At 45.1% G+C, this 72,089-nt stretch overlaps 1 protein-coding gene and 1 long non-coding RNA gene across 6 annotated transcripts; one reads left to right on the top strand and one right to left on the bottom strand.

The window, feature by feature from the left end:
- Nucleotides 1-18,420: 18,420 nt before the first annotated feature.
- On the bottom strand, nt 18,421-29,181 carry LOC141059909 (protein Wnt-11b). 4 transcript variants are annotated; one of them, XM_073556113.1, is made up of 6 exons: nt 25,917-26,182; nt 25,672-25,833; nt 23,559-23,794; nt 22,333-22,610; nt 21,664-21,956; nt 18,421-19,014 (listed from the first exon to the last, which is right to left on the bottom strand). In XM_073556113.1, exons 1-6 carry the CDS (start codon nt 25,985-25,987, stop codon nt 18,840-18,842), a joined length of 1,215 nt encoding a protein of 404 aa, XP_073412214.1. In that variant the 5' UTR covers nt 25,988-26,182; the 3' UTR covers nt 18,421-18,839. The 4 variants fall into 4 exon arrangements, with proteins under 4 accessions (XP_073412214.1, XP_073412215.1, XP_073412217.1 ...); XM_073556114.1 differs by lacking the exon at nt 25,672-25,833 and adding an exon at nt 25,321-25,462; XM_073556116.1 differs by lacking the exons at nt 25,672-25,833; nt 25,917-26,182 and adding an exon at nt 28,975-29,181.
- Nucleotides 29,182-29,332: 151 nt separating this feature from the next.
- LOC141059910 (uncharacterized) lies at nt 29,333-54,092 on the top strand. Of its 2 annotated transcripts, none has more exons than XR_012222627.1 (3): nt 29,333-30,006; nt 30,099-30,233; nt 53,591-54,092. It is a non-coding gene; the product is annotated as an uncharacterized lncRNA (long non-coding RNA). The 2 variants fall into 2 exon arrangements; XR_012222626.1 differs by lacking the exon at nt 53,591-54,092 and adding an exon at nt 32,052-32,726.
- The last annotated feature ends 17,997 nt before the right edge of the window (nt 54,093-72,089 follow it).

Genomic DNA, 72,089 nt, shown 5'->3' with positions numbered 1-72,089 from the left:
AGTTACTCTAGACAAATAATTGAGCACCCCTGTGTCCACATTGGTCCTGCTCTCTTGAATAGTGACCTGGCACCTTCTTCTTGTTCGCCGTGATGTAAGAGCAGCCTGTGGGGAGGACCTGATCTGGGCAGTTGGGCTGCTGCTCAAGTTGCCCGGCTCTTCCAGGATGGGTGATGTGGCAGCAGCAGACCGTCCTGGTGGTGTTGTGTGTAGGCCAGCCATTGTGTTGTCCTGTGATGCCTCATCTTCAGCCATCCTTCTTGTAGGGGGAGATGATGGGCCAGCCACCTCATCCCCTACAGGATCTATAATGGGCTCTGCCTCTGAGGCCGTTCCTCGATCCGTAAGGTTGGATTGAGTTCTGTTATGAAATAGAACAGAGGCAAAAATACATCAATATTTTTGTCCCTGTAAAGTATTTGTGTAATGTATTTGTGTAATGTGGTGTGAGATATCTACTTACGGTCTCAGATCCAGAATTGGGGCGAGGAAGGACAGCCGGTCATAGTATATATATTTTCTCTTCACATGTCCAGCATCTCCACTCCTGGACCGCTGCTGGCGTTCCCGGCGGAACTGGTCCCGGATGCTTCGCCAGCGTTTCATCACATCTTCCACTGCAATGTGACAGGAAAGATTGTCAAATTCACATATTTGAGAGGTCACATTTTCAAAAACAGTAGTCTAGGCATGGGGTCTTCTGGGGTGTGCGTTCTACCTATGGTGGCATATGTAATTGGGCAGATACACAGGGTCTCATTAGCTACACTGAAACTAATTTGTTTGTCTAGGAGGATGAGGAGCTTGTGGTCTAACCCCAAATTATGGCTGTGTGAAGCCACGTGTCACATCCAAATGTAACGGCCTGATGAGGCTACTAAATGTACATGCACAGGAAGGGGGGGTGCTGATTCTAGATTCTTTTTTTTTTTGCGCGCTAAGGTTAATTATATTTTTATGGTTGCACTTACGAATTTTATGCTGCTCATCACGTGGTCTGTCACCAAAGTCATGGTACATCTGGCGACAGATGCGCCTCCATGACGCCTCCTTTCTTGTCCGGTTAGCATAATTTGCATCGCGTGGGTCCCATATTTCGGGACGCTCCTGCACCAGGACAATGAGAATCTCCACATTTATGTACGTGGACGCCATGCTGCTGTACTCCGTGGAGGCGTACTTCCTGGATGTCTGGAGCGCTTTTTGAGCTCATTTGCATGTCTAGGCTTCCTGATGATGGATTGGCCCATTTCCTGTCAGCAGCCAAAAGACCTGCGTATTTCTCGCAAGTCACATGTGTGGTCCGTGTGTAATCCGTATTTTTTGCGCACCCATAGACTTGCATTGGCGTACTACGGCCATAGTACGCTGACAATCGCAGCATGCTGCGATTGGCACGGAGCATAGGATACGGATGAGAAATATACGCCTGGTGCGAGGGACCCCATAGAGAATCATTTGTGTCTAAAGCGTGCTTTTAGCGCCTCTCACTTGCCCGTATTCCTCGCCAGTGTGACTCCGGCCTTAGAGTGGCAATTTTCAGGTAGATTCCAGTGGCAAATATGTTTATTTCATACAAGTTTTTTTTTTTATTTTCTTTTTTTAAATTCCCTCTTTGTCTAATGCTGACAGTCACACACCCAGAATTTCAGTTTTCCCTGCCAGTTCATCACATACTCAGGCAGCCGTTATTCCTGCCATTATGCAGGCCAGCCAACACTTCTGACCCCATCAGGTGAATGTTCAAAAGGAGACATCAAAAGGACACGAGCAAAACAAGCATATTGCCATATGTACTGTACATAAAAGGAGGTTTAGTTATTTCAATAAAATTAATGTTATCCTTTTTAATGGGGCAACACTTTCAAATTATTTAGTGCAATCTAAGGGTGTCATTTACACAAACTGACCAGAGTAAATAAAATGACCACAGATCCATAGTTACATAACCTATATACACACAAGAAAACTCAAATTATTTCAATTGCTGAGCATGCAAGTGTTTCGCTCATTTGTTAGGTTACCTGCAACCTGTTTACACTGAAAGATTAGTGAGAAACGGAAGGTTAATTTATGATGATCAGTGTGAGTACCTTTATAGGGTCAGATACCATATGAGTAGTGTTGAGCGATACTGTTCGATACCCAAAAATATCGTATCGGATGGTATCGCCCGATACAAAAAAAATATCGGGTATCGCCGATTCCGATACCGGAAGTCTCATTCAAGTCAATGGGACTTCCGGTATCGGAATTAAAAAAAGCCCTTTATTTCCTTGTTGGCTAATTCTACATAATTGAAAACAAATAAGAATCATGTAGAATGTATTGTGGGAGGTGGAGGAGACATTAAAGGCATAGTGGTTTATTCAAATCACATGACATAGCATTAATTCCAATTTTTTTTTTCAAGACGTTCGGAGTTAAAAAGATATTGACTATGTTAACTTTTTTATATTTTGTCAGATATGTATGTTTCACAACTTCCATGCTCTTCACCTTCTTTTGTACTTCTCCCACACTTCCTCCTTCATGATCCGCAGCAGTAGCATTTTTTTTATCAACTTTTTCTTCACCTTATTCATCTTCTTCTTCTTCACCTTCTTCCCATTAATTTTTTTTTCCATTCTTCATATTCTTCTTATTCAGGTATTATTAATTTTCATATGCTATTTCTTCATCTTCTTCCTATTCTTCTTTTTCTTCATTTTCTTATGGTGACAGGCATTCCTGTAGTACTTATCTATAAAAGTTATAAGATTACACCTTACGTTCTGCCTGTCACAAAAGATTTACAACAGGATTTGTCCGCGTTCAGTTTGGCCTGCAGCAGCAGGCATTTTCCAGGGGCACCACGAGGAGGAACGGACTCACCCCCATTTACTGCTTAGTCTTCTTCTGCTTATAATTTTGATTTCTTCTATGCTGATTTTTAGTCTTATGCTTAATGTTCTTCTGCTTTCTGTTTGTTACACCGCTCTGCCATACTCACCCGGCCTCCGCTCCCACGCCGCAGTCGCCCTCCGCTCCCACGCCGCAGCCTCTCTCCACCCGACGGCCGCGGCGGTCACCTGAGACAGGCCCGCGACCGATGCCTTCCCTGCATGCTATGCGCATGCGCCATAGGCCGCGGCCGCGCCTCCTTCCTGCTTCTTATGCTCCGGCTGTGCCCTGACCCGGAAGCACCTTTGGACCAATGGCTGACCAGACGGGGCCATATCAGGCCGCTTCCCCCTGAGGGAGGCGCCTGATCGTTGTGTTTCCTGACACTCTGGCCTCGCTCCATCGTGCACACTCTGCTCCTGCAGTTCCTGTCTCGGCTGCTCCTCACAGCAGCTTCTCAGTCCTGCTACCCGTGTTCCTGGTTACCTACTCCTGTCCTGCCTTGTGTTCCTGCCGTCCTACTCCAGTCCTGCCTTCAGTGTTCCTGCCGTCCTACTCCAGTCCTGCCTTGTGTTCCTGCTGTCCTACTCCAGTCCTGCCTTCAGTGTTCCTGCCGTCCCACTCCAGTCCTGCCTTCAGTGTTCCTGTCGTCCTACTCCAGTCCTGCCTTCAGTGTTCTTGTCGTCCTACTCCAGTCCTGTCTTCAGTGTTCCTGCCGTCCTACTCCAGTCTCAGTCTTACTCCGGTCCATCCTGAGCCGCCCCTCTCGGTACCGGCTACCGTGGTACTCGAACCCCTGGGCCTGCTCCTAACGGTCCCTGTATAGGGGTCGGTTCCACCTGGCAGCTCGCCCGGGGTCCCTCGGTGCCACGGCCCAGAAGGTCCACTCTCGGATTTCCCGCTCCTAACCACCCGCGCTAACACTGTTCATCTGCTTTTGCTTCTTCTGCTTCTTGTTCTTCTGTCTTTTGTTCTGTATCTTGGTGGTTGTCTTCATGTTCTTTGTCCTCTTGGTCATATTATTTAGGGTCATATTTCTGGTCTTCTTTGGTGTGGTCTTCAGGGTCGTCGTCATCAGGGTCGTCGTCATGGAGATCAATAAGGATTACCAAAGACAATTTCAAAAAGCTTGATCTTGGAAATGTAGCAGAAGGTACAAGAAGGCTGAGAAACTGGCGAGAACCAGCTGACAGTACTGGAACCCGTAGTGGCAGCAGAAGGAACAAGAGCCAATGGCACTACCGAGGACCAAATGATGGTGCTGGACCACGGTTACTAAGCAGAAGGTACCTGTGCTAAAAAGCACTACCAAGGACCAGCTGACGGTGCTGGACCTCGGATACCGAGATGGAGGCACCTAGGCCAAAGGCTGTGGCGAGAACCAGCAGACAGTGCTGGCACCCGGATGGGTAGCAGAAGGAACAAGAGTCAATGGCACTACCGAGGACCAACTGACGGTGCTGGACCACATTTACTAAGCAGAAGGTACCTGTGCTAAAAAGCACTACCAAGGACCAGCTGACGGTGCTGGACCTCGGATACCGAGATGGAGGCACCTAGGCCAAAGGCTGTGGCGAGAACCAGCAGACATTGCTGGCACCCGGATGGGTAGCAGAAGGAACAAGAGCCAATGGCACTACCGAGGACCAACTGACGGTGCTGGACCACGTTTACTAAGCAGAAGGTACCTGTGCTAAAAAGCACTACCAAGGACCAGCTGACGGTGCTGGACCTCGGATACCGAGATGGAGGCACCTAGGCCAAAGGCTCTGGCGAGAACCAGCTGACAGTGCTGGCACCCGGATGGGTAGCAGAAGGAACAAGAGCCAATGGCACTACCGAGGACCAACTGACGGTGCTGGACCACGGTTACTAAGCAGAAGGTACCTCTGCTAAAAAGCACTACCAAGGACCAGCTGACGGTGCTAGACCTCAGATACCGAGATGGAGGCACCTAGGCCAAAGGCTGTGGCGAGAAACAGCAGACAGTGCTGGCACCCGGATGGGTAGCAGAAGGAACAAGAGCCAATGGCACTACCGAGGACCAACTGACGGTGCTGGACCACGGTTACTAAGCAGAAGGTACCTGTGCTAAAAAGCACTACCAAGGACCAGCTGATGGTGCTGGACCTCGGATACCGAGATGGAGGCACCTAGGCCAAAGGCTGTGGCGAGAACCAGCAGACAGTGCTGGCACCCGGATGGGTAGCAGAAGGTACCCATTCAAAGCAAAGTAGCCAGGCAGCAAGCCGGCCGCAGTTACCGAAACCCACAGTCCTACAGGGGGTCCATGTCCCATTGGCACTACGGATCCAGCCATCAGTGCCAGTTCCCGCAGCCCACATAGGAGTCACCTAAACTGCAGGCACCGTAGAGTCGGCTAAGCCGGCCGCAAGACGACAGGACAACGGATTGGTGGCATAGTGACCTTGACACTACCCGGAAACAGCAGGCGTGCTGAAAACAGGCTGGGCAACAGGGAGTACCCGTGCCAAAGACACTGCCGAGAACCAGCTGACGGTGCTGGAACCCAGATGGGTAGCAAAAGCTACAAGAGCCAATGGCACTACCGAGGAACAGCTGACGGTGCTGGACCACGGTTACTAGGTACCTGTACTAGAAGCACTACCAAGGAACAGCTGACGGTGCTGGACTTCGGATACCGAGGTGGAGGCACCTAGGCCAAAGGCTCTGGCGAGAACCAGCAGACAGTGCTGGAACCCGGGTGGGTAGCAGAAGGTACCCATTCAAAGCAAAGTAGCCAGGCCGCAAGCCGGCCGCAGTTACCGAAACCCACAGTCCTACAGGGGGTCCATGTCCCATTGGCACTACGGATCCAGCCATCAGTGCCAGTTCCCGCAGCCCACATAGGAGTCACCTAAACTGCAGGCACCGTAGAGTCGGCTAAGCCGGCCGCAAGACGACAGGACAACAGATTGGTGGCATAGTGACCTTGACACTACCCGGAAACAGCAGGCGTGCTGAAAACAGGCTGGGCAACAGGGAGTACCCGTGCCAAAGACACTGCCGAGAACGAGCTGACGGTGCTGGAACCCAGATGGGTAGCAAAAGCTACAAGAGCCAATGGCACTACCGAGGAACAGCTGACGGTGCTGGACCACGGTTACTAGGTACCTGTACTAGAAGCACTACCAAGGAACAGCTGACGGTGCTGGACTTCGGATACCGAGGTGGAGGCACCTAGGCCAAAGGCTCTGGCGAGAACCAGCAGACAGTGCTGGAACCCGGGTGGGTAGCAGAAGGTACCCATTCAAAGCAAAGTAGCCAGGCCGCAAGCCGGCCGCAGTTACCGAAACCCACAGTCCTACAGGGGGTCCATGTCCCATTGGCACTACGGATCCAGCCTTCAGTGCCAGTTCCCGCAGCCCACATAGGAGTCACCTAAACTGCAGGCACCGTAGAGTCGGCTAAGCCGGCCGCAAGACGACAGGACAACGGATTGGTGGCATAGTGACCTTGACACTACCCGGAAACAGCAGGCGTGCTGAAAACAGGCTGGGCAACAGGGAGTACCCGTGCCAAAGACACTGCCGAGCACCAACTGGCGTTGTTGGAGCCCAGGGACAATCATGGTGCAGGCCGAGGCCTACTTGGTGGCAGTTTTTGATTGTTTGTAGGCTACAACAGACTGTCAACGTGCTCCAATTAGGCATCTGTCTCCACTCTGTTTCCAGGATTTCACGTGTCCACCAACACCGCCAGTTTATGCGTACAGCAGCCGTCTGCCCAATCCACACGTGTTCCTGTGCTACTGGGGTTCTGTAATGTCAGCAGATCCCCTGATGTGTGTCTGCCACTGTCTCCTGCTCTGTCCACATTACCACCGCTTGCAGTGGGAAGGTGGACAGCGCAGGAGACAGTGGCGGACACATATTGGGGGATCTGCTGACGTTACAGAACCCCAGTAACACAGGAACACGTGTGGAATGCGCGGACGGCAACTGTGAGCAGGAACTGGCGGTGTTGGAGGTCAGGGGAAATACTAGAGACAGAGTGGAGACAGAGGCCAAATCAGAGAATGTTTAAATCTGAAGTAGTTACAATTTGGAGGCAGCAGCACTTTGCCCTCCACACAGCAGGGGACCAGCTGACGTTACTGACCCCCACTTTCACATGAACAAGTGTGTTTTTCTGTGTGGACAGCACTTCCGAGCACCAACTAGCGTTGTTGGAGCCCAGGAACAATCAGGGTGCAGGCCGAGGCCTACTAGGAGCCAGGTGTAAAGCTGAGGTATTTTGACTTTGGAGGGAGCAGGACACTTTGCCCTCCACACAGCAGGGGATCAGCTGACGTTACTGACCCCCACTTTCACATGAACAAGTGTGTTTTTCTGTGTGGACAGCACTTCCGAGCAACAACTGACGATGTTGGAGCCCAGGGATAGTCATTTTGTAGCCTGAGGCCTACTTGGAGGCAGTTTAAGATAAGACGTTGTTTGAATTTGGAGGCAGCAGCAGTTTGCCCTCCACACAGCAGGGGATCAGCTGACGTTACTGACCCCCACTTTCACATGAACAAGTGTGTTTTTCTGTGTGGACAGCACTTCCGAGCACCAACTAGCGTTGTTGGAGCCCAGGGACAATCAGGGTGCAGGCCGAGGCCTACTAGGAGCCAGGTGTAAAGCGGAGGTATTTTGACTTTGGAGGGAGCAGGACACTTTGCCCTCCACACAGCAGGGGATCAGCTGACGTTACTGACCCCCACTTTCACATGAACAAGTGTGTTTTTCTGTGTGGACAGCACTTCCGAGCAACAACTAGCATTGTTGGAGCCCAGGGACAATCAGGGTGCAGGCAGAGGCCTACTAGGAGCCAGGTGTAAAGCTGAGGTATTTTGACTTTGGAGGGAGCAGGACACTTTGCCCTCCACACAGCAGGGGATCAGCTGACGTTACTGACCCCCACTTTCACATGAACAAGTGTGTTTTTCTGTGTGGACAGCACTTCCGAGCACCAACTAGCGTTGTTGGAGCCCAGGGACAATCAGGGTGCAGGCCGAGGCCTACTTGGTGGCAGTTTTTGATTGTTTGTAGGCTACAACAGACTGTCAACGTGCTCCAATTAGGCATCTGTCTCCACTCTGTTTCCAGGATTTCACGTGACCACCAACACTGCCAGTTTATGCGTACAGTAGCCGTCTGCCCAATCCACACGTGTTGCAGTGGGAAGGTGGCCAGCGCAGGAGACAGTGTCGGACACACATTGGGGGATCTGCTCACGTAACAGAACACCAGGAACACAGGAACAAGTGTGGAATGCGCGGACGGCAACTGTGAGCAGGAACTGGAGGTGTTGGAGGTCAGGGGAAATACTAGAGACAGAGTGGAGACAGAGGCCAAATCAGAGAATATTTAAATCTGAAGTAGTTACAATTTGGAGGCAGCAGCACTTTGCCCTCCACACAGCAGGGGATCAGCTGACGTTTTTCTGTGTGGACAGCACTTCCGAGCACCAACTAGCGTTGTTGGAGCCCAGGGACAATCAGGGTGCAGGCCGAGGCCTACTTGGTGGCAGTTTTTGATTGTTTCTAGACTACTACTAACTGTCAACGTACTCCAATTAGGCCTCTGTCTTCACTCTGTTTCGAGTATTTCCTCTGGCTTCCAACCACGCCAGTTGCTGCTCTGAAATGCCGTCTGCACAACCCACACTTGTTCCTGTGTTACTGGGGTTCTGTAACAGCAGCTTCTCCCTAGAGGTGAGTCAGGCAATGTCTCCTGCTCTGTCCACATTTCCACTACAAGTAGTGGGAATGTAGACAAAGCAGGAGACATTGCCGTGCTCACCTCTGGAGATGAGCAGATGTTACAGGACCCAGGTAACACAGGAACAAGTGTGGATTGTGCAGACGGCACTTGAGAGCAGAAACAGGCGGTGTTGTAGGCCGGAGGAAATACTCAAAACAGAGTGGAGACAGAGGGCAAATCAGAGAACATATTAAATCAGAGGTAGTCCGAAGTTGTAGGCAGCAGGAGAGTTTGCCGTACACACAGCAGGGGATCAGCTGACGTTACCGAACCCCACTTACACATGAGCGAGTGTTTTGTCTGTGCGGACAGCACTTCTGAGCACCAACTGGCGTTGTCGGAGCCCAGGGAAAATCAGGTAGTAGGCCGAGGCCTACTTGGAGCCAGGTGTAAATCTGAGGTTGTTTGACTGTGGAGGGAGCAGGACACTTTGCCATACACACAGCAGGGGATCAGCTGACGTTACTGAACCCCACTTACACATGAGCGAGTGTTTTGTCTGTGCGGACAGCACTTCTGAGCACCAACTGGCGGTGTCGGAACCCAGGGAAAATCAGGTAGTAGGCCGAGGCCTACTTGGAGCCAGGTGTAAATCTGAGGTTGTTTGACTGTGGAGGGAGCAGGACACTTTGCCATACACACAGCAGGGGATCAGCTGACGTTACCGAACCCCACTTACAGTCATGGCCAAAAGTATTGACACCCCTGCAATTCTGTCAGATAATATTCAGTTTCTTCCTGAAAATGATTGAAAACACAAATTCTTTGGTATTATTATCTTCATTTAATTTGTCTTAAATGAAAAAACACAAAAGAGAATGAAACAAAAAGCAAAACATTGATCATTTCACACAAAACTCCAAAAATGGGCTGGACAAAAGTATTGGCACCCTCAGCCTAATACTTGGTTGCACAACCTTTAGCCAAAATAACTGCGACCAACCGCTTCCGGTAACCATCAATGAGTTTCTTACAATGCTCTGCTGGAATTTTAGACCATTCTTCTTTGGCAAACTACTCCAGGTCCCTGATATTTGAAGGGTGCCTTCTCTAAACTGCCATTTTTAGATCTCTCCACAGGTGTTCTATGGGATTCAGGTCTGGACTCATTGCTGGCCACCTTAGAAGTCTCCAGTGCTTTCTCTCAAACCATTTTCTAGTGCTTTTTGAAGTGTGTTTTGGGTTATTGTCCTGCTGGAAGACCCATGACCTCTGAGGTAGACCCAGCTTTCTCACACTGGGCCCTAAATTATGCTGCAAAATTTGTTGGTAGTCTTCTGACTTCATAATGCCATGCACACGGTCAAGCAGTCCAGTGCCAGAGGCAGCAAAGCAACCCCAAAACATCAGGGAACCTCCGCCATGTTTGACTGTAGGGACCGTGTACTTTTCTTTGAATGCCTCTTTTTTCTCCTGTAAACTCTATGTTGATGCTTTTGCCCTAAAAGCTCTACTTTTGTCTCATCTGACCAAAGAACATTCTTCCAAAATGTTTTAGGCTTTTTCAGGTAAGTTTTGGCAAACTCCAGCCTGGCTTTTTTATGTCTCGGGGTAAGAAGTGGAGTCTTCCTGGGTCTCCTACCATACAGTCCCTTTTCATTCAGGTGCCGACGGATAGTACGGGTTGAAACCGTTGTACCCTCGGACTGCAGGGCAGCTTGAACTTGTTTGGATGTTAGTCGAGGTTCTTTATCCAACATCCGCACAATCTTGCGTCGAAATTTCTTGTCAATTTTTCTTTTCCAGCCACATCTAGGGAGGTTAGCCACAGTGCCATGGGCTTTAAACTTCTTGATGACACTGCGCACGGTAGACACAGGAACATTCAGGTCTTTGGAGATGGACTTGTAGCCTTGAGATTGCTCATGCTTCCTCACAATTTGGTTTCTCAAGTTCTCAGACAGTTCTTTGGTCTTCTTTCTTTTCTCCATGCTCAATGTGGTACACACAAGGACACAGGACAGAGGTTGAGTCAACTTTAATCCATGTCAACTGGCTGCAAGTGTGATTTAGTTATTGCCAACACCTGTTAGGTGCCACAGGTAAGTTACAGGTGCTGTTAATTACACAAATTAGAGAAGCATCACATGATTTTTCGCACAGTGCCAATACTTTTGTCCACCCTCTTTTTTATGTTTGGTGTGGAATTATATCCAATTTGGCTTTAGGACAATTTTTTTTGTGTTTTTTCATTTAACACAAATTAAATGAAGATAATAATACCAAAGAATTTGTGTTTGCAATCATTTTCAGTAAGAAACTGAGTATTATCTGACAGAATTGCAGGGGTGTCAATACTTTTGGCCATGACTGTACACATGAGCGAGTGTTTTGTCTGTGCGGACAGCACTTCTGAGCACCAACTGGCGGTGTCGGAGCCCAGGGAAAATCAGGTAGTAGGCAGAGGCCTACTTGGTGGTAGTTTGCGATTGTTTCTAGACTACTACTAACTGTCAACGTACTCCAATTAGGCCTCTGTCTTCACTCTGTTTCGAGTATTTCCTCTGGCTTCCAACCACGCCAGTTGCTGCTCTGAAATGCCGTCTGCACAACCCACACTTGTTCCTGTAACAGCAGCTTCTCCCTAGAGGTGAGTCAGGCAATGTCTCCTGCTCTGTCCACATTTCCACTACAAGTAGTGGGAATGTAGACAAAGCAGGAGACATTGCCGTGCTCATCTCTGGAGATGAGCAGATGTTACAGGACCCAGGTAACACAGGAACAAGTGTGGATTGTGCAGACGGCACTGGAGAGCAGAAACAGGCGGTGTTGTAGGCCGGAGGAAATACTCAAAACAGAGTGGAGACAGAGGGCAAATCAGAGAACATATTAAATCAGAGGTAGTCAGAAGTTGTAGGCAGCAGGAGAGTTTGCCGTACACACAGCAGGGGATCAGCTGACGTTACCGAACCCCACTTACACATGAGCGAGTGTTTTGTCTGTGTGGACAGCACTTCTGAGCAACAACGGGCGTTGCTGTAGCCCAGGAAATAAAGTTCAGGTCATAGAAACATGAACACAACTGGAGACCTGGATCCTGTTGCCAGCCAATTATTTATTCTGGAAGAGGACTGGCAAATTCAGGTGAGATCCAGGCCTTGTTCATTTTCAGAAAAGTAAGCCGGTCAACATTACAAAAAGGGTGGGGGAACAAGAGGCGCAATAGTGCCCTATCACTAGTGACACTACAATGTGAGTGGTGTAATGCAGTTCCACTCACCTATTTCAGTTGTGGGACCCACAACTGGCTTGAAGACATAACACAGTATCAGCTGCTGCAGAACTTCCAACGACCACTCCAACGTGGAAAAACTGCCAGAAAATATGGGAAGCAAGGTGTGCCACAGTCCGCGCTGCTGAGTCCACAAAATCACCTGGGATGCAAGATGTTGTAACAAAGTACTTCTTTATTCCTTCCTACGCGTTTCGGCGCCCTTCCTGGCACCTTCCTCAGGAAGGTGCCAGGAAGGGCGCCGAAACGCGTAGGAAGGAATAAAGAAGTACTTTGTTACAACATCTTGCATCCCAGGTGATTTTGTGGACTCAGCAGCGCGGACTGTGGCACACCTTGCTTCCCATATTTTCTAGCCGGTCAACATTATCGGCCGACAGTCGCGTGCGACGGTCTGTTACCACACCACCTGCAGCACTAAAGACACGTTCCGATAATACACTGGCAGCAGGGCAAGCCAGCACCTCCAATGCATACTGGCTAAGCTCTGGCCATGTATCCAGCTTAGAGACCCAATACTTGAACGGGGAAGAGCCGTCTGGGAGAACACTAACAGGGCACGACAAGTAGTCTGTCACCATCTGACGGAAACGTTGCCTCCTGCTGACTGGAGCCGTCTGTGATGGTGTAGCCGTTTGTGGCGGTCCCACAAAACTTTTCCACATTTGGGCCATACTGGCCTTGCCTTGTCCTGCGGCACTGCCTCTGCTACCTCTTTGTGCAGAGCTTCCTCCACTGCCTCTACCCACATGGCTGTTTTGAAAAGCACTACCAGCAACACTTGCGGGGGGAATGGAGAACATGATGGCCTGCACAAGTGTTTCTTGGTACTCCCGCATTTTTCGCTCCCGGTTCAACTGTGGTATGAGGCTTTGTAAATTGTCCCGGTAGCGAGGATCTAGGAGGGTGTACACCCAATAATCAGCCGTGTGGAGAATGTTGGCGATGCGGCGGTCATTTAACAAGCACTGCAGCATGAAATCAACCATGTGCTGCAGACTGCCAACTGGACCGGAAACGCTGTCCCCAGCTTGAGGCAGCATCTCTGCCTGCTCAGCATCACCCCACCCTCGCTGTACACACTGACTACTAGAGCCTTGTGTACCTCCCTCCTCTGGAGAGATGTGTTCCTCCTCCTCCATTGACTCCTCGTCATCCTCCTCACTAAGTGTCCCCTGCCTGGGCCTTTGTTTGGAAGCACATTGCGCAGACTTGCCAGAAGCAGATGGCATTTCTGACTGCTCATCCTCGACCTCTTCAAAAACCTCCTCACTTAGTGCTTGTAAGGTTTTTTGAAGCAGACAGATGAGGGGGACAGTCATGCTGATTAGTGCATCATTTGCACTGGCCATCCGCGTGGAGTCATCGAAGACACGCAAAACTTGGCAGATGTCCCTCATAGTGGCCCACTCAGTGGTGGTGAAGTGTGTCCGGCGCACAGTGCGACTTGTTTGCGCCTGATGCAGCTGGTACTCCATTACTGCTGCCTGCTGCTCACACAACCGCTCCAACATATGTAACGTTGAATTCCACCTGGTGGGGAGGTCACATATGATGCGATGTTCTGGCAGGCGGAATCGGCGTTGCAGAGATGCAATGCGCGATCTTGCCATGCTGGAACGCCGCAAGTGAGCACACTCTAGGCGAACCTTGTGCAGCAGTGCATCAAGATCCGGATAGTCCCTCAGAAAGCTCTGCACGACCAAATTGAGCACGTGTGCCAGACATGGTATGTGAGTGAGGTTGCCTAGGCCCAGAGCTGCCACTAGATTTCGGCCATTGTCACTCACTACCAAACCTGGCTGGAGATTCGCTGGCACAAACCACACATCGCTCTCCTGCTTGATGGCATTCCAGAGCTCCTGTGCTGTGTGGCTCCGATTCCCCAAAGAAATTAATTTAAGGACGGCCTGTTGACGTTTGGCCACACCTGTGCTCATATCTGGCCTAACAGGCTCACGCAGTGCTGATTCCGAGGAACTAGAGTAGGTGGAGGACTCAATATGTACAGACTGCATTCCTGCAATCCTTGGAGTTGGCAGAATACGTACAGAGCCACTCTCCAGATCTGTACCCGGCTCCACAACATTGACCCAATGGGCAGTGAGGGAAAGGTATCGTCCCTGTCCATGGCTACTGGTCCACGCATCGGTGGTCAGGTGGACCTTGCTACTGACGGCATTTAGTAGCGCATTTTTAATTTTTCCCTCCACATGCTTTTGCAGGGCAGGGCGGCTTGCCTGCTGAAATAAAAGCGGCTGGGCACATTGTATTGTGGAACTGCCAATGACAAAGTTCCGGAAGGTGTCAGTCTCCACCAGCCTGAATGACAGCATCTCAAGGGCCAGTAGTTTGGCAGTAGTTTGGCAATGCCGGCATTCAGAGCCAGTGCTCGGGGATGGTTTGCCGAGTATGGCCGCTTTTTCTCCCATGCCTGTGCTACCGATTGCTGGTGAGTGGCCTGGGAGTGTGCTGATGACTGCGAACGTGGTTCAGTGGGTGGAATTTCACTGGGTCTCTGGACAACAGTGGCAGTGGTTCTTCCATGGCGTTCCAGTGAGGAAGCCGAACCAGCTGTGTGTGAGCTGGAGGAAGAGGCCCCAACACGAGCTGAAGAGGTGGTAGGTGCTGCTGAAGGTTGGCCTACATCTTCAGTGTGTCTGTGTAACTCCACCTCGTGCTTGGTACACACGTTTCCACATATTTGTGGTATTGAGGTTGCTCACATTTTTCCCTCATTTCACTTTCTGATGACACAGCTTGCATTTGACAAAGCAAATGTCATCTGCAACTGTGTCAAAAAAAGACCACGCACTGCAAGTCCTGGGAGCGCCCGTTTTGTGTTTTGGAAGAGGATTGCTCCTCACGGGTGCCAAAGTGGAGGCTACAGGCAACCAAGTCTGCCCCCGCCCTCTCCCTCCTCTTTTGGCCGTTCGGGGAATCTCTTCCTCAGAGCTGCTCCCACCACCTTCCTGTGGCTGACGCCATGATGGGTCAAGGACCTCATCATCTCCACTCCCCTCTTCAAGCACCGGCTGGTCCTGGGTTGTCTCGCCAGCACCATACGCACCAGAAATTGGCAACTGAGTCTCATCATCATCAGATGAGCACTGAGGTGTGCTGACAATAGGCACTGGCCTACCCGCCTCTTCAGATTCAGAGGGACAAAGCAGTTGCGCATCACTGCATACTCCCTCTTCTTCACGCTCTAGAATGCTGCTTGGCTGGCCACCTCTTTCCAAGCCAACAGATTCTGAGAACAGAAGTAAAGATTGAGATGGCTCCTGGCCAGGGCTCTCAGACTGCCTGGGCGATTTGGCAGGTGGTGAAGAGACAGATGGTTGCTCTTCAGTGCTCTGGCCTTGGGAGGATGCGGAAGTCATTGAAGTGGATGCGTTAGCTGCCATCCATCCGACAACGGCTTCAATTTGTTCGTCACACAGCAGTGGGGTACGGCGAGGTCCTACAAAGCTGCGCATGAAGGACTGTTGCCTGGTAAAAGTGGGGGATGCCGGGTCACTGGTGGCCGCAGCAGACACCGAATCCCCACGTCCTCTCCCTGCTGAATCCTCCCGTCCTCTCCCTGCTGAAACTCCACGGCTACGACCACGTGCCTTACTCCCTGCCTTCTTCATCTTGGTAGACTGATAGATAGGCAGAAAAGTAAAAAAGGGGTGGCTTAGTGGTCTTATTCCTGAACACCTGCTAACCAGTATAAGAAACACTAATTTGGCTAAGAGTGTGTGTACTACACTTTAATATGATCTAATGTGGCCTAGACAACTGTAAAGTGGAGTTTTTGGTGAATTTTATTTCCTTTTTTTTTTGGGGGGGGGAAAAGGATGTGACCAAAGTTTGAAAGCTATAGTATCACAAACTTTTTGGAGCGATTACAATGCAGGAAGCTAACCTACAATGCAATTGATGAGGCTCCAAAAAATAGGGTGATACTAGTCTGGCTGGCCCTGAAGGGCACAAGCCAGCAAAAAGGCTCCTCTATCTAATCCTATAAAGTGTTTGCAACCAACCAATAACAATGGATGCGGTTGGAAGCACACTAATATAGGAGCAAAAATCTGGCTAAATTAGCTGCAAAAAAAGGACTATGTATGAGGCAGTGATGCACGCTGAGCGGACTACAGCTAGCGGTGGCTGTAGAACACACTGCAACGTGAGCTGCACTCACACACAGAGAGACCTATCAGACAGCCAAAAACAGTGCAGAGAAATGGGCTATAGCACTGAAAGGCTCCGCTGTCCACTCCTTTAGTGTTTGCAACCAACGTATATGGATACGTATGGAAGAACACTATACAGGAGAAAAAAAAAGAAAGCAGCAATAAAAGAAAAATGTGTATGAGGCATTGACACACGCTGGGCAGCCTACAAGCAGACGTGCCTGCAGGACACACTACACAGCATGGGTCTGCACTCACACAGCCCTTGCAGACAGCTATTAAAACAGCGCTGCTGGGCTACAAAAATGCTACAGTGGTGGATTATGTAGCCTGGGTAGAGCAATAGATATTTTGGATGATCGCTATTTCTAACTGTCCCTCACAGTCTTCAACAGCAGCCTGTCCCTAACTGAATTCACAGCAGAGTGACCAGAAATGGCGGCTGCAGCGGTTTTTATAGTGCATCATGACATCATTTCAGCAGCCAATCACAGCCATGCCAGTAGTTAACATGCCTACATGCCTAACAGGATGTGCCCACACTTCTGAGGATCCCCATTGGCTGAATCAAATCGAGCGGGCTCCTAGCATTATGGGAACTTCCAATTCCGGTATTCGATATGAAAAAAGTATCGGAACTAAGTATTGGAATTCTGATACAGCTAATATCGGCCGATACTTGCGGTATCGGAATGCTCAACACTACATATGAGCCATCCAGGTCTTTTGGAGTTAAAGCTTCAATAAAGCTGCTGTTTTGGTAGAATAAGGGGGTGGGGTGGTATAGAATATTAGACAGGATGTTTTAAAGGTTATGGCTGACTTGTCTACCATATGACAGAAATTTTTGGTGTAATGTAACAGCCAGGAGTTTTGTAAATTTGCATATACACGTCTAATCATTGTTTTTGTGCTAATGTCAAAAGGTGAAGTACAATGTGACAGATCATACTCTGTCTCCAACATCTTTCAGGAGATTCTACAGGTCCCCCATACATAGAACATTGCCTGTACCACAAAGAAAAAAAAAAAAAAGTTATATTTTTCACCTTCCGGCATCCCCAGGCGTCAGCAATGCTCCCGGCAAGTCCCATTCCCAGTGATGCCTTGCGACAATGACCTGTGATGACGTAGCGGTCTCGTGTGATGCCAAGTCATCTGGGGTCATTGTCGCAAGGTATTGCTGGGAACATCGTGGGGCTTGGGAAGGCGAGAATCTCACGATTTTTTATTTTAATTTTTAACATATCTTTTTACTACTGATGCTGCATAGGCAGCCTCAATAGTAAAAAGTTGGTCACACTTGTCAAACACTATGCTTGACGAGTGTGACCAACCTGTCAGTTTTCCAAGCGATGCTACAGATCGCTTGGAAACCGCTAGCATTCTGCAAGCTGATCACGCTTGCAAAACGCTAGTTTTTCGCAGGAATTCTGCATACAGTTTCCCACGGCAGGGAGTTGCGGAATTGACACAGAAATTTCAGTGGCAATTCCACACAGCCAAAAAAAAAAAAACAAAAAAAAAAAAAAAGCCACGAACAGGTAGAACATAACAAACATGCACAAAATGGTTGACACCGCTATATAATTCAGTGCATACCCAGAGATGTGATTGCTTGAGTCTAATGAGACAAGAACAACCCCCACAACTCCAGTAACAAGCCTTGCTCTAGATCAACATTCTAAAAACACAAAAAGGATATAAGGTCCAAGCACTTTCACTGAGCTGCATTGATTTCTTTAATGACCCCTTTGTCCAGCAGCCATAAGACAGACTTTAGTGCTTAGACCTTGAGATTCCCGAGTATGGACATGAGGCTAGAACCCCCACAGAGTACAGCTTGAGGTTATAGGACAGCCATAAATCAGACCAAAGGGTTGAGGGGGTCTTCTTCCATGTGTATGATGGCTGTGCTGGAGTTTGCAAGTATTTGAGAAATATTCCTGGAAGCTCATTCCTTTCACAGTGGGAGGGAATGACAGTTGGATTTTCCCCACTATGCCCCACGGTGAACTGGCAACTGGGAAGGGACTTTTGATTCCAAATAAAACTACAGGTATTTTGGGCTGTAAAACGTTGGAATTCTGCAGATTACATGCACCCAGGGTGCATCTAAAGACCTCTTGCCCAGATCTCCTGCGCTTTAGTGAACGTACAGCAGCTGCACTTGGACAGAAGCACCTGCTAAACCATCCCCCATACAGCTGTCAGACTGCACCCCCCACAGGTGCAGAGCAGTGCTGAAAGATCGGGCAGTCCAAGTACAGTGGACAAAACAGCATACCGATTGTCACCGTGTCGCTGGAGTAACAATGCTGTCTCACTAGAGAATTAGATCCATTTTGCAGGACAGGACTGCAGCAGCAAAAAAATGGTTTTATTAAAGAAAAAAAAATATATCATGTATATAATTACAATTTACAAAATATGTACACAATAAAACAGTCTCAAAATTAAGACCCTTTTTAACATATGCTTCATGTAGAACAAGTTCAGTTGGAGATCATGTCCTTATTTTCGGAGCACTTCTGCTGTGTCCACATCTCCATAACTAGTGCCAATTGCGTGCATCATCTCCATTCTTGCCATTTCATGGCGCTCTGTATTAATCCAAAAGTTGTAAGTGGGATGGCCTTCTTTGGAGTAGATCAGTTCCTGTAGCTTTCCCTTTAGTCCAGTTACAAGGTTTGGATTTTCAGTACCTGCTTTCAGACCAGGTGCATATTCATGATTAGACAGTTGGGTAATTAGGCCATTAACAACTGAAATTTTGCTTCACTTGCAGACGTATCTTTCTACTGTCCGCTCACATTTCTTACACATGACATAACAGCACCAGTAGTATTTGCACTGGCAGCGCTCCACAAGAGTTTCGGTATAAACATTGTACCCACGACCACAACACATCAGGTTACAGCTGTCACTTCCCAAAGAAGTTTTGTTGCAAAGTCTGAGACAAAAAAAAAAAAAAAAAAAAAAAAAAAGGGGGGAGAAGAGAAACAATGAAAAGATAAACAGTAACATTGTTTGTGTGCACAACTTTATGAATTTAAGCCTTCCCCCCCCTCCAAGATAGTTGACAAGGATGACAGGTTTCCCAGAAAGTCATACGGCGCCATCCTTAATATTTGCAGATAGAACCAAAACATAATACATACAGTTGTGTGAAAAAAAGTGTTTGACTCCTTCCCGATTTCCTATTCTTTTGCAGGTGTCACACTTTACATTTGTTTGCGCCAAAACATTTAAATATTAGACAAAGCTAACACAAAATGCAGTTTTTAAATGAAGGTCTTGATTATTAAGGGAAAAATAAATTCAAACCTACAGGGCCCCATGTGAAAGAGTGGTTGCCCCCACACAAAATATAGTTATCTGTGATTTATCACATCTTTGGGAAGCCAAGTTCAAAATTCCCTAGCCACACGCAGGCCTGATAACTGCCACATCTGTTTTAAAGCAAGAAAATACTTAAATAGGACCTGCCTGACAAAGTGAAGTAGACCTTCAAAAGATAGACATCATGCTGTGAGCCAAAGAAATTCTGGAATAAATGAGGAAAAGTATTTGACATCCATCAATCTGGAAACTGTTATAAAGCCATTTCTAAAGCTTTGAGGGCTCCAGCTATCCAGAGTGAGCCATTATCCACAAATGGCAAAATCATGGAACAGCGGTGAATCTTTCCAGGAGTGCTCAGCCGATCAAATTACCCCAAAAGCGCAGTGACAACCCATCCAAGAAATCAAAAAGACCCCACAAAAACATCCAAAGAACTACAGGCCTCACGCAAGATCTGTGTTCATGACTCCACCATAAGAAAGACTGGGCAAAAAAGGCCTGCATGGCAGAGTTCCAATACGAAAACCATTGCTGAGCAATAACAAAGGCTTGTCTCAGTTTTGCCAGAAAAAAAATCTTGATGGTCCCCAAGACTGATGAGAAAAGTAAAACTTTTTGGAAGGCGTATGTCTCATTACATCTGGCATAGAAGTAACAGCATTTCAGAAAAGGATCATACATACAGTAAAATATGGTGGTGGTAGTGTGACGGTCTGGGGCTGTTTTGTTGCTTCACGACCTGGAAGACTTGCTGTTGTAAGTGTAACCCTAAATTCTGCTCTCCACAAAAAAAAAAAAAAAAAAAAAAAAAAATAATCCTGAAGGTGAATGTCCTGCCATCTGTTCGTGTCCTCACGCTGAAGCCCATTTGGGTATTGCAGCAGGACAATGATCCAAAACACACCAGCAATTTCACCTCTGAATGGCTTAAGAAAACCATAAATGAAGATGGAGTGGCCTAGTCAATTTCCTGACATTAATCAGCTTTGAGATCCTGTGGCATCTTTATTTCTTATATAGCGCTAACATATTCTGCAGCGCTTTACAGTTTTGCACATATTTTCATCACTGTCCCTGATGGGGCTCACAATCTAAATTCCCCATCAGTATGTCTTTGGAGTGTGGGAGGAAACCCACGCAAAACATGGGGAGAACATACAAACTCCTTGCAGATGTTGTCCTTGGTGGGATTCGAACCCAGGACCCCAGTGCTGCAAGGCTGCAGCACTAACCACGGCATGACCTTTAAAAAGGCAGTTCATGCTCATAAACCCTCCCCCTCAATATGGCTGAATTACGGCAATTCTGCAAAGATGAGTGGGCCTAAATTCCTCCAGAGTATTGTAAAAGACTCATTTCCAGTGACCGCAAACGCTTGATTACAGTTGTTGCCAAGGATGGTCCAACCTGTTATTAGGTTTGGGAGCAATCACTTTTTCACACAGGGCCCTGGAGGTTTGGATTTCTTTTTCCCTTAATAAAGGCCTTCATTTAAAAACTGCATTTTGTGATTACTTGTGTTATCTTCATCTAATATTTACATTTGTTTGGTTATCTGAAACATTTAAGTCCATTGAAGAAAGAAAATGGATAGCACTCACCGATCCTTAAAAGGTTCCATACTTTATTCAGTAGCGATTAAAACATAATAGCCGGGAGAGTGAGGACAGCAATCGGCAGCACCTGCAACCGCACACTCCTGTCCTCACTCTCCCGGCCATGATGATTTAATCGCTACCGAATAAAGTATGGAATTTTTTTTTTTTAAGGATCGGTGAGTGCTATCCATTTACTTTCTTCAATGGAATTCATCATGATGTTTTTTCCTGGAGGAGCACCCGGAATCTTGAGGTATAGCCTGCAATTGTTCATTACACCTGTGGCACATAGATTCAGCAGTACTAGTGGTGCGGTCTTTTTCCTTTGGCATCCTGAAACATTTAAGTGTGACAAACATGCAAAAGAAAAGGAAGTCAGGAAGAGGCAAACACATTCACACAACTGTACATGTATTACTTAGAATCAGAAGGTAAATGATAAATCAAGAAGGAAGTATTGGGTTAAGAAGCATGCTATGTATGAGTTTACAATTTCATCTTCTGACAAACCTGAGTTAAATACAGCTTCAAGTACTAGTAGTTTAAAACTTGGGACTCTGCCACAAATATTGAGCACCAAGGTTGAAGTGTGGGGCTCAAGCACTCAAAATCTAAATATTAGAAAGGTGTCACAAAACGGAGACAGAACATTTGCTTACCGGTCTTGTGTTCCGTATGATCCAAGCTTAGGATTTCTGGCGCAATAGTCAGGTGAGCTATTCAAATACACCAACTCAGACTCCCTAACTGGCCTGATGTCCAACTCCTTATGGACCAAGTGTTTGCGGGTCCCCATTTGTCTATGAATGACTTTGGTTGCAGCCAAGTACTTGGACTTGAGCTCATCAGCTATATGGGGCAAATCCTGGAGACCCTTCCAGCAAGTCTTCACTGAACATGATCCAGACACTCCGTGGCACTTGCACTTAGTCTCCATTGAGTCCATAAGTACCTATATGAAAAGAAATACCAAATGAGTATATTGTGCCCACAGAGAACAAATGGTACCAACTAAAATGCTACAAAGGCACATCTATCTTGCATGTGTATCCAAAAGATGTGCTACATAAGCTCAACCTTTGTCAAGTTAGGTTGAGGCAACTCAACATTGTGCCCGAGAGAGAATGAAATCTTGGGACTCAAAAAAGCATCACTGCCCCAGTGCTGCTTGTGCATAAAAGATGGAGAATCCCCTCAAACATTGCAAGAAATGCCATCTGAGGTGAACATAAGTCAACTTCATGACACATGGGGAATGTGTAAGGTCTTTTCAGTTGTAAATTTAATTTATAAGCCATTATATAGTTTGCCAATTCTTCACCCCTTACCTGTCTACCAACAGCATTGTTATGTAAATTCATCAGCTTAGTAGCTTGAGTTCCAAATTTGCTAGATTTCATTGGGGCATCAACAAAGGCAGATCCCATTTGAAGACCATAACGCAGGTTGTCTCCGCATCCCCCCCACCGAAAGCTTGGTCCAGGAACTTCAGCAGGAGTGGCACCACAGGAGCAAGTGGGTAGCTCCCCTGAGGCACAGGCTCCGGCAATGGTATGACTAATAGCAGCAGAGGCCAAGGCATACACAAAGGCAGACTCTCGAGTTCCTGAAATGGAAATAAAACGTATCAGATATGACATTGTTAAATTAAGCGTACCAAAACACAAGTATTTTCAAAGATGGAGCCAGACACTTCAAAAACCGAAAAAAATAAAGAACCCTGCACCTCCAAACAGAATAAAGCAATTGTGAACAGGCATGAGCTGCCATGACATAATATGCAACCAAAAGAATAGAGCAGCCTCTGTAAGGGCCGAGATGTATGCAAACATTGAATATCTGAAGTGAAGTTCGGCCTGAATTACTGTTGTATACAGTAGAATATACTTATTGGCCAATTCATGAAAGCCCACCAGTAGGGAAGAGCGGACCAGAACCCTAACTTCCATCAGTCTGCTCATCCCTACTAGTAGGCCTTCATGAATTCTCCTTCAAAACTGTACACCATTGAGGTTTATAGAGACTTGAACTATTGAAAGTTCATGCGCCAGTTCAGTGACCTCATCGGGGCTTGTGTCCATAGATTAATTGTTCCAAAGTGAACGTGCGCTCTGCCATACGTCATTTTCAAGTGTATACGCCTGCTAGTGGCAGGCACCCAGACGTAATAGAATACTTGAAGATTGTGAGCCCTCGCGGGCAGGGTCCTCTCTCCTCCTGTACCAGTTATGACTTGTATTGTTTAAGATTATTGTACTTGTTTTTATGTATACCCCTCCTCACATGTAAAGCGCCATGGAATAAATGGCGCTATAACAAATAATAATAATAATAATAATAATAATACATCCAAGTGTCCGCCTCCAGTAGACATATACTCCTGAAAATGATGCATGGCTTAGCGCACACTCATTCTCTCTGCACCATTATTGCTTATGGCCCCATCTGCGCATACATTTGAATCCTGTTTTGTGGGGGCATCAGAAACACAACTGCACTGGTGCCTAAATGCAATGTGAAAACACCCTTACAGACTGCTGCTGTATCCATTTACCTTTGAGCAAGTCTGGAGTGAAGTTTGGAGAAAGTTCAATCGATGAGCAGTTCCATCGCATGTCGGAGAACGTGAGTTGACATGCTAGTTTGGTCTGCTTGGCTGCATTAACCACACTCTGCATCAGTTCCAGGTTTCTCTTGCAAAGTTGCGTTTGGTCTGGAACCAATCCTTCAAGTAGTTTGCAGTGCTCGCTCTCATTCCAGGCTACTGAACTGCCATTTACTGTGAGACCACTGGAAGAAAGTGAACAAAGGATGAGATTACAAGGTAAGAAGTGCTCATGAAAACCAGTTGTTCGTTATGTAGAGCAATACCCCATTTTACCAAGAAGGACACGTGCTGTCAGTCCTATAGAAGTTAGAGAACCTGTGAGCATGATTTTGTAATGTAAAGGGAAGATATGGATGTGATGGTGCTGCTATATGGATTACATGATACCTTTGGTGAAGAAGTTTGCTTTGTGGTTCTTCTGTAATCTGCAATTGAAGATTTCTGCCAATTAGACTTTGAGTCACAGGGGCATTGTTTTCCCCTGCCTGCCCAATTTCCGAGGCTTCTGCCTGCTTCTGGTCTCGGAAATCTCAGCAAGTGACCTTTCATTCAGAAGCCGGCAGAGGGGCAGGGAGAAGAAGACCCCAGGGTACAGTCCAGGACCTGTGCACCAAAGATTAACAAAATCTCAAAATGGTGATAAGAGAACAAAGCGGATTTCTTCACGAAAGGGTATTAATATAATAATAATTATTACAGCTATGTCTTCACTTTACACTACGAAATCATTCTGACAGGTTCTCTTTAATGGAGTGGTGGTCACAAGCATATCAGCACTATTCATCAAGTGGCCTTTGGGACCTACCTTCTCAGGATTGGTGCTTTTCCCAGGGCTCAGACATTTGTCACCCAACCTGTGATTACATTATTTTGCCAACAAAAACAATATATAGCATCAATATATTCTAAAGTGCTAGACAACTGGAGATAGGACAAAATCATAGAGAAGTGATGGGAACTAATCCCTGTCCTTAGCTGCTCACTATCTAGAAGGTACTGATTATAATAGCAAGAGAAGATTATTGATACATAGGTTGTGTCTCATGTTGGAAAGATTCCAATATATGCTAACAAAAAAAAAAAAAAAAACAAAAAAAAAAAACACACACCTACACGCACCAATCTATCAAGATTGGAGTTGCACACGCCAGTCTTAATGAAGGGCTTGCTGGAGTATAATATGCCGCATTCATAAAGAGGTGCACCGTGCCAGAAAGATGCCAAGGACTTTTAATGAATGTGACAGGCGGGCATAGCCCTGTCCCAACATCACCCATTTTGGGGTATTTGCTCCAAACGGGTGTGAAAATGCCAAAACAAGCAAAAATTGCAACTTTTCTGGCTGAAAGCTTTAGGCTAAGTGCACACGTAGCAGAAAATTTCTGCTGAAAAACCTGACTCCCTTCCCAAAAACCACCCATTTTTTTCTGCGCATTTTCCGTGCGGTTTTTATGGGGTTTTTTCCCGCGCATTTTCAAAATGCATAGAACTAGCCAGAAACGCAGAAAAATCTGCGAAATTATTAATGAGCACGCTGCGTTTTTTACGGCGGTAAAAAACGCATCAATATGCACAAAAAGTGTAAAATAGCAATGAATGGAAAGCTTATTTTTAGCTGTTTTATTGGAAAAACCACTAAAAAAAAACCCACTGTGAACACAGCCAAACTCTGCCACATACAGTAAGAGGGAAGAAATATGAAACACACCATGATTGAAACCAGAAGGACACTGCTGGTAGATTTTTTGGTCGTAGGTTATAACTTTGCCATCTGACAGTATGCACAGAGCCATAATACATCTCCTCAAGATTTGAATTCTTGCCCAAAAGAAAATTCAATCTTAAGACCTCTGCAACAAAAGATACATCCAGCCTCAGCCATAATGCAGGAATGACTAACCAAAATGCATTGCATATGTAAGAACTGGGGAGATAGATCAGCTTTATGAACGTAGCGAGCCTTCACCACAACTTAGTTCCCACAATGAGTGTTCACTTCACGTGACTACATAAGAATGGCAAGGTTCTATTATAGGGGAATCATTAATCAGGACCTTACATCTCCCCCATCATTCTCCGAGCACTTCTAAGTGTAAGATGCCAAGGTGTACAGATCAGCCCGGTGCCCATGGGGAACGCCAGCCAAACCAGCACTATGTCATGATAGGTCACTGGGACCCACTGGAGAAGCTGAAAAGTGGTCCTGGAATATTTCACAAAACTGCAAAGACAAAAGAAAATATATACAGAGTGGCAGTGGGACGGGTGATCTGCCACCTAGGATAAAGGGTAAGGTATACTCACAGCCAGTGGATGGCGCCACAAGGTCCAACACAACAAAAAAGTAAGAAGACCCAGAAATGAAGTAAAGCCATTGCGGGTGTGTGAGAATCCAGGTGATAAGTGAGTGATGTGCGGGCGGGTAGGTGATGTGCAGGGCGTCCTCCTCCGGTGATTACATGTAGTGCAGTACGGGTGTCAGACGATCGGTGCGGGGGTAGTGACTAGGGACCAGCGTCCATTACTTCGCTGTCACTTTATCTCTGCAGATCTCCTCTCTCTCTGCTGGAGAGCTGCTCCCTCTTGGATTTAAAGCCCCCGTGACGTCATGGGCCCCGCCCACAGCGCCGGCTCTGCCCCCTTACCTGGTGATGTGGGGCCATGGGGAGCTTGGCACCGGGCCGGCATTGCACCGCACTCCTGGCGGTGACTGGGTTGTATGGTGCCAAGGTTGGTGCATCTGTTCTGTAGTCACCAGGTGGCATCAGGTCAGCTGCATCTTATGGCCAAGTCATTGGCGCAGTGTCACATAGAAGTGCTCATCAATGTGTGCAATAGACCACACGCAGGGGAAAACTGTTAAGGCCCTTTTACATTTAGCGATGCACCAGCGATCCAACCAGCGATCCGACCCGGTCAGGATCGCTGGTGCATCGCTAAATGATCGCTAGTGAGCTTTCATACAGAAAGATCTCACAGAGATGCAGCAGCGACGCAGCGCACGATACTTACCTTTCACACACAGCGATCCTGCGTCCTCCCGCCCGCCTCCATGCGTCGCTGGACGTCACAGCAGGAAGTCTCAGCAGGAAGCGCCCGACGAGAAATGGAGCCGGACATTCTCGCGCGATCAGCGATGGACAGCGGGGGAGCCGGTCGCTGGTAAGTATCACACATAGCGATATCGCTAGCAATATCGCTATAATGTCACAAAACCAGTGACGTTTTAGCGATATTGCTAGCGATATTGCTTAGTGTAAAACCCCCTTTAGGCTAAGTGCACACGTTGCAGAAAATTTCTGCTCAAAAACCTGGATCTCTTCCCAGAAACCACACCTATTTTTCCGCGGTGGTTTTTGCATGGTTTTGATGCGTTTTTTTTCCGCAGCGTTTTCAAACCGCATGGAAGAAGCCAAAACCGCGGAAAAATCCACAAAATTAATGAGCATGCTGCGTTTTTTACCGCGATGCGGTTTTTTCACGGTAAAAAACACATCAATGTGCACAAAAAGTGCAAAATGCATAGAAATGACTGTGCAGCTTATTTTTAGCGGTTTTATAGTGAAAACCGCGGTAAAAACCGCTAAAAAAAAAAGCTGTGTGTGAACACAGCCTAAGGGTATGTGCACACGTTGCGGATGACCCTGCGGATTTTTCCGCACGGATTTGGCTAAATCCACAGGTACATCCGCAGGTCAAAAGATCTGTGTTTTACCTGTGGATTTAGTGCAGATTTCCCCTGCGTTTTGACACCTGCGGGTTTCTTTAATGGTGCAGGTGTCAAAACACTGCGGATCTGCACAAAGAATTGACATGCTGCAGATTCAAATCCGCGCGGAAAAATCCACATCATGTGCACAGCGTTTTTCATTTCTCAGAGACTTTAATGGTACTGTACACTTCAGGAGACTCTGCTGCGGATCCGCAGGGCCAAATCCTCTGCGATCCGCAGCAGAATCCGCACTGGATTCTGCTGCGGATATGTGCACACGCTGCGGATATGTGCACACGCTGCGGATTCTACTGCGGATATGTGCACACGCTGCGGATATGTGCACACGCTGCGGATATGTGCACACGCTGCAGATTCTGCTGCGGATATGTGCACACGCTGAGGATATGTGCACACGCCGCGGATTCTGCTGCGGATATGTGCACACGCTGAGGATATGTGCACACGCCGCGGATTCTGCTGCGGATATGTGCACACGCTGCAGATTCTGCTGCGGATATGTGCACACGCTGAGGATATGTGCACACGCCGCGGATTCTGCTGCGGATATGTGCACACGCTGAGGATATGTGCACACGCCGCGGATTCTGCTGCGGATATGTGCACACGCTGAGGATATGTGCACACGCTGCGGATTCTGCTGCGGATATGTGCCCACGCTGCGGATATGTGCACACGCTGCGGATATGTGCTGCGGATATGGGCACACGCTGCGGATTCTGCTGCAGATATGTGCACACGCTGCGGATATGTGCACACGCTGCGGATATGTGCACACGCTGCGGATTCTGCTGCGGATTCTGCTGCGGATATGTGCACACGCTGCGGATATGTGCACACGCTGCGGATTCTGCTGCGGATATGTGCACACGCTGCGGATTCTGCTGCGGATATGTGCACACGCTGCGGATATGTGCACACGCTGCGGATTCTGCTGCGGATATGTGCACACGCTGCGGATTCTGCTGCGGATATGTGCACACGCTGCGGATTCTGCTGCGGATATGTGCACACGCTGTGGATTCTGCTGCGGATCCGCAGCTGATTTGGCCCTCCAGACCCGCAGCAGGTTTGCTGCATTGTACAGTACCATGTTAGTCAATGGAAAATGAAATCCGCAGTGCACATGCTGCGGATTTTTCAGCGGTTTCAAATCCGCAGCATGCCAATTCTTTGTGCGGATTCTGCAGCGGTTTGGCACCTGCTCCATGATCAGGAGTCAAACCGCAGGGCAAACCGCAGGCTAATCCGCAGGTCTTTTGCCTGGCGGATTTACCTGTGGATTTTAGCAAATCCCCCCGGAAAAAAACGCAGGACAATCTGCAACGTGTGCACTTACCCTAAGGCCACATGCACACGGTCAGTATTTGGTCAGTTTTTACATCAGTAAGTGGTGCACGTGGCCTTACAGTTCCTGCAGCGTGGATGGGATTTATAGAAATTTATTGAATAAAAAAGAAAACGGACACAAAAACACAATGAAAAGGTGCAAGTAACATAATAAATACCAGGTTGGCAGCTTGATTTTGTATTTTTTTCAGGACAGCTTATATAAATATTCCAGACAGACAATATTTGGAAATCCAGAAAAAAAAAACATTACGATTTTAAGAGATATTTTATACGCACCGTACTTCTGATATAAGGCAAACGGTGGCACACACGGTGAGCTGTGGGATTAAAGCTTTCTCCATCTTCATGGATGCAATTTAACTTTTACGGACAGGGAATAAAGTGCCTTCATTTTCCGCACTGTCCAAGAATATGTGGATGATTTACAGCCAAGATATGTTCTGGATTCCAGGTAGAGTGGCGTGTTTATGGGGAACGCATACATCTACCTACACAATGCCTCGGGTTTTATAGATGTGGGATGTCATCCATTTCCTTCCCAGGATACCACTCTAATCCTAGCAGGCAGCCCCCAGATTAGCATTGACGCCTCTCCCCTCACACACAGTGGAGGTGCTAACTGCACCACTCCCATTTCCATCACTGCTTTGAAAGTAGATTGGTGTCACTTCAGATCTATTTACATGTAAAGAACTTTTCAGATCCACAAAGTCAGGGGCCTTGGGCCAAGCAGGGCAGGGACCCCCTACATTGGCCTCAGTCAGTACAAGGACCCCCCTGCCCCTCAAATTCCTTTATGACTGCATACATATAGTGACTGTCACTATGCATTTCCAATAGAAGTTAGCAAATAAACTTGCCCACTTCGAGACTCTGTGGTAGCCAGACAAGGGCAGTGTGAACTTCCCTGGCCAGGACTTGAGCGCTGACATCCTGGTTCCTCTTGCAGGGTTTTATGCAACAGCATGACATTGCGGGGGCCCAAATGGCCAGTATTCAAGGAAATTTGCACTGCCCTGGTCTTTTTGCCATGGATTACCAGTGTGGTCACCAGACCAAGGCAGTGTGAATCATTAAAAATGTATTTATTTAATTGCCTTCAGCTCAACCTCATCGAATCCTAAAATGTTTGAGTTGGAAGGGACCTCCTGGGCCATCTGGTCCAACCCCCTGCTCAGTGCAGGATTCGCTAAATCATCCCAGACAGATGTCTGTCCAGCCTCTGTTTGAAGACTTCCATTGAAGGAGAACTCACCACTTCTCGTGGCAGCCTGTTCCACTCATTGATCACCCTCACTGTCAAAAAAGGTTTTTCTAATCTGTATCTTCTCTCATTCAGTTTCATTCCGTTGTATATGTCATTTGATGATGAGTGCTAAAAATGTGTATTCTATCCATAGATATAGTGGAATATACGAAACTGCAGAAGACGGTATATGTGTGGATTTGATGACTCGTGTGGCTTCTGCCTTCAGGAAAGAAGGGATCTGGTGTGTCTGGCCGCAATACACAGGGCTATTGTCCATGGAAGCCAGGTGATGAGTCCCACTGTACAAAGTAGCATTGGTCTATATAATTAACATAGCATATGCAGCTGCAGATCCCAGGGGCATTGCATTGTTTAACCCTTGCCTCTTTGCTTAGAAATCAGTCAGGAAACAGTAGCTTTTGTAAACACTTTAATTTGTTTGTTCACTTACAAATGTTTTAGCCACTCCCATGTGCCTGGCTTTTCCCTGGTTTTCCTTGTTCTCTCCTGTGTCTCCTATATCACTATAGGGCTTTTCACTTGTCTGACTTTTTCCTCGGACTGAGTGGTCCATGCTAAATTGCGGAGTCATGTCCTAAATTGATCCGAGTGTCCGATCAAAATTGGGAATGCAGGTCTGTGAGTCAGGGAAAGAATCTGACAGCATTCGGGTCACAGGTCATTGAACGTTAAATAAAATGATACCTTGATATCTGTGACCTCCTGTCTTAGTCCACAAAAATACTCATTTTCCTTAATATGTCAATGAGCTGTTAACCCCTTCACTACCCAGAGATTTTCCGCTTTTTCGTTTTCATCTTTTCCTCCCCTTTTTCCAAGAGTTATAACTTTGTTTAACATTTTTCTGGCCATATGAGGGTTTCTTTTTTTCCAGGACGAGTTATTCTTTTGAATATAGTGTACTGATAAGCAGGAAACAAATTCCAAATGTGTTGAAGTTGCAAAAAAAGTGCAATTCCACAACAGTTTTTTGGGTTATTTATTTATCATGTTCACTATATGGTAAAATTGTCCAGGCAATATGATTCCCCAGGTCAATATGAGTACGCAGGTACCAAACAAGTATAGTTTTTTTTTTATTTAATTGGTAAAAAAAAAATTGGAAACAAAAAAAAAAAAAAAAAATTTGTTGGCATTTTCCGTTTACATTTTTCAGGATATGGGGCTGGGTGAGGGCTTATTTTCTGCACCCTGAGCTGACATTTTTCATTGATACCATTTTGGAGTAAACATGATCTTTTGATCGCCTCTTATTTAACTTTAGGTGGTAAAAAAAAACCTAATTCTGGGGTTCGATTTTTTAACGTTATATTAATTTATTTTATATTTTATATTGATTGGATATTTCCGAAAACAGCGATACCAAATATGTGTATTTTTTTAAAAAAAGTTTCATTTTTTTTAATTCAAGAAAAGGGGATGATTTGAACGTTTGTGTTTTTTTATTTTTTTCTGTGGTTAAATTGGATTCAATTAAATTTCAACAAATTCTTGATGGAAACATAGCACCATCTGTAAAAAAAAGCTGAAAAGGGGATGGCTTCTACAAATGGATAATGATCCTAAACACACATCAAAATCCACACTAGATTACCTCAAAAGGCGCAAGCTGAAGGTTTTACAATGGCCCTCACAGTCCCCTGATCTGAACATCATTGTAAATCTGTGGCTAGACCTCAAAATAGCAGTGCATGCAAGACGATCCAGGGATCTCACAAAACTGGAAGAATATCCCAATGAAGAATGAATGAAAATCCATCAAAAACAGTATTCTATATAAATAGTGCCTAAAGTTTCAGCATTAAAAGGAACGTGTCATGTCCCTAAACGTTATTAATCTGCAGATATGGGGATAATGATGTCCGACCACCGTATTGAAAGGCGAGGCGCTCCGCGTGTACTGAGTGGAGACTGCAGCTTCTCATGAATGCCTCTATGACTAAAAACCAGCAGCTCATGGGAAGAATAAGGTTCATTTTCTCCCAGTACCCGCACTTTCAGTAAGGCAGCCAGACAGCATTCTCCCTGAATGATGATTGATCAATGTGATGGCAGCCATTTCAGGTGTTTCTTTTATACACAGGTGCGCTCATTCAGCTAAGTGTTCCTGTGTTCTTTATGAGAAAGCCACTGCCAGACTTCTATGGGAGGACAAAAGGATCGACTGTCCAAAATCAGAACTGGATCTTTAAATTTCTCGACAACCAATTGTTTAGAGCTCCCATATACATTAGACTGTTGGATGATCATGTCGTTATTGGAAGGTTCGGCCAACATTAATTTAATGTACAGTATATGGGGTGGCGATACTTAAGTAGATTTTTGAGGCTTTTATCTTTCAAGATAAAACAAATATAATTTTTATTTTCAATTCTGTGTTGATACTAGATATCAATGACACATAGCTTTGTCCTTGCATCTTATACGTGACCGGTATAAAATAAAAATATATTAAGATACGCAGACACTGGCTGTGTGACTGTTCTGCTAATCACTCAGCAGATCCTTAGGTCCTACACATTCCTGTGATAGTAACATAAGCAAAGGTTTATAGGAGCAGCCTCCCGCTGTGAGCTCACAATGATAATCCCATTTCAGCAGATGGAGCACACATCACACATATTCCACTCCCTCATTAGTTTCTTAGGGGGCAGGATTTCATTGAACTTCTAATATTTTACATTTTGATATATAATAGAACCCACTCACTGTATTCACTGATGTTCATCATAGTCAGTCAGCCTCTTCATCTTCTTAGGTGCAACGGTAGAATTTCATTATTCATACATTGACATTACGGGAGTTATTTATTAAGAAGTCATAAACTATGTTTCCTTTCCTTATTGAAAACAGGATTTGTCATGCATATCTTCTAGAATGACTCACTCTTGATTACAAGTATCCATGCACTTTGGATGTTCTACTGTGAGTGTTTTATATGTTTTATATGGTTTTTATATTTAATTCAATGAGTGTTATGGGACTTTACAATACAATACATGAATGTGTGGTCCCAGACAGTCAAATAAAAAAATACACAAAGTATCAGCAAGAGCTGGGTTTCCTTTTATCAACAGATCTGGCAAGGATCCAAAAGTCAAAGCCCACAATTTGCATCTCAGAACAATAAAAAGTACCACAGCTGTACGCTGGCTGCAAACACCTCAACAATCCCATGTGGAGTAACTTTTTTCATATCCACCAGAAATAAAACACATGCAAATCACACTATCAAATGAGGTATCCCACACTTTATGTGGTAACAAGGATAAAGGAAACTGTAGGAGCCGATACTGTGTTTGGTGTAAAAAAAAACAACAGAATTCCACACCTGATGGTGCAGTTTTGGAAAGATAATGAGCTTGCAGTTAGAATGGACTAGTAAGGCTGTGTGCCCACGTTGCATTTTTTAAGCATTTCCGCTGCGTTTTTGCCACAGCGGAAACGCTTAAAAAATGCTAACAGAATGCATCCCATGGGATTCCGCAGTTGCTGTCCCAATGCTGCAGATTTTTCCGCTGCGGAATCGCATAGCGGTAAAATCCGCAGCATGTCCATTAATTCTGCGAAATCGTGACGATTCCGCCACCATAGGATTGCATTGAAACGCTCACTTTACGCATGTGGCTATGCCCACCATGCGTAAAGTGAGCGCTTCATGTGCGGATGGTACCCAGAGTCTGGAGGAGCGGAGACTCTCCTCCATGCCCTGGGTACCATATTCCTGTAAAAATAGAAATAAAATAAAAAATAGGGATATACTTACACTCTGTCCCGGCCGTCAGCGGCACTGCCAGTAACTTCCATTCCCAGGGATGCATTGCACGAATGACCTCTGATGACGTAGCGGTCTCGTGTGACCGCTACGTCATCAGAGGTCATTCGCGCAATGCATCCCTGGGAATGGAAATTGCCGGTAGCACCGATGAGGACCAGGATGACTCCGGGGGCCGTCAGAGGGTAAGTATATCTCTATTTTTCATTTTTTTCTATTATTTTTAACATTCTATCTTTTACTATTGATGCTGCATAGGCAACATCAATAGAAAAAAGTTGGTCACACTTGTCAAGCACTATGCTTGACAAATGTGACCAACCTGTCAATCACTTTTCCAAGCGATGCTTCAAATCGCTTGGAAAAGCGCAAGCATTCTGCACGCTAAAAATGTTTGCAAAACGCTTGTGTTTTGCTGGAAAACGCATGTGAATTCCGCATGCTATTTTACCCGCAGCGGGGAGTTACGGAAATGCGGACAATTCCACAGCATTTCTGCAACGTGGGCAGATAGCCTAAGGTGTTTTATGCATTTGCATTAATTTGTTTCTTGGTTGGGGTGTGACCCCTGGACACATTAATCAGTAGAGTCAAGAAAGAGCCACAAAATTATTACTGGATTACCAGAGTAACTGGTGCTTTCATACAAGTTGAAGTGCTAGTACCGCAGGTCAACCCAAGCTCCACCACTTTTGAATGGGAATGATCTGCAATATCCAGAAGGACCTAGTAGTTGGACCAAAAGTGACCACACATTCATGGTATATTCAAAGTATAGTCCATAAATCAAAATTACTGGAGAACCTCTTTATTTGGCTTCCTCTGAAATTAGGTGAAGACTGCATGGTCTAAAATGTGAATATGTCAGGTTCCCTGCTATTTATATTGTCATATATCAGATGTCACTGGACAAGGTCTTCAAACTAAGGAACATTTCACTGGCGATGAAGACATGGCTCTTACATAGTTTGGTCTTTTCTGTGTTAAGAAACGGATGTGAAACTTGGACAATAAAGAAACAAGACAGAAAAATAATCGATGCCTCCAAAAGGTGGTGCTGGAGAAGGATATTATCAATAACAGGGATGGCAAGAAGAACAGATAGATTAATTTTAGAACAAATCAAGCCAGACATGTAACTCGAGCTAAGGATCAACAAGCTACAACTTGCCTACTTTGGATGCATCATATGAAGAGAGCAATCACTAAAGAAGGGCATTATGGTCAGAAGAATAGAAGAAACAAGGCAAAGAGGAAGAGGATCAACCCAATGGTTTGATACTATCAAGATAATGGTGGAGAAGACCCTGGTGGACCTATCTAGGCTTGCACAAGATCGATCTTCCTACAGATAGTTCATCCATTAAGTCACCATGGCTCGAGTTTGAGCCAAAGGCCACATGAAAAAATATCACGTGTACAAAATTCCCAGACAATCTACGTTTTGCTAGTGATTACTTGGGCTCCTCTGGGAAATATGCTAATTATGCAAATTGTCTCTTCAGAGAGGAAGAGGACTAGAACTCTAGTGCCACCTATTGAAAGTAGCAATCCTAAAAGTCAATGTTGACCCTTTAACGAGCCTTGTTACATGACTTAGGATAAAAGCCAAGCCAGTAACTCAATTTGCGAACACTGTGTTTCGGGGTACTGCCCCTCATCAGTGCAAAGTGTGAGATCTGGTTTGGCTGTGAGAGAGGCATCTGACCGATATCCAAGAAGTATCATTTCTCCTTGCGGAGAATGACATGTGTTAGGGATGGCGGAACGCACTAAATAATAAATAATAATAAGTGCATTCGCCACCCGGGGTCCACCGTGCAGAAGGTGTTACACTGCTGCTAGGTAATGGCAGATGCCAAATATGGCGGTATAACGCACACAGCTTGAACGTCACCTGGAGTGCGCTGGGCGGTCTCTGTTTCTTCACAGAGACGCCGAGGCGTTAAATACAAAGGCCGAGCCTGTTGACGTCACAGGACTCAGCGGAATGCACGCACGGTATATGGTCACAGTACTTGGGCCCAAGACACGGGGTCCGCGTCTGTCTAGACCTACCGTGCATGCCGCATCGCAACCGCGGACGCCAAGAAGCGCCAAGAAGTACTGCTGACTGCAGCGCGGCGACAGACACTGCCGCTATACGACAATGCCCGGTAGCAGGCACACTGTCGGACGCTAGCACTGTGGAGGATGTGCACTGTGGCCTGTAGCTTGCCACTGATTGGCGCTGACTATATCACTAGTTCCCTATCCACACACGTAATATCAGAGGGAGGGGAATCTTACTGAGTCATTTGCAAGTCCATGCATCCGTCATCATTCACACAGGTAGCAACTAGAGTCTATACTAGCGCATGGCCGAGCGGCCATGCGAAGCTTTTATAGCCGGAACCTTCCGGAAGCTTCCAGATCCCTGAGATGGACCAATCAGATCTGGAGATGGACCTGTACATGTGACTCCAGATCTCCAATGGGAGATTGTCTTGTGAGCATGCTTAGTGGAGAGACGGAAGAACTTAGCCTCTGAAACGGCTTGCTGCTGAGCAGCCTGCGTTGCTATTGCTGGCCCAGAGGTGACAGCAGCAACCAAATCCACAGAGCTGGTCTGAGCAGAGCGTCGGGAACGACGGGGTTGCTGAGAAAGTTCCTCTGTGGTTGATGGAGAATGGGAGACTGCTGAATGTGGGGCTCTGGATCCCTGCTGTGCAGTTGCAGGAACCCGACGCCTAACAGACATGCTAAGCATGTTGAGACGAGGAGACTTAAACACAGTGTCTGCAAGTTGAGATTCTGGCTTGGCTTTTATCCTAAGTCATGTAACAAGGCTCGTTAAAGGGTCGACATTGACTTTTAGGATTGCTACTTCCAATAGGTGGCACTAGAGTTCTAGTCCTCTTCCTCTCTCAAGAGACAATTTGCATAATTAGCATGCCTCCTACTGTAAAATTCCTAGAGTGAAAGCAATCTCTGAATTAAGGAATTATTTGTCATCAGGAAAAAAAAATATTTGAGATTAATGTTGCTGTGATTTTCATTCTTGTATTGTTCATTTGAAATGATGGGAGCACATACATGAATAGCAATTTTCTTCCTTTTAAAATATATTTTAATAAGAGACTGGTAAAAACTATCAATAATGAAGCTGCTCAGCAAACTGCACATCTGAGCATGGCAGGTACCCAACCATATCACCAGAGGCGTATCTAGGCTTTCTGGCACCTAGGGCAAGAATTTGGTTCGGCGCCCCCCCCAAGTACATATGCGACTTGCACACTTAGTCATGTACCCACGAGTTGCTCTCCCTGCTCTCAATGTTCAGTAAAAAACTGAAAGCAGGATGAGAAGCTCGTTGTCACAAGACCATAACTATGAAAATCGCATATGAGTGAAGTGTCCATGTGATGACTACTGGAACCTGCAGAGCTGAATCCTGACATTGCAGCTTCTGAATTCTCACAGTGAATGCTCTGCATACATTTAGGATTCTCCCTTGCCGATGTACAGTCATGTCAGCACAAGCATGTGATTTGTATATTCTGGCCACATTCCGACTAAACGTGCCCAGCCTCGCTGTGTTCATTTTCATTGAGTGAGGCCACACATGTCTAGTCAGCATGTGACCGCATGTATGTAAATTACCGGCACGAGAGAATCCTAACAGCGTTCAGTGAGCACTGTGAGAATTCAGAAGTCTGCAGTCACACAGAATGACTGCAGACTCAGCCCAAACCTGGACAACCCCTTTAATGTTCCTAACATAAATAAAAACATGAGAATAAGTCATTATCACAAATAATATTTACATCCAGGTACCTTATAGATGATGTCGTCTCTGGATTCGTTCTCCTTTTCTTCTTCTTGTCCAGACCCCATGATGAGTTTTCTCATCCACAGCCGTCTCTGCAGACTTCCATCTTCTCCGGTCTTCTGCAGCAAATCTCCACACGATGCCCTTAAAGATAGAAGTGTCATTATAATACTCCTAAATAAAAATATCTGCAATATACTATCGCCTCACTCTATTCCCCTCCTTCCTCATACTGTCTCCTCTAACATCCCTCTGTTCCCCATACTGTCTCCTCATATATTTACCCCCTCACTCTCTATACTGCCTGCTCACACATACCCCTGACTCCCCATACTGTGTCTGCACACATCCCATCACCCTCACTCCCCATACTGTGTCCACTTACATTTTTCCCATCGCTACTCATACTGTGTCCACATACATTCACCCGTTCGCTCCTCATACTGTCTGCACCCATCCCCCACACTGTTTCCTCATATATGCCCTCATACATACATACTCTTCATTTTCTGTCCTCAAATCTCCTCACACACATTAAATCCCATCCCCACTCCAAATCCCCCATCCCCAATCCCTCAGCACATTAAGTACCCCCCATCCCCACTCCAAATCCCCACACACATTAAATCCCCCATCCCCACTCCAAATCCCTCATACACATTAAATAACCCCCCATCCCCACTCCAAATCCCCACACACATTAAGTATCCCCCATCCCCACTCAAGAACCCCCGTCCCTACTCCCAAATCCCCCCACACATTATGTACCCCCACTCCAAATCCCCCCACACATTAACCCCCATCCCCACATTAACCCCATCTCCACTCATTAACCCCCCACTCATTAACCCCCCACACATTAACCCCCATCCCCACTCATTAACCCCCCATCCCCACTCATTAACCCCCATCCCCACATTAACCCCCATCTCCACTCATTAACCCCCCACACATTAACCCCCATCCCCACTCATTAACCCCCCACTCATTAACCCCCATCTCCACTCATTAACCCCCTACACATTAACCCCATCCCCATATTAACCTCCACCTCCACTCATTAACCCCATCCCCATATTAACCCCCATCTCCACTCATTAGCCCCCCCACTCATTAACCCCCATCCCCACTCATTAACCCCCATCCCCACATTAACCCCCATCTCCACTCATTAACCCCCCACTCATTAACCCCACACACATTAACCCCATCCCCACTCATTAACCCCCCACACATTAACCCCATCCCCACTCATTAACCCCCATCCCCACTCATTAACCCCCATCCCCACATTAACCCCATCTCCACTCATTAACCCCCCACACATTAACCCCATCCCCACTCATTAACCCCCCACTCATTAACCCCCATCTCCACTCATTAACCCCTCCACTCATTTACTTCCATCCCCACATTAACCTCCACCTCCACTCATTAACCCCCCACTCATTAACCCCCATCCCCACATTAACCCCCATCTCCACTCATTAACCCCCCACTCATTAACCCCCATCCCCACATTAACCCTCATCTCCACTCATTAACCCCCCCACTCATTAACACCCCCCATCTCTCATCTTTGGTGGTTCTTCAGCTCCACAGAGGAGCACACTTACCACCAGCGTTCGCTCTGGGCGCCCGGGAGTGACGTCAGCAGTGTCATCACATGACCTGATCACGCTGCTGACGTCGCTCTGACCCAGTGGTCAGAGCTTCAATTGTACTGGCGTCTGTATAGATGCCAGCACAATTGCTGCCTGGGAGCCTGCACAGCCTCCTTCTCTGTGCCGGCTGTCAGCTTGACAGCCATCAGAGAGAACAGCCGACTCACAGGACGGGGAGCAGCAGAACGCAGCCGCCAGGGGAGACACTGTGGACCGCTGCATTAGGTGGCCCGACTGCGCCCCCCTGCTGGCTGCGCCTGGGGCAACTGCCCCGGCCGCCCCCCCCTGGATACACCACTGCATATCACAATGTCCTTCAGTGAGATTACTGGACTGAAAGTCTGGTTTGTAGCAACAAAACCCCTAAGATCACGGCTTTACCTCTGTTATATTTCAATTTTAATTAAATCAAGACATATACTCTTGATCCATTGCTACAGGCTCTATGTAAACCACTTAATGCAGGTTTCTGTATAGTTTGACAATACATTTTGAGAAGAGTACATGAAACCATTTAAAAAATAAATAAATAGGTGGGAATTGATTAAGTACATCCTGTCAATCTATTTGTGTTGTATGGCGCAGTGACTTGTTGAGGACTGAGTGTGTGGAATTAGCAGCCTTTGTTTTGTTAAGACAATAGAATTGAAGTTTCATCTTGACTTGTATGAGTATTAGGGCTCGTTCAAACGACCGTATTTTCAGTACTGTCCATGTAAAAAAACTGACCCCATACCGACAGCACACTGACAGCACACTTTTCACACGGATTTAAGGCACATTTGCATTGGCCATTAATCCGCCAACGACCCATCATTAATACTGATTGTGTAATCTGGTTGGGCTGAGCAAGGGAACAATGTGTAAGCAGGTAGACTGTATGCAACAGCGTAGACGCCGGGTGAAAGTAACAATTTACTTTATTCACTTAACTGGATTATATAGAGAAAAGGGTGGATATTAAAGGCTAATAACACAGGAAATGTATTCACAGAAATACTGGAAAAAAACAATTATATAGCTTGGGTTATGATTGTTAATATACAATAAAGAATCTCAGGATTTACAGTTCAACCTGGTCCTAGTTGGGATGGGGCAAACACCGTGTTTGGCGGGAACGGTACTAGGAATGGCTTCGACTTTCTGAGCCCTGTCAAAGACCACTTTTCTGTCTCGTTAACTGCACATTTTACTAGCCAAGTCTATCAAAGCTCACTGGGACATTTAGCGTCAGACAGACCCCATCTGGCTTGTGGCCTCTCCCCTGCCAACACCCAATACTGTAAGTCCATGCTGGAAGTGACGACCCATCTCACACATCTTCCCCTATCACCAGCCTGGGCTCGATGCTCTGGCCGACTACCCTCAGGGCCTCTTTGTTACTTGACTGAGTGTCTCTTTGTTCCGTATCAATGGGGGCTGGTCTTTGTTGACAGGCTTCGTCTGAGTAAGGAACCTTGACCGTTGTTGCTTGGGTCTTTCGGTGCTTGACCGTCAATGGTTGCAGTCTGGACCTTGACTGGCGTAGCTCTCGTCTTCAATGTTTGACCATCATCATCTGAGTCTGGGCTTTGCTGGTGCATGCGGCTGCAGCCTATGGTCCCGGCCGCTGGAGCTGCAGCAGGAGTCTCTGCTATTTCCCTTGGCACCAAATCCGCTCCCGTTTTGGCACGCTGGCCTTTTGTATTGAGGGTGAACGTCGCCACTGTCACCTGCAGAGGCGTATCCGGGGGGGCAGCCGGGGCAGTTGCCCCGGGTGCAGGCAGCAGGGGGGCGCAGTCGGGCCGCCTAATGCAGCGGTCCGCAGTGTCCTCCCTGGCGGCTGCGTTCTGCCGCCCACCCGGCCTGAGAGTCGGCTGTTCTCTGTGACGGCTGTCAGGCTGACAGCCGGCGCAGAGAAGGAGGCCGCGCCGGCTCCCAGGCAGCAATTATACTTGGCATCTATACAGAAGCCAGTACAATTGAAGCTCTGACCGCCGGGTCAGAGCGACGTCAGCAGCGTGATCATGTCACCGAAGATGGGAGATGGGGGGGTGTTAATGAGTGGGGGGGGTTAATGAGTGGAGATGGGAGTTAATGTGGGGATGGGGGTTAATGAGTGGGGATGGGGGTTAATATGTGGGTGGTTAATACGTGGGGATGGGGGTTAATGAGTGGGGGGTTAATGTGTGGGGATGGGGGTTAATATGTGGGGGGTTAATGTGAGGGAATGGGGGTTAATGTGGGGTTGGGGGTTAATGTGTGGGGATGGGGTTAATGTGTTGGGAAGGGGGTTAATGTGGGGATGGGGATTAATGAGTGGGGGTTAATGAATGGAGATGGGGGTTAATGAGTGTGGCGGTTAATGAGTGGAGATGGGGGTTAATGAGTGTGGGGGTTAATGAGTGGAGATGGGGGTTAATGTGTGGTAGTTAATGAGTGGAAATGGGGGTTAATGTGTAGGGGGATTAATGTATGGGGGGTTAATGAGTGGGGGGTTAATGAGTGAAGATGGGGTTAATGTCTGGGGGGTTAATGAGTCGGGATGGGGGTTTATGTGTGGGGGGTTAATGAGTGGGAATGGGGGTTAATGTGTGGGGGGTTAATGAGTGGAGATGGGGGTTAATGAGTGGAGGGGTTAATGAGTGGGAAAGGGGGTTAATGTATGGGGGGATTTGAAGTGGGGGTACATAATGTGTGGGGGGATTTGGATTGGGGGTACATAATGTGTGGGGGGACTTGGGAGTAGGGACGAGGGGTTATTGAGTGGGGATGGGGGATACTTAATGTGTAGGGGGATTTGGAGTGGGGATGGGGGGTTATTTAATGTGTATGAGGGATTTGGAGTGGGGATGGGGGATTTAATGTGTGTGGGGATTTGGAGTGGGGATGGGGGGTACTTAATGTGCTGAGGGATTGGGGATGGGGGATTTGGAGTGGGGATGGGATTTAATGTGTGTGAGGAGATTTGAGGACACACAATGAAGAGTATGTATGAGGAAACAGTATGGGGATGGGTGCAGACAGTAAGGGGTGCGAACGGGTGAATGTATGTGGACACAGTATGGGGAGTGAGGGTGATGGGATGTGTTTAGACACAGTATGGGGAGTCAGGGGTATGTGTGAGCAGACAGTATAGAGAGTGAGGGGGTAAACATATGAGGAGACAGTATGGTGAACAGAGGGATGTTGGAGGAGACAGTATGAGGAGGGAGGGGAATAGTTGAGGAGACAGTATATTGCAGATATTTTTATTTAGGAGCATTATAATGACACTTCTATCTTTAAGGGCATCGTGTGGAGATTTGCTGCAGAAGACCGGAGAAGATGGAAGTCTACAGAGACGGCTGTGGATGAGAAAACTCATCATGGGGTCTGGACAAGAAGAAAAGGAGAACGACTTCAGAGACGACGTCATCTATAAGGTACCTGGATGTAAATATTATTTGTGATACTGACTAATTCTCATGTTTTTATTTTTTAGGAGCATTAAAGGGGTTGTCCAGGTTTGTGCTGAGTCTGCAGACATTCTATGTGACTGCAGACTTCTGAATTCTCACAGTGCTCACTGAACGCTGTTAGGATTCTCTTGTGCCGGTAATTTACATACATGCGGTCACATGCTGACTAGACATGTGTGGCCTCACTCAATGAAAATGAACAGAGAAAGGCCGGGCACGTCTAGTCGGAATGTGGCGAGAAGTATACAAATCACATACTTGTGCTGACATGACTGTACACCGGCAAGGGAGGATCCTAAAAGTGTGCAGTGCATTCGTTGTGAGAATTCAGAAGCTGCAATGTCAGGATTCAGCTCTGCAGGTTCCAGCAGTCATCACATGGACACTTCACTCATATGCGATTTTCACAGTTATGGTCCTGTGACAACGAGCAGCTCATCCTGCTTTCAGTTTTTTACTGAACATTGAGAGCATTAGGGAGAGCAGCTCGTGGGTACATGGCTAAGTGTGCAAGTCGCCTATGTACTTGGGGGGGGGGCGCCAAACCAAATTCTTGCCCCGGATGCCAGAAAGCCTAGATACGCCTCTGCCTCTTTCCGTCGGATCATTTCTGCAGGGTTTTGTTCAGTCCTGGAAGCCATGCAGCATTGCAGCGCTTTTTATCTCCTATTGTAATAATTATGAAGGTACTATGGAATCTTAGTGTGTGGGATAAAATGAATCTGAGACTAAAGTTGAGGCAAACAAAGCAATGAGTATAACATAAACTAACAGAGAGAATTCTGAAATTACAGTGAAGTGCACATCACAAAATGGAAATGTCCAGCAATTATGATAGCGTGGCACGACCCCTAATGTAAGCAAGTCCAGCAGTTATCTGAAGCAGAGTGCGACCAGCAATAATACGTGGTTGTCCAGAAATATGCAAACAATGGAGCCGACACCTTTCATGGAAGTCCAGAAATATGCAGGTGGTGTCAGCAAGGAGAAGGTTTTTTAATGTACTTCTTTTTGGCCTGAAAAGTCCCGCTCGAGTCCAGCACCGCAGACCGCAACAAACACAGTCCAAGAAGTAACACTCAGATAGTAATAATTTCAGAAACTCTTACAGACCACAGTAGAACCAGAAACGGATAGCTCCTCTCGTCAGAAGTTTGGACAAAAGGTAACCACTGCCAGGATCAGGAAGCAGCTCAGAGGTCTGAAGGCAGTTGGTAGTGATGAGACAGAACACGGAGTAAACGAGCAGCAGCAGGAACTGCAGAAGCAAGCCAGGAGGAAGCTCAGACGCAAACAGCAAACAAAATACTCAGGCAAGAAGGATCTCCTGACCAGACTTTAAATAGCAGGACAGACAGCAAGTTCAAGGACAGGGCGATGTACCAGATTTCATCTTGGGCAAGTGCAAAACAGGCTCCATGGAACATCCGGAAACCTTACACCTATGCTCCGTTCTCCTAAAAATATGTCTAAAAGCACCCGTTCATCTGGCATGAAGTCATTTAGGTGAGCAAAAATATTCTCATTCACCTTTTGAAGATTGTGGAATGTAAATGGTTTAGTGATTAGAGGAGGAGTAGAACGCGCACTGTGCTAGCATTTCATTCACAATTAGAATACCGTTTAAACACTTGCCTGACATCGTTTACTAGTCATGAGTAGTGTTGAGCATTCCGATACCGCAAGTATCGGGTATCGGCCGATACTTGCTGTATCGGAATTCCGATACCGACTTCCGATATTTTTTCAATATCGGAAGTCGGCATCGGAATCGGAAGTTCAAAGTTGATTGACAGCCTGACGTCATCATGATGCGCGGTGTGTGCGCATCATGATGCGCCGTCATTTCGGGCCTTCCGGGGGTCTCTGCCGGCCTGCCGGGGGGCTGTGCCGGCCTGCCGGGGGGCTGTGTGGACTGCCCGGGGTCTGTACCGGCCTGCCGGGGGGCTGTGCCGGCCTGCCGGTGGTCTGTGCACCCTGTGGGGGTCTGTACCGGCCTGCCGGGGGGCTGTGCCGGCCTGCCGGTGGTCTATGCACCCTGTGGGGGTCTGTACCGGCCTGCCGGGGGGCTGTGCCGGCCTGCCGGTGGTCTGTGCACCCTGTGGGGGTCTGTGCCGGCCTGCCGGGGGGCTGTGCTGATGTCCGGGGGTCTGTGCAAGCATCGTCCGATGGGACTACAAGTCCCATCTGGCGATGCCTGCTACCATGACAGTGATTGACACATTAGCCAATGATGGGACAGTAGTAGTCCCATCATCCGGCTAATGTGTTAAATGTTAAAAAAAAAAAAAAAAATACTACATACATACTACATGCATGCTACATACATACTACATGCTACATACATACTACATACATACTACATACACTCACTGGCCACTTTATTAGGTACACCTGTCCAACTGTGTGTTAAGACTTAATTTCTAATCAGCCAATCACATGGCGGCAACTCAGTGCATTTAGGCATGTAGACATGGTCAAGACAATCTCCTGCAGTTCAAACCGAGCATCAGTATGGGGAAGAAAGGTGATTTGAGTGCCTTTGAACGTGGCATGATTGTTGGTGCCAGAAGGGCTGGTCTGAGTATTTCAGAAACTGCTGATCTACTGGGATTTTCACGCACAACCATCTCTAGGGTTTACAGAGAATGGTCCGAAAAAGAAAAAAAATCCAGTGAGCGGCAGTTCTGTGGCCGGAAATGCCTTGTTGATGCCAGAGGTCAGAGGAGAATGGGCAGACTGGTTCGAGCTGATAGAAAGGCAACAGTGACTCAAATTGCCACCCGTTACAACCAAGGTAGGCAGAAGAGCATCTCTGAACGCACAGTGCGTCGAACTTTGAGGCAGATGGGCTACAGCAGCAGAAGACCACACTGGGTACCACTCCTCTCAGCTAAGAACAGGAAACTGAGGCTACAATTTGCACAAGCTCATCGAAATTGGACAGTAGAAGATTGGAAAAACGTTGCCTGGTCTGATGAGTCTCGATTTCTGCTGCGACATTCGGATGGTAGGGTCAGAATTTGGCGTAAACAACATGAAAGCATGGATCCATCCTGCCTTGTATCAACGGTTCAGGCTGGTGGTGGTGGTGTCATGGTGTGGGGAATTTTTTCTTGGCACTCTTTGGGCCCCTTGGTACCAATTGAGCATCGTTGCAACGCCACAGCCTACCTGAGTATTGTTGCTGACCATGTCCATCCCTTTATGACCACAATGTACCCAACATCTGATGGCTACTTTCAGCAGGATAATGCGCCATGTCATAAAGCTCGAATCATCTCAGATTGGTTTCTTGAACATGACAATGAGTTCACTGTACTCAAATGGCCTCCTCAGTCACCAGATCTCAATCCAATAGAGCATCTTTGGGATGTGGTGGAACGGGAGATTCGCATCAGGGATGTGCAGCCGACAAATCTGCGCCAACTGTGTGATGCCATCATGTCAATATGGTCCAAAATCTATGAGGAATGCTTCCAGCACCTTGTTGAATCTCTGCCACGAAGAATTGAGGCAGTTCTGAAGGCAAAAGGGGGTCCAACCCGTTACTAGCATGGTGTACCTAATAAAGTGGCCAGTGAGTGTATATACTACATGCATGCTACATACATACTACATATATACTACATGCATGCTACATACATACTGCATGCTACATACATACTACATACATACTACATACATACTACATACATGCTACATACATACTACATACATACTACATACATACTACATACATGCTACATACATACTACATATATACTACATGCATGCTACATACATACTACATACATACTACATGCTACATACATACTACATACATACTACATACATACTACATACATGCTACATATATACTACATGCATGCTACATACATACTGCATGCTACATACATACTACATACATACTACATACATACTACATACATACTACATACATAACACATATATACTACATACATACTACATACATACTACATACATACTACATATATACTACATATATACTACATATATACTACATGCATGCTACATACATACTACATACATACTACATGCTACATATATACTACATACATACTACATACATACTACATGCATGCTACATACATACTACATGCTACATACATACTACATATATACTACATGCATGCTACATACATACTGCATGCTACATGCATGCTACATACATACTACATACATACTACATGCTACATACATACCACATATATACTACATACATACTACATACAATACATTCATACAATACATACATAGACATACAGTACATATAACATAGAGTAACATACTTACCAATACTTGTCACATTGTTCCCCGAAGCCATTGTCGTCTACGGAATAAATATTAACATAACAAACCACAAAAATACTCACCCACGATCCGAAGCAGTCCACGAGTGTGTCCCACGACGATCTTGGGTAGAGAACTGCAGCATCAGCTGTTGCTGCCGTTCTCTACGGGCTGCAGGAATCCAATGACGGAAGGTAGGTATCCTTCCGCACTGTATTCCTCCGCCACTTAAAAAAAAAAAAAAGTCCCTAGTCTCACTTTATGCCATTGCTGTGTGGGAAATTCCCACGCAGCAATGGCATAAAGTGAGACTAGGGACTTTTTTTTTTTAAGTGGCGGAGGAATACAGTGCGGAAGGATACCTACCTTCCATCATTGGATTCCTGCAGCCCGTAGAGAACGGCAGCAACAGCTGATGCTGCAGTTCTCTACCCAAGATCGTCGTGGGACACACTCGTGGACTGCTTCGGATCGTGGGTGAGTATTTTTGTGGTTTGTTATGTTAATATTTATTCCGTAAAAGACAATGGCTTCGGGGAACAATGTGACAAGTATTGGTAAGTATGTTACTCTATGTTATATGTACTGTATGTCTATGTATGTATTGTATTAATGTATTGTATGTAGTATGTATGTAGTATATATGTGGTATGTATGTAGCATGTAGTATGTATGTAGCATGCATGTAGCATGCAGTATGTATGTAGCATGCATGTAGTATATATGTAGTATGTATGTAGCATGTAGTATGTATGTAGTATGTATGTAGTATGTATGTAGCATGTAGTATGTATGTAGCATGCATGTAGTATATATGTAGTATGTATGTAGCATGCAGTATGTATGTAGCATGCATGTAGTATATATGTAGTATGTATGTAGCATATATGTAGTATGTATGTAGCATGCATGTAGTATATATGTAGTATGTATGTAGCATATATGTAGTATGTATGTAGCATGTAGTATGCATGTTGCATGCATGTAGTATATATGTAGTATGCATGTTGCATCATGTAGTATATATGTAGCATGTATGTTGCATGTAGTATATATGTAGTATGTATGTTGCATGTAGTATATATGTAGTATGAATGTAGCATGTATGTAGTATGTAGTATGAATGTAGCATGTATGTAGTATGCATGTTGTATGTATGTAGCATGTAATTTTTTTTTTTTTTGTACATTCAACACATTAGCCGGATGATGGGACTACTACTGTCCCATCATTGGCTAATGTGTCAATCACTGTCATGGTAGCAGGCATCGCCCGATGGGACTTGTAGTCCCATCGGACGATGCCTGCACAGACCCCCGAAGCCTGCACAGCCCACCGGAGCCTGCACAGCCCCCCGGCAGGCCGGCACAGCCCACCGGAGCCTGCACAGCCCCCCTGGCAGGCCGGCACAGCCCCCCGGCAGGCCGGCACAGACCACCGGAGCCTGCATAGACCCCTTGGCAGGCCGGCACAGCCCCCCGAAAGGCCCGTACAGACCCCAGAGAGGCTGTACAAGGGAAAAACAGGATTTTTCTTATTCCGATACCGGAAGTCCCATAGACTTGAATGGGACTTCCGGTATCGGAATCGGCGATACCGATACTTTTTTTTAATATCGGCCGATCCATTCCGATCCGATACTTTGAAGTATCGGACGGTATCGCTCAACTCTAGTCATGAGTTACAATCTCATCTGTCATTATTTAAAGGGAACCTAACAGCTGGATGTATGATTGCAGCCATGTATGTTTGTTGTGGTGGACCTATCTAGGCTTGCATATAATCGATCGTCGTACAGAGTGTTAATCTATTAAGTCGCCATGGCTTGAGATCGAGCCAAAGGCCTTTAAAATAAATAAAGAAAAATGTTTGACTCTGAAACACTGTGGTTTTTCAGAGAAAACCATATTTTAAAAGCCACCAGGGACTGAGCCTCGCAGGACACTACTTGGATTTGTCATGGCGCATGTGCGGATCCCCAGTCGACACTGCGTAAGCATGTCTCCACCATGCACACTGCGCAAGTGCGGGATTTTTCAAAGCGGATTTGAGTGATGGCACAACCCCGAGAACATCATTTAAATTGCATGGGTTGCGACAACCGTGACTGAATGAAATGAAGCACACCCCTATGACTAAATGAGCAGATGCGATCTAACTAAATAAGGTGCTTTTTGCACATGATTAGATCACCATTTTTAATGAAGAAAGTGTGTTAGTGATGCACATTAAATCACTAACAACACACTGGGCACATTTTATATACTAGAAAGGACATGACAGGTTCTCTTCAACTATTTATTCATATGAAGCTCATTTTGTGACTTGAAACTAAAGGGCATGTCACACTAAGAGATATCGCTAGCAATATCGCTATAACTTGTGACGTTATAGCGATATTGCTAGCGATATCTCTGTGTCTGATACTTACCAGCGACCCGCTCCCCCGCTGGTTATCGCTGATCGCGCGAGAACGTTCAGGACTGTTTCTCGTCGTCAGCTTCCTGTGGCGCTTCCTGCTGTGAGGACGAGCGACGCGTGGAGCCGGGCGGGAGGACGCAGGATCGCCTGGTGTGACAGGTAAGTAGCGATCCCCGTCCCCAGCGATGTCGCTAGTGAGATCTGCCTGTGTGGCAGCTCACTAGCGACCACTTAGCGATGTACCAGCGATCCTGACCGCGTCATATCGCTGGTCGGGATCGCTGGTACATCGCTAAGTGAGACAGTACCTTTACACTATAGGTAGGCGAGAGAGGTAGGGAGCTGCAGACGTTATCCAAATGAATCCAAATGAGGTAGAGTGAGCAAAAAATGAGTGGGTGCTCGTTCCGCTGGTGAGAACAGCAATAGCAAGAAAAAAAAAACCCCACAAGGAATGGATCCGGCACACCAACACCATGTAAAATGTAGAAAAACCTTTATTCCGGCATGTCCAAGCGTATTAAAAACATGGGAAACACCTGATGCATTTCTGGCGCATTACAAACACCCTTACTCAAAGGATATAAAACCACAAAGGGGCATGAACAATATATACAACAAAGAACCTTTTGGGTATTTAGTGTCCAGTTTTAAAATCCAAAAAGCTTCAAGTGTAGTCAACAGCTTATGCTTATTACTCCCTCTGACCGGGTTATATGTCTTGTCAAATGCAAAGAAATCAAAACTGGATATATCTCCCTTGTGAACATTGACAAAATGCTTGGCGGCACCCAAATAAGCCGCATTCCTGTTGTTAATTTTCATCAAACGTTCAGCAATCTGTTTCTTTATTTTGCGTGTGGTACAACCTATATAATTAATCCCACATAAAGTGCAGCGAATACAATAAATCGCATACTGAGTATCACAATTTATAAATGAAACAATGTCAAAAGATTTACCATCTAAGGACTGGAAAATTTTAAACACGTCAGGTGTTTCTCATGTTTTTAATACTGTTGGACATGCCAGATTAAAGGTTTTTCTACATTTTACATGGTGTTGGTTTGCCGGATCCATTCCTCGTGTTTTTTTACTAAAGTTACACCATAATCTTCCAAAAAGGAAATTGGCACTCAGTGTAAATATTGTTCTCTAGGAATGAGCGAACCCCAACTGTAGCTAGTTAAATGCCATTGTCAAACGCTGACAGCGGCATTTAAATGGAGCTTCTGGCAATCACGCTGGAAATACGCACACCGGTGACCCGCATCACGTGATCGCGGATCACCGGTGTGTCGGCATGACAACCCGAGTTCTCCTGGAGACCTCTATGGTTGTCAATGCCGGATTACTGTGAGCATCACCCTGTAGTCGGCACTCATAGCAATTCAGCAATTCTACTACATAAAGGCGATCTGACCATCGCCTCTATGTAACGGAGCCAATCGGGCTATAGCAGCTTCTAGTCTCCTATGGAGATGATTGAAGCATGTCAAAAGTTAAAAAAAGTATTTAAAAATATAAAAAAATATAAAAGTTCAAATCACCCCCCTTTCGACCCATTCAAAATAAAACAATAAAAATAAACTCAAACATACACATATTTGGTATTACCGCATTCAAAATCACCCAATCTATCAATAAAAAAAGGATTAACCTGATCTCTAAACAGTGTGGCGAGAAAAAATTAAAAACGACAGAATTAAGTTTTTTAGTCGCCGCGACATTGCATTAAAATGCAATAATGAGCGATCAAAAGATCATATCTGCACCAAAATGGTATAATTAAAAACAGCAGCACGGCACGCAAAAAATAAACCCTCACACAACCCGAGATCACAAAAAATGGAGGCGCTACAGGTCTCAAAATTTTTTTTTAGCAAAGTTGGGAATTTTTTTTCACCACATAGATAAAAAAGAACCTTGACATGTTTTGGTGTCTATGAACTCATAATAACCTGGAGAATCATAATGGCAGGTCAGTTGTAGCATTTAGTGAACCTAGCAAAATAGCCAAACAAAAAACAAGTGTGGTATTGCACTTTTTTTGCAATTTTACCGCACTTGGAATTTTTTTTCCTGTTTTCTTGTACACAACATGGTAAACCCAATGGTATCTTTGAGAAGTACAATTTGTCCCGCAAAAAATAAGCCCTCACATGGACATATTGATGGAAAAATAAAAAAGTTATGGCTCTGGGAAGGAGAGGAGCCAAAAACAAAAACGCAAAACCGAAAAAAGCTCCGGGGGTTAAGGGATTAATAGGATGGGAAGGACTATAGATATTGGTCCCTTGTAGGCTTTGTATATTTCTGTGTTTGGTATTTTTCATTACCCCCTGTTCGTATTACCTTGTTAGTTTTGTTGGTGTACTATGGTACACTACTACTCCCCTCTTCCCTGGATGGGGGAAGGGTACAGACCGAGGGCAGATTCAGGAGCTAAGGCAAGGTACATGGCCCAGACGTCTTCACCTTCAGAAGTATTCTGGGGAACAAGTTGAGTTAGGGCGCCCCTAGCATTAGGGATAGGGAAGGAGCCCCTGGTCCTGGGACACCTGACAACAGAGTCCTGACACCAGCTCTCAGCAGTCTGTTTTCTCTTGGCTGGTCATTAAAAATAGGGGGACCCCCACATCATTTTTTTCATTGATTTATTTATTAACCAGTGCAGTAAATACACACGCAAGGCACTGCTCCACTCCTCCACTTGGACCTCCATGTTTAGTGTGGCATACACAGACACACAATGCAAAGATTGAGTCAACTTCTCCCCTTTTTATCTGGTTTCTGGTGTGATTTTCATATTGCCCACACTTGTTACTTGCCACAGGTGAGTTTGAATGAGCATCACATGCTTGAAAAAAAAGCTCAAAAAATAAGAATAGCCTAGGAAATAGACAGCTTCAATAATAAATCATCCAAAAAGCAAAAAGAAGCCATGTCTAAAATATAACAATCTTTATTGAAATATAGTTAAAAAAGTTTTATGTAAAACTGACAATACGGGTATTAAAAGTGAGGGCACTACAAAAAAATCACCACATCATGAGGAAAACAGCACAAAAACATCCAAAATTTACAAATGCAAAGAATGCTTGATTGGTTGCAAAATAAACAAGTGTTTACACATAGGACTTGTGACTTATTTCAATAAGTGCCAGTGCATCTCAAAAAGAATTTTTTTATAAGTCAAAAAAGTGCAAATGTGTATAAAGGATTAAAGCATTATATAATCAGCATATAATTGCGCAAAGTGCACCTTCAATAAGTGTCTTTAAAAATGTGACAAGGTAAGCAATCCAAAAGTATGCAAATTTGCATGAATGAGAGTATATAATTATGGTATCATATAGCCAGTGTGTGCCTGTGCAAAGTATGGCAGCAAAAGAACCCTAAGAAACATTTCAAAGTAGAAGGTGAGTGTAAAATGAGACAATATAATCAGTGCATGTTACCTCAGGGTGCAGGCAGCTTTATCAAGGGGCGCATGGAGGAGCTGTTTAAGCGTCCTTTTATATGATGGCATGATGTGAATGGCAAGCGTGTAGCGACGCTTCTGGTAGGTGGTTCAGACCGGAGTCACCGCAGATCGGCGTCATGCAATGCCGCGCCTCCCCCCTACTTGACGCGTCAGAGCAGGAAGGAGGAAGCAGCCACATTGAGACGCGTTACTAAGGAGACACCCGGGCCGGACAGCCAACGAAGCGTGTTCTGCTGCCAATGGTGGAGCAGCGCATCGCCATGGCGATGCTTAGGCTGAATAGCCGATAGATATAAATAAAGTTGTTTACCCACAGTTTTGGAAAAGTGTCAAAAATTGTCTGGCCCATTTTGGGGGTTTAGTGTGAAATGATGTCCAATTTGCCTTTTCTTCCTCAGTTTTTTTAATATTGTTTCAATATACACAAAGAAAATAAATGTGTATAACAAAACATGAGTAATTGCAATAATTTTCTAGGAGAAATACTTAATTTTTTGCAACAATTTCACGGATGCCAACACTTTTGGCTAGGACTGTAGGTGAAAAAACAGTACCGGTGTCATTTGTGTGTCCATTTTTACCATTAGTGTGCTTTTTAATGGATGGATACAGAAATAAATAATTTACAAGGCTTCTCCTATACTTTGCAATATTATATATGACAAAACACAATACAATGATGCCATCCCTGTGCTGTACATGTTTTTCAGGAACCCACATACTTATATTGGCCTTTGTCATTCGTGGTGCCGGAGAGAAAAGGGACATTACACCATGTTTTGCACAGACGGACAATAAGTGTAAAAACATGAACATTTGAATTCCACCGTATGTTATCATGGACACGTGTGATATCCAAGAAAAAAAACGGATACCAGAGATATTGGCAGCATAGACGCGTGAATGAGGCCTTCCCCAAAGTCTGTCAATGGGAAGCCCTTCATTTTTATGTGGAAGACCTAAAATGGTGCTGTTCATAGGCAGTGATAGGGCCTGTTGGGCACATAACCAAGTGCTAATAAGTCACTTTTTTTGGCTAATGTCCGGTTTATGTTCTCCACAGCGGCCACAGTCTGGTTGTATGCATCCTTTCACCGTGCCAAACTCGTTGATCCTATGTTTTGGAGAACGCATTTTTACAGTCTCTGAAATATTGAGGTATCTGCTTTACTTTATTGTTCAGCAATTGATTTTCCAAGTGACAATCAGATCCCAGAGGATATAGCAGCCTGTAAGATCTTTACATAATAAGCCTATTATTGTGCAATAAAATTCATTTGTAAAGCAGTCTACAGCGAATCCTGACCTGAGTGCCGCTTTACCATCATTGTTACCTGCATGCTAATTATAGGTGTGATTTACAGACTTTGTCTTTTATCTAAAGGAACTTTTTTCCTCTTAGTGATCAAAGTCAAGGCATTTTGATGTCCGTGATTTGAATTGTGTCCTGCAAATAGTTTCCATGTGGTTACATAGCAATATCTTAAAAATCGAGCTCCCCCCTGTCCTCCTTTACGTGGTGGTTAGATTAGCTCATTACTTCAGTTTCTGCTACATTAAGCATTAGAAAATGCAAATCGCAGTGATAAGTGAGCATTGACTGTTCATTTTGGAAAGGTCTACAGGTTTGGACTTAACAAGTCTTCTGTAAATGAAGTGCCAAAAACAGATACAGTAGGTGATATCAAGACAAGAAAGTGCTTCCTGAAACCACTTCAAATGACAGAGAAACTTGTAAAACCAGGACCTATACAAAGTCCAATTACTTTATGCAGGTTCAATGATGGTTTCTGATCAACTTGGTGTAATAATGATGGAATCAGACATCACAACTTTTTCCATTGCCATCAACATTAATGTCCACAATTCCTTTCAAAATAGTGTCATGGATGCACAAGGCACAAAGATTGGCTTCAAATGAGCGTATACCGCAATAGCTCCCACCAATCTCTTTAATAGATGCTTTTACTTTAAGAATCCTGGAAATTCCATTAAAAGGGAAAGTTTGGTAAACTCATTAACTTCGTGCTGAATTTACCAACATGATGCATACAAATTCTGCTTGTTTCTTGTTTGTGGAAATGTGGGGTCAAGAATATATCCGGGCTGGTAAGTCACATCTATGTTCTGACCCTAAAAGCTTTACCAGAAAATTGCACGAAAAATTATGATCAGCATGGACACCATAATTATTCATGTCCAATTCGCTTCGTATCACTGATTTACAAGTTTTTTTACGTAGCTTTTCTTTTGGTGATGGAATATCCCTTTTGTTCTTGGAAAAGTATCCAAACGCAGACTTTTAATAACTAGGATAAACCCCTTTGAGAGGTATCTGCCCACATCTTACTGTCGTACCATAGTTGGACAAATTTGAGCCAAGCACATTATCAATTGCAAGCCTCTTAAGAAATGTTTAGCTCTTAGATCGGCCATTCAGAAAATAAGATTGATGACTGCAGCGAACAGGCCTCGATTTGACCGATATTTGCATTATTTTCAGGCTTACGTCATAACGAATTTGGCACACCAACTCTACTTGTTACTTTTCCAATTTGATGAGCAATATAAAAGTTATGGAACAGTTCACCCCAAAGTCTAGTGTAAGCAATGACGCTAATTAGAGGGGTTTATCATCTTTGTTATTAAATAGTGAACCGCTTCTACGTCTTCTGGCTTCCTGCTTCCTGTTCCTGAAGATTGACAATTCGGGCAGGCGACATGATTGATGTTATGAGTTATGGCCTAAACTGTGCATTTTCCAGCTTTGCCCCTGCAGCACTGGAGCAGCACAGGCCCTCTGAGGCTAGCTGAAACCAAGCAACTTCACAGCAGTGCTTGCAAGCTGTATGGCAAAGAGCTTGCAAGCCTGCTCTTGTTTAAGCAACCAGCCATTCCAAAAGTAGCTGGTACCGTAACCTTACGCTATAGAATTAAAAATCCATCTGTCCTTGAGTACATAGAGGATTTTTGTTCAGAGGTAAAGCACAAAGTTGCTTGTTTTTAACAATCACTTTGCATTTTAACCATATACAAAAATTTGACAACCGCTTCAAAAGTCTGCACCATAATTCTTTAAATGCATGGACATTGGTGGATTTTTTTTGCATGCTGGCCCAACATTTCTAATGGTTAGTCAGTGACTTTGTCTTTGTCATTCCAAAATAGAAAATTCAGACTAACTTTTGTGTTTGGAGTTATGGTCTTGCTGACAAATCCCCCTCTTATAAAGCTTCAGTTCTTTACAGATACCCTGATAGTCTCAACAACTCATTTTTATTGAAGTTTTCAAAATTTCTGTTTTGGGTTATTCCTCCTAATATCACTGTATAGAAACTCAAGGAGTGTAGTTGGCACATTACCGCCATACAGAGGTTTGTAAACCTTTCTATAGAGTTTTAAAATAAGTTTTACAAAACATCTAGTTCAACTTATAATCATATTAGGAAAAAATATATCTCAATTGACTTCCACTTAGGCTATTTTAACCCTTTATTTGTGCCCTCCATTTAGGTTATACGCATATAAAACGGATGGCTGAGGTAGTTGCCATGCAATAGTATCCATTACTCATGAAGGCACATTGTAAAAGTGCACAGTTGCAATCAAAGTTATTCAAACCCCAATGCTAATTAAGTTTATTAGCAAAATGTATAAACTTTTTGCTCTTTGCAATAAACCATGCAAACAAGAACAACTTAGATCCAACTAATATAACAAGTGATTTCTCCATTTCTCCAAATTCATTAAAAAATGTCACTTTTAATGAAGACTACAATTTTTGAAATATTCAATCCGTTCATGCCAAGCATCTTAAATACTTAATAATAATACTTAATAAAGCCCCTATGACTGTTGTAACCCGCTGCAAACATGTTGCATAGGCAGCCTTCCTGAGAGATCTTAGCCTATTCTTCATAGGCAATGGCTTCTAGTTCACTAATATTCTTGGGTTTCTTCAAAAAATTTTTACAGGGTCAAGCCAATGTGATGGCCACTTCAGAATCTTCCTGAACATTTTCTGAAACCAAGCTTTGGTGTACCTTGAAGTATGTTTGAGAACATTGAAAAATGTCCAACATCGAAAGACGCCCAGGCATCCGCTTCCCCACAGAAGACATGATGTTTTCTCCAAGGATTTCCTCATACTTGTTGTTAGTGTATACTTTTCATCTTAACACAGAATAGAATGCCAATTTTCTGTGGCTTATTTATATGATTTTAAGCATATTGGAGATTACTTTTCTTGTGCGTTTGGTTCAGGACAGGTTTACTGGAGTTTGATCGTGAACACATTCAGCATTTAGCATGCTCCATACTCCGAAAACTGGAATCTCAGTGCCTGCTGTTACCAAATCTTGCTGCAGGTCTTTAGTTATTACCAAATCACCTGCCTCAGAAGTCTGGTGGAAGCCGGGGAAAGCTTCCTCTTCTTGTCAAGTCAGGTAGTATAGCAAGTTTCCTTTAGTTTGTGGACTTTGCTTCCAACTGTATCTCTAGACACAGTCACTGCCTTTGCTATCTTTTTGAATACTTTTCCTTGTTTGTGCAAGACAATGATCTCTTAACTTTTTAGACCAGTCTCTTGACAATCCATAAGGAATGGGATCCTTAGGAATACTTCCAGAAGGTGATGTCTAGCTAAGCATCATGTTTACAGCATGTTATAGCAGCCAGAGTGGCTCTTCTGAATATTAAAGACACTTGTCAAGAAGGGGTTGATTAATCTGAAACTGCAAATGTCAGTAAAAGTGGCATTTTGTACTGAATTTTCAGAAACAGCATGTGATATTAGTTGTGTTGAGGTATTTAAATTGTTTTTGTTTGGTTTATTGCAAAACAGCAGAACGTTTGTACATTTTACTACTACACCTAATTTTCAATGAGGTTTTAATAATTTTGAATCCAACTGTACTCTATTGTATGTACTTTAATGTATCTGTTTTAATAGATTACCCTTATTTAGCAAGATACAGAGACGTATCTGGGGGGGGGCATGTTGGGCCGCCTGGTGCTGCAGTCCAAGGTGTCTTTGAGGAGTGGGATTCGTCCATTCTCTGATGGAAAACTGCAGAGACGAGCTGTGGATGTGAAAAGTTATCATGGCATCTAGACAAGATGGAGAAGAAAAGAAAGACACAACTCCATCAGAGAAGATATCATCTATAAGGTACCTGGATGTAAATATTTGTGATACTATGTCTCGTCAGTATCATCACTGATTCTGGGAGTTATATGTTCATGCGATACAATGTTATATGGTGACCTGATGTTACAATTGAATACTCTACTAAGTTTTGTGATGGAATTGGTCCTTACCACGCCTCTCACTCCATCCAGTCATGTGTGCATCACGTGACCATCTATGTCACGCAGGTCCTGTCTGCCTCTCAGACAGTGTGACCGCGTCGGACTACACCGAGGCGCACAGATGCCCGCGCATCGACGGATAGGAGCCGCACGGAGCGCCTGTCACTGGCCGGGACAGCGCTTCGCTTCACAAGACAGATCAACAGCCGCAATCCGCTAGCTACCACCGTGAACAGTGTGGACATCCATTGGAGATCGATCGTCCACCACCTGCCCATGCAAGATCTTCTACACCTCTCATCAATTGGGGAAAAGTATTTAATGTGCCAGTTCAATCCTCATATACCTATTGCTGTTCTTGACTGTCAGGCATTAACCCTATGCATGAAACCATTTGTTAGATCCACCATATATTTCATTAATTGTTGAAAGGTAGTTATTCTACCAGACCTATCAGCCTACTGATTCCCCATACACCTATTGATGTTCTTAGCTATGATTGTCAAACATTAATCCCTTTGATTCACCCTTACTTGATTATCAGTTGCAATAAATGAGATTGCTTTTTATCGCTCTAATCACTCATGGTTTATATCGCTCTAATCACTCATTGTTTGTAACCCTAATATTACAGTCATATGTAAAAGTTTGGGTACCCCTATTAATGTTAACCTTTTTTCTTTATAACAATTTTGGTTTTTGCAACAGCTATTTCAGTTTCATATATCTAATAACTGATGGACTCAGTTATATTTCTGGATTCAAATGAGGTTTATTGTACTAACAGAAAATGTGCAATCTGCATTTTAACAAAATTTGACCGGTGCAAAAGTATGGGCACCTCAGCATAAAAGTTACATTAATATTTCGTAGATCCTCCTTTTGCAAAAATAACAGCCTCTAGTCGCTTCCTGTAGCTATTAATGAGTTCCTGGATCCTGGATGAAGGTATTTGTGACCTTTCCTGTTTACAAAACAATTCCAGTTCAGTTAAGTTTGATGGTCGCTGAGCATGGACAGCCCGCTTCAAATTATCCCACAGATGTTCAATGATATTCAGGTCTGGGGACTGGGATGGCCATTCCAGAACATTGTAATTGTTCCTCTGCATGAATGCCTGAGTAGATTTGGAGCGGTGTTTTGGATCATTGTCTTGCTGAAATATCCATCCCCTGCGTAACTTCAACTTCGTCACATTATTTGTCAAGAATCTGCTGATACTGAGTTGAATCCATGCGACCCTCAACTTTAACAAGATTCCCGGTGCCAGCATTGGCCACACAGCCTCAAAGCATGATGGAACCTCCACCAAATTTTACTGTGGGTAGCAAGTGTTTTTCTTGGAATACTGTGTTTTTTAGCCTCCATGCATAACGCCTTTTTGTATGACCAAACAACTCAATCTTTGTTTCATCAGTCCACAGGACCTTCTTCCAAAATGTAACTGGCTTGTCCAAATGTGCTTTTGCATACCTCAGGCGACTCTGTTTGTGGCGTGCTTGCAGAAACGGCTTCTTTCGCATCACTCTCCCATACAGCTTCTCATTGTGCAAAGTGCGCTGTATTGTTGACCGATGCACAGTGACACCATCTGCAGCAAGATGATGCTGCAGGTCTTTGGAGGTGGTCTGTGGATTTTCCTTGACTGTTCTCACCATTCTTCTTCTCTGCCTTTCTGATATTTTTCTTGGCCTGCCACTTCTGGGCTTAACAAGAACTGTACCTGTGTTCTTCCATTTCCTTACTATGTTCCTCACAGTGGAAACTGACAGGTTAAATCTCTGAGACAACTTTTTGTATCCTTCCCCTGAAAAGCTATGTTGAATAATCTTTGTTTTCAGATCATTTGAGAGTTGCTTTGAGGAGCCCATGATGCCACTCTTCATAGGAGAATCAAATAGGAGAACTACTTGCAAGTGGCCACCTTAAATACCTTTTCTCATGATTTGATACACCTGGCTATGAAGTTCAAAGCTCAATGAGGTTACAAAACCAATTTAGTGCTTCAGGAAGTCAGTAAAAAGTAGTTAGGAGTGTTCAAATCAAGAAAATGATAAGGGTGCCCATACTTTTGCACCGGTCAAATTTTGTTTAAATGCAGATTGCACATTTTCTGTTAGTACAATAAACCTCATTTGAATCCAGAAATATAACTGAGTCCATCAGTTATTAGATATATGAAACTGAAATAGCTGTTGCAAAAAACAAAATTGTTATAAAGAAAAAAGGTTAACATTAATAGGGGTGCCCAAACTTTTACATATGACTGTATCTATGCAGATACCCTTGTGGCACATAATCATAGCACTTCATTTCCCATTGATTATTCCACCCCTCTCCTGGGAAGGTGCTTATAGCGCAAAACATTGATACCTTTTAATAGAATTCATTCTGACATCCCTGTGGTGGTGTCTTTTTTTTGCAGCTTCACCTTCTCTGTTACACTTGTGCCTCAAACCTTCTATTGTGCCTAAGTTTTGTGATGTATTCATGTACTGATTGTAGTTCTGCTGATACGCTTCTGTACTAACGGTGGTTCTAGTGATGTATTTCTGGTCTGATGGTGGTTCTGGTGATTTATTCATGTACTGATGTGGTTCTGATGATGTATTTCTGTACCTATGCTGGTACTGGTGATGTATTTCTGTTCTGATGGTTCTTTTGATGTATTGCTGTACTGTTGGTGTTCTGGTGATGTATTCTTGTACTTTTATTGGTTCTGATCGTTTAATCATAAAAGAATCCATAACATGTCAGAAAACTTAATACATGTCTATAATAATGTATTGTGTCATCTGAAACGTCTGTATTTATGTTAGGAGCATTAAAAGGGTTGTCCAGTTTGGTTTGAAAGTCTGCAGTCACTCTATTTGACTGCTGACTTCTGAATTCTTACAGCATGTGCATTGCGCAGGATTCTCTGCTTCTGGCAGCAAGAGCAGAGGGTCATGCAACCGCTAGTATGTAATCTACATACATGTGATCAGATGCCGACAAGATGTGTTCTGTCTTGCTCAATTTACTTGTATTGAGCGACACTGCATGGCCAGAATTACACATTAAACATATGGCAAAAAAGGCATACAAGCAACCCTAGAGAGACGACTTCCTATCTCACTTATAGTGATTACAACAAAATCTCTAGTTCAGTTTTCCATCTCCAACAGTGTCACGCGGATAACTTGTAATATGTCTTATAACAACTCATTCAATTGAATAAATTAAATGACTGCAAATTCTAGTAATCATACAATTTTACATTGATTATCCCTTGCAGGATACTTATAGGAAACCTGTGATGATGGGGCTAAGAACATGTTAGGAGTATGTTAATTTGGCCTGTAACAAAATGATAGTGAAGCTGTCCATATATATTAGATAGCTCTTGGCTGAATGGTCACTCCTGTGCTCTCTATGAGAGACCCCCTGGTAGACATGTCTGGTCATATCTCTGTGCCAAACAAAAGGACCACTTGCTAAAATTCATTGTGCTGGATATGTCTTCCCCCAACGATATCTGACAAGGAGAGTCAGGAGGCTACATGTATTTTTAATGATCAGCCGAACCATCCAAAATTGGTAGGTTCAGATGATTTGATGATTTTTATGGGGACCTTAAAGGGAATCTGTCACCCTTTTTTGGAGTATGAGCTGCCGGCATAGACTTCAGGAGCTTATCTACAGCATTCTGTAATGCTGTAGATAAGCCCCTGATGTACAGTAACCTGAAAGATAAGAAAAAAGAGTTAGATTATACTCACCGGAAGGGGCAGTCTGGTCCGATGGGTGTCGTGGTCCGGTCCGGTGCCTCACATCTTCACACAATACCATCCTTTTCTTCCCTTACTGTCGTGGCTCTGGAGTAGGTGCACTGCTCTGCCCTGTTGAGAGCAGAGCAGAATACTGCAGTGCGCAGGTGCCAGACCTCTCCCGACGCCTGCGCACTGCAGGACTCCGCTCTACCCTCAACAGGGTAGAGCAGTGCGCCTGAGCCGGAGCTACGACAGGAAGGGAAGAAGAGGACGGTATCGTGTGTAGATGGGAGGTGTTGGACGGGACCGCGACACCCTTCGGATTGGACTGCCCCCTCCGGTGAGTATAATCTAAGGGTCCCGTTGCACTAAATGACGCACCAGCGATCCCGACAACGATACGACCTGTTCAGGATAGCTGGTGCGTCGCTACATGATCGCTGGTGAACTGTCAAACAGGCAGGTCTCACCAGCGATCAGGACAAGCGAGGACGCTGGTATCCAAGGTAAACAGCGGGTAACTAAGCGCCGCATGCGCTTAGTTACCCCCTGTGTACCCTGGATACCAGCGTGCTCGCGCTGGGAGCTGGTATCCAGGGTAAACAGCGGGTAACTAAGCGTGTGCGGCGCTTAGTTACCCATTGTTTACCTTGGATACCAGCTCCCAGTGGAAGCACGCTGGTATCCAGGGTACAAAGCGGGTAACTAAGCGCCGCTCACGCTTAGTTACCCACTGTTTACCTTGGATACCAGCTCCCAGTGTCTGCTTACAGCGCTGGGAGCTTGCTGATCGTTGGTCTCCCGCTGCCACACACAGCGATGCGTGCTGGCCAGCGGGAGACCAACGATCAAACAATGGCCCAGGACATTCGTGCATGATCAGCGATACCCGGCGGGGGGGGCCGGTTGCTGATGCGTGCCACACACAGCGAGATCGCTGGCGAGATCGCTGATGCATCACAAAATCGGTGACTCATCAGCGATCACGCTAGCGATCTCGCTTAGTGTGAAGTACCCCTAACTCTCTTTTTTTTATCTTTCAGGTTACATTGGGGGGCTTATCTACAGCATTACAGAATGCTGTAGATAAGCCACTGATGTCAGTGGCGGCAGCTCATACTCCAAAAAAAGGGTGACAGATTCCCTTTAAGCCTTGACTGTTAATGCATTCTTCTCAACCTTTCAGGACTGTATGCACCTGCAATACCACACCTGTAGGGAGAGGTCATTAACATATGCTTAACACATTTCTTTCCCTGGAAAGGTTTGTGTTGTGGACATAACATCCACCTGTTACAATGAATAAAGTATGTGTTAGCAGCAAATTACAGCCAACCTTCACACTATAGTAGTAATAGAAAGTCTTGTATGTGAGTGAAACATTCCTTTATCAGTTACCTGTTTAGGCAGATTCTATGGCATTAGGCTGGTTTCACATTTGCATTTTTTAGCGCTGGAAAAAAACGCATATGTGCGCATGCGTTTTTTCCCCTATATTTAACATGGGTGCGCATACCTGCGCGCTTGTAAGCGCATGTATGCGATTTTCATGCGCTGCGTTTTTTTGGGGTGTGCGTTTGTATTTTCCAGACGCAGCATGTTGCATTTTTTGGCCCTGCAAAAAAGCACATGCGCACATATGCGCACGTTTTGCGCTAAAAATGGCCATTATAGCCTATGGATGCGCATATGTGCGCACTGGCATGCTCATGTATGCGTTTTTTTGCATATGCGTTTTTTTTTTTTAACCATGGAATTTAGGGGTTTGGGTTAGAGTTAGGGTTAGTTAAGGGGGTTTAGGGTTAGGGTTAGGGTCAGGGTCAGGGTTAGGGTTGGGGTTTGGGTCAGGGTTAGGGTTAAGTATGGTTTTGTTAAGGGTTAGGGTCAGGGTTAGGGTCAGGATTAGGGTTAAGTATGGTTTGGTTAAGGGTTAGGGTTAGGGTTAGGGTCAGGGTTAGGGTTAGGGTTAGGGTCAGGGTCAGGATTAGGGTTAAGTATGGTTTTGTTAAGGGTTAGGGTCAGGGTTAGGGTCAGGATTAGGGTTAAGTATGGTTTGGTTAAGGGTTAGGGTCAGGGTTAGGGTTAGGGTCAGGGTTAGGGTTAGGGTTAGGGTCAGGGTTAGGGTTAGGGTCAGGGTTAGGGTTAAGTATGGTTTTGTTAAGGGTTAGGGTCAGGGTTAGGGTCAGGATTAGGGTTAAGTATGGTTTGGTTAAGGGTTAGGGTCAGGGTTAGGGTTAGGGTTAGGGTTAGGGTCAGGGTTAGGGTTAGGGTTATGGTCAGGGTTAGGGTTAGGGTCAGGGTTAGGGTTAAGTATGGTTTTGTTAAGGGTTAGGGTCAGGGTTAGGGTTAGGGTTAGGGTCAGGGTTAGGGTTAGGGTTAGGGTTAGGGTCAGGGTTAGGGTTAGGGTCAGGGTTAGGGTTAGGGTTAGGGTTAGTTAGGGTTTAGGGTTTGGGTTAGGGTTAAGTATGATTTGGTTAAGGGTTAGGGTCAGGGTTAGGGTTAGGGTCAGGGTTAGGGTTAGGGTTAGGGTCAGGGTTAGGGTTAGTAAAGTCATGGTTTGGGTTAGTGTGAGGGGCCACCTAATGTTGGAAAAAAACGCAAACGCGGTAAAAACGCACTAAAAACGCATACAAACGCATAAAAACGCTGCGTTTTTTTCATGCATGCTCACAAAAATGCTTGAAAAAAACGCAGCAGTTGTATGCGTTTTTTCAATGCGTTTTTTTGCGGGAAAAACGCGCTGCAAAAAAAAGCAAGTGTGAAACTAGCCTTACAAACCTCTTGATGTATTGGATGTTCCCTTTGTTATGGGTATAGGAACAGGAAAATGAAGAACCTTAAACTGATGTCTGTATGAGCCTCTTGCATACTTGTGCATAGGTCACAGTTTTGCTATTGGCATCCTAATGAATGATTAATCCAATACCCTCGATTGCTGAACCTGCTCTTGAGCCGTCACTTATGTCTCTTTATGTATTCTTAATGACCTACTAACCAAAACTATTCAATGTGGAGTTCGACTAGTTATTCAAATAAAGGTAAAATAATGTTTTTGTGAAGTGTTTCTGGGCTGCTATCAATATATCCTAAGAGCTTATTGGCAGCTACCTGGCATTGGCTGCTGCAGTACAATTTACTATCTATTGTACTAAAATGCACGGGTTTCTCAACTAACGTTTGTCAGATTATGTTTTCCATGGCTGGTCATCATGCACAATCAAGAATCTGTACTTGGGCATATGTCTGAATGGCATTGTAGGAAATGGTACCTCTGTAATGCAACATCTCATGAAGAGGAAAGGAAAGAAAGAACTTGCCTCTGTACGCATGTGCGAAAAGACAAAATACAGTAATGCCCCATACATCTCCATAGGTGCATTATTACAATTGCATCCAGCTGCATAGTGCAGTGATACGGTCATGATCAAGGGCCCTTATACCATATAATAAGTGACTACGAAACATCTCAATCTGGAGTTATTTGCAGTCCCACCAAATATTTCATGCTTTGTATTCGCATTCTCACTGAATAACAATGGCCAGAATTTTCATCATTTGCACTCGGCACGTCTGCCAATGTATTGCCGAAACCCTAAGGCTATGTGCACACATTGCAGAAATGCTGCATTTCCGCAACTCCCGGTTGCGGGTAAAAAGCATGTGGAATTCGCATGCGTTTTCCGTGAAACACAAGCGTTTTTAGCGTGCAGAATGCTAGCACTTTTCCAAGCGATTGAAAGCATCGCTTGGCATAGTGCTTGACAAGTGTGAACAAATTTTTACTATTGAAGCTGCCTATGCAGCATCAAGAGTAAAAGATAGAATGTTAAAAATAATAAAAAAATATGGATATACTCACCTCCTGGCGGCCCCCGATCTCCTCAGCGGCGATCCCGGTCCTCAATGGCGCTGCCGGCAAGTTCCGTTCCCAGGCGTGCTTTGCGAGAATGACCTTTGTGACGTCATGGTCGCATGACCGCTACGTCATCTGAGATCAATCTCGCAAAACACGCCTGGGAACGGAACTTGCCGGCAGCGCCATTGAGGACTCCGGGGGCCGACAGAGGGTAAGTATATCCCTATTTTTTATTTTAATTCAATTTTTTGAAGGAATATGGTACCCAGGGCATGGAGGAGAGTCTCCTCTCCTCCAGACCCTGGCTACCACCCGCACATGAAGCGCTCACTTTACGCATGGTGGGCATAGCCGTGATTCCACAAAATTAATGGACATGCTGTGTATTTGGAGCGCCCCCAGGGTCTCGCCAGGTCGGCGGGGTACTCTTAGCTGGACCCGATGGATTTCAATGGGAGTTGTCACGGTAACTGTGACCCGCTCCATGGCCCTGGGCGTCCATTGTAAAAGGGGGAAAATGTTGAGTGTGCGGATGATGCTTAAAGTTTATTAGTGAATGATTCGTGACGCCACCTGTGGTGTTCGGCAATGAAGGTGTTAAGCCGACACTGCAGACAGATCGTCTGGGACTGATGGTGTGGTGCAGCAATGATGGTGTAGCCCTCCACAGGTAGGGCTGTAGTCCCAGGGCAGTGTAGGTGAAGAGATAGGGAGGAGACGTAGATGGTGCGGTGTCAGGCGCAGCGATGTAGCAGTGCTGAGTGTGTTGGCGCGGGAACAAGTGTTGGACACCAGGGCATGTAGTTCCAAAGCTTTACTCACAGTCTGCGATGCATACAGGTGCCTGCCTCGGTGCAGTGTCCTCCGGGTCAGGGGCTCAGCCAACCACCAGGCAAGATCAAGTACTCTGTTCCAACACTCCGCCAACATAAGTGCCTTTTCTGAACGTCTCCCTTTTGCGCCTATAGTGAAGTACTCACAGTACTGAATTACACTGGAGTTACTCCTGTCAGATGTTCCTATGAACTCTACTTGTACGGCAGACAGCTGTAGCCTGCTTCGGGGACTCCTTGCTACTAAGTCCCGGCTCACTATCGTTGCTGTTGTACCCCCAAGTCTTGTGTGGGAATAAAGTGGTCACTACTTCTATTCCTCCGGTGTCTGCTGCAGGACCATTAGTATCCGTACAACCTCGGGGACTGGACCCCGGCCTTGCGCTGTGAACTTGAGAAGGGTTCTCCTATAACCCTAATCCTTAGTCCTCCTCTCCTCACGTTCCGTACAAATCCCTCTTTCTTATGGAGAGAGTCAGGCTTTCTATCAATGTTCCTTTCCTGTGCCAGCGGATCCAGGTCACTGAGGTCTGCTGCAGCACTTCCTTCATCCATCCATCCATCCCACTCAGGGGATCTTCACTCACTGACTCCCTGATTCAGACTGACCAAATCCTAAACTCTTCCCGCTCTTTTGATGCTAACTAACTCCACCCGTCTCCCAGCACGCTTCGTGTTCCAAGCAGGGAGCCACCTAAGGGTGCTTTGCTACACTACTATGTTGCGTGGGATGCAGGTCTTGGAGCATGGTCAGGAGTCTCCACCTTACCTGGATGGTGGGGTACCACACCTCAGGAGGAGGTGCAGTACCTCTGTGGCGACTGAACCCTCAGGGGCGCCACATATTTTTCCGCTATGCAATTCCACAGCGGAAAAATCCGCAGCATTGGCACAGCAACTGCGGAATCCCATAGGATTGCATGGGATTCGTTTTGTTTAGCTTATTTAAGCGTTTCCGCAGCAGAAACACTAAAAAAACGCAACTTGGGCACACAGCCTAAACCTTCAAAATAGTGCTCTATCCCTAAAGGTTCATTTACACTGAACGATTATTGTGAACAAGTGTCTGTAAGAACACACATTTCCCGATAATTTGCAGTATAAACAGAAGGAGCGCACCAATCAAAGTCACAGAGGGAACGACTGCGTCCAGGCCAATGGAGTCAGGGGGCCCGCTGATGCCAGCCACATTTTCAGCTGAGTCTGAACATTATTACAGGATAGGGTTAGGATGGGAGTCATTATTTCGGGATGAGGCACAGGACGGGTGCCATTATTACGGTATGGGCCCAGGATTCATGACATTATTGCAGGATGGAGGACATTATTTAAGGATGGGAGTTAGGATGGGGCCATTATTACAGGAAGGGGCACAGCACAGAAGACATTATTATAGGATTTGATCAGCATGGGGGACATTATTACGGAATTGTGCCAGGATGGAGGACATTATTATAGGATTTGGTCAGCATGGGGGACATTATTATGGAATTGTGCCAGGATGGAGGAAATTATTATTGGATATTGCTAGGATGGGAGCCATTTTTTCAGGACGGGGCACAGGAAGGGTGCAATTATTACAGGATGGGGCCAGGATTAATGACATTATTACAGGATGGGAGTTAGAATGGGGGCCATTATTACAGGAAGGGGCACAGGGCTGAAGACATTATTACAGGATTTGTCCAGCATGGGGGACATTATTGCGGAATGGTGCCAGGATGGAGGACATTATTACAGGATGGGGACATTACTACAAGATGGGGGCAAGGATGGGGGACATTAGTACAGGTGATCATGCATCTGACCAACATGTCGGTTGGGGCCCTAGTCAAAATTTTGCACCAATGCCCATAGTTATGCCACTAGTAAACAGGATGATGATCACCTGATGAACAAGAAAAACACTCGATCATCGGGTAAAATGATCTTTTGTTCTGCATAGAGATCATCATCATCAGTAAATATGATTGGTGCTGCTGAGAACAATGGTCACCTATGTGCACAGAACCTTTTATTACAGATCGCTCTTTGTAAACAGGTTATTAAATAACCTCCGGTCTACATGCGTCTAACACTGAGCGTTGCGCAGTACAAACAAACTCTAACTCTGATTGAGATTTGTCGAACATTAAAGAAAGTGAAGTGTGAAAAACAAACTGTAAGGCACGGTCCTTATTCATGGTAATTTCATAAAAGATTGACTCAACTGGTCATCTCCATACCCTGGAAGTGTATAACAACCTCATAACATTTTATATACTGTATTACTCTGCAGTAGTCTAGTCTAGTATGGTATAGTGAATTTTGCCATAAAGCAGAGCAATATCTAAATACACAAAGGAATATACATCAATGATTTTATTCTATACTGTAGTTGATAATACTTTTTTCTTTTTCTTTTAGCTCAGTAAATACGTATTAAAAGAAAAAGTAATAAGACAAATTGCCCATAGCAGCAGTTACTTCCAATGTGTACCCGCTCATCAATGACAATCCATTACATAGCATTCTGCAGACAAAAGAGCTCCATGTTCTCTGCAGGATGCCATTTATTCTTCTACTTTCTCTTGTTACGCAAAGCATCTCTGCATCGACTCTTCTTGCTTAGTTTATACAGTCCTCAGGCTGTGTGCAGATCATTTCCTTGCCCAAGGGGCCCAAGTATCCCAGCAGTGTTAGTTGCTTTTGCTCTCCTTTCAAACTCTCTATTATTTTGTGACATCATTGGAATAAATGCAGATGCGATGTGTATTTCAGTAATATTAACATGATCGTCACACGACCTAGAATTGGTGGCCTGTAATCAGTCAGATGTCCTTAGATTACGCATACGTTTTTATTTATGAAATTTACTTGCTCAGAAGAAAAGGAGAATACAAAATTTGTATTTTTGTTGACGCTGTTTTTTTTGCCTTGAGAATGCTCCATTCTCCACCAGCTCCTGGTGCGGCCCCGAAACGCGTTGGTGAATAAAAAAACCTTGTTTATACAGTATTCTCCAGATCTCATCCTTACCATAGGCGCAGGCCACACATCATGATAATCTCCGCTTTGCCAAACTGTTATCTAGACGATACTCTCCTTCAGCCACGGGGCTACAGCTATGGCACATCAGTCTTCTATAGGTGTTATGTCCTTACACAACCCTTGTCTTGTAGGTGAGTGCTACCATCACCCGCACAACCATGCTGCTCCTTACAGTACTGCCCTATATGTGCGCATTTGTCACATCCAGATCTTCCCAGAATTTGTATCTCCGCTCTCACAGAACAGTGCAGATGGTTGACAGAGCTGACTATACAGTTCTCATATATCATCAGCAGACAACCTGAAGAAATAATTGAATTTAAATTGATATTTCAAATTCATGTATACATCTGCTTTCCACACGTTTCCATTTTCAGCAGTGAATTCAAAGCAAATCATTCAAAAGAAAGTACGATGAAAATTTAAAAAGAAGATTAGGTTTTATCCAGAAGCGATAAACTGCTATTGGCAGCTAATTAACGTTCCTCTGTATGGTGTCATCAGTAGCCACGTTGGCCAGTCAGGAGAGGCCAGCAACATTCCACATTGGTGCTGTAATAACTGTCATGTTAGTTGTCACACAGCTTTCCCAAGAAAAGATATAACTTTAGAGAAAAGAACAAATCTAGTTTTCTCTAGGGTGAATCAAAATGGTGAAAAAAGACTAAGAACAAAGATAATGGTGGACCTAGTGAAAAAAATAAGCAAATGATTCATTTTGAAACTCTGCCCATCTTTTTTTCAAAAACATTCTCAGCGGCTTCATAATTATACCATTCAGACCAAACATCATATTTTTCTGTGTATTAGTTCTTGAAAAATAAAATAACTACGGTAAATTAATAGGAATTGTTCCATTTAATGACACTTTAGAGTGATTTTTTTTTTTTGTTTAAATGATTGGAAACATTTAGGGTACCGTTACACCTAGCGATGCACCAGCGATCCCGACTAGCGATATGACGCGGTCAGGATCGCTGGTGATTCACTAGGTGGTCGCTAGTGAGCTGCCACACAGGCAGATCTCACCAGCGACATCGCTGGGGACGGGGATCGCTACTTACCTGTCAGACGCGGCGATCCTGCGTCCTCCCGCCCACGTCCACGCGTCGCTCGTCGGCGCCACAGGAAGCGCCACAGGAAGTGACCGACGAGGAATGATCCAGCAGCTTCTCGCGCGACCAGCGACAGACAGCGGGGGAGCGGGTCGGAGGTAAGTATCACACATAGCGATATCGCTAGCAATATCGCTGCAATGTCACAAAATCGGTGACTTTACAGCGATATTGCTAGCGATATCGCAGTGTGTAACGGGGGCTTTAGGCAAATATATAGATATCTTTGAAATATTTTTTAGGTTGCCCAAGATAAAATGTTGGGGCACATTCAGGAAAGTTTTTGTGTACTTTCGAAATTTCTGACACAAAGAATTTTCAAGAAACTTCAAAATGTTTTGTGTCCTCGGAAAATATCGTGTGCACCATGCTCAATGCCTTTATTTTTCGGGGGAGTGTGGGGTGGGTTTAAAAGTAGGCATGGCTAGGTTGAATAATAAATAATAGCTTGGGAATAAATTATTGCCATGTGCCAGTTTTTTGGGATACATTTATCTAAACAAAGACAACTAAGGGCTCATACTCACTTGCGAGAGACTTGGACGATTCTCGTGCTAGTCTCTCGCATGAAAACCCGGCACTGCTGCCGGCACTGGGACCGCAGCGTGCGGCTGCATAGAAATACATGTAGCCGCACGCTCCGGTCTGAATGCCGGCGGCAGTGCCGGGTTTTCATGCGAGAGACTTGCACGAGAATCGTGCGAGTCTCTCACACGTTTGGCATATGTATTGGTAGCTGAAAAGTGACAACATTTATCAAGGTGAGCAAAATCTATCACACAGATATAAATTTGGCGGATCTTCTGCTTGCCTGGACTAAGTTTACACTGTTTAACAGGGTTACTAAATGTGCCCCATTATCCGTACTAAATGTACATGAAGCTGATACTCAAGACAGCTGTAACCGGTCAATATGGCTTTGGACAAACCCCAATTCATCAACATCAGTCCAATACTTGTCCACTATCAATCATCATCTATTGTCCCTATCAATCAGTCCCAGTCACCCATAATAATTTCCAGCTGCTGGCCAGTAATGGGATGCATTCAAGCTCTAAACATTTTTTTAAAGAGTAATAACATGGTAAGTGTGCTCTGTGCTGTTGTCTTGTTTGCTGCCGGAGAAACACATAGGAACCTTTTGATTCCTGACACTTTCAGCAACACAACTCCAAAATCAAAAACCAGAAAACCAAACTTCTGGGCAACACGTGCTTTTATATTTTTCGGTATTGCTCTCACAAATGGCAGCTGTTTTTGCTCATAAAAAATGGCTTTTTTTTGTGTATAGCCTTAAAAGCCATGTTACATGA

The sequence above is a fragment of the Dendrobates tinctorius genome, unplaced genomic scaffold (genome assembly GCF_039654945.1).
Source record: "Dendrobates tinctorius isolate UK_male_01 unplaced genomic scaffold, ASM3965494v1 ptg000231l, whole genome shotgun sequence".
NCBI classification, from domain to species: Eukaryota; Metazoa; Chordata; class Amphibia; order Anura; family Dendrobatidae; genus Dendrobates; species Dendrobates tinctorius.
The sequence above is the reverse complement of the archived record's forward strand: the minus strand, read 5'-3'. Positions and strand labels throughout refer to the sequence as shown.

What these genes read in the sequence shown, in the direction of transcription:
- LOC141059909 (XM_073556113.1), bottom strand. Translation starts at nt 25,987, where the DNA reads ATGGCTTTACTTCATTTCTGGGTCTTCTTACTTTTTTGTTGTGTTGGA. An exon ending in CACTCCAGACTTGCTCAAAG is followed by an intron (nt 22,611 to 23,558) that starts GTAAATGGATAC and finishes TTTCCATTTCAG; the next exon opens with GAACTCGAGAGTCTGCCTTT. An exon ending in ACAATGCTGTTGGTAGACAG is followed by an intron (nt 21,957 to 22,332) that starts GTAAGGGGTGAA and finishes CTTTTCATATAG; the next exon opens with GTACTTATGGACTCAATGGA.